Raw genomic sequence first — 72089 nt, 5'->3', positions numbered from 1 at the left:
ATCCTAATCCTGAGCTAGCTATGAACTCTTGTTTATTTGGGATTGTCTTTTGATCTGCATGGATGAGAGTAGTCCAACAACACTGTTCAATAAACCTTCCATTCTGGGGATAAGGCCGGCTAGGTAGCTAGGGATATAGTCTTGCGATATGGAATTCACTCCTACCTATTTTAGGGTTAGCAGATAGGTTGTTCTCTTAAGTGGTGAATCCTGGTCTTGAACAATCGGGATCCCGCCCTCTCATGATAGAGAGGGGCATAATTCATAAGTGGTATTATGAATTAGTTGTTCATTAAAGGGTCAGTGGGAGCTTAAGGAACAAGATGTATTTATAGGGGTAAAACGGTAATTTTGACCCAACTATAAATACAAATGACCTGTGAAGGATCGACTAACTAATTATGGTTAATATGGACAAAAATATATCTACAGTGAGGAGAGTGCAACTATCGAGCTATGGTAATGTATCATGAAGGTTAACGAAAAGTAATTAATTCAGTTTAAAGAGTTTAACCAATTGATTACAAATCGTTGAAGCTCGTGACCTGCAGGTCCAGTTGGTCTCTCTACTAGCTCATAAATTGGAATAATAAATTGAGTATTAATTGGATGAATTTTGAACTTAGGGTTATGAATTTGAAATGTTCAAATTCAATTTTAGGGTTTTCAATTGATTGTATACGATGCCATTAAAACGTTTAATTTAGTTGTAATTAAAACGAGATTGGAGAATCAATTAATATTTAAATCATGATATAAATATTGATTATATGAATTTGAATCATATTGGTGGAATAGATGTTTTATTAATTTAATATTAAGATATTAAATTAATTAAATTAGTTTTATTTAAATTAATTAATTTTCAATTAAATTTTATAAAACTAAATTTTAAATAAAATGATTTTATTTAAAAGAAAAATCAATTTCATTGAAATTGATTTGAGTTAGTGGATTTTTCCCAAAAATTAGAAAAATCCACTACCATCTCTTATGGTATTTTATCACCAAATTCCACCATGAGTTCTTCAATAAATTCCAAGTAGGAGTTGCCCTACATGCAGCCGTGTTCTAATGCATGAAATGAGTCTATATAATGAAGTTTCATGCATGGAATTTAAAGAGAACTCTGAGGTTTTTATCCAAATTGCTACAAAACTAAAAACCCTACTACTCTCTCTCAAGTTCATCCTCAATTCAGCTTAATTTGAGTGTTTTCACTATACATTCCTTCTTGAGCATAGTGGAGAAGATCTTGTCGGTGGTCTATTTGAAGAATCCAGCTCAAACTTGTGGAGATTATGTTGAAATCGTGAAGAGAATTGTAAATGTATTCTCTTGTTCAAACCCTCTTAAGAAAACCCCATGAATAGCATGTTTAAAACTCGAATTAATTGTAGTTTAAGTGCTTATTGAATCTGAATTCTTCCGTTGCATGTTATATTATTCTTTCATTACTATATCGCCTTCTAGTTTTAACATAAAAGTTTTGAAAAAATTGTTAAAGATTGGCATCATTTGTGTAAGGGCATTATGCCTATTGCTCTATGTGTTGTGTGTAATCCTAATCCTACCTTTTTTTTCTTGTTCTTCTGGATGTCTTTGCAATAGTTATTCCAATTAGAACGATATTTCTGAAGGTGTTGATCCTACAGATATTTTGCTTCTTTACCCGAAAAATTATGTCTGTTTATTCTCCGATTTTATTTCATTTTCTAAGCGTTGCAGGACTAGTATTAGGGTTGACTTCATGTTCTTTCCGTTGTGCATATGTAAGGAGACATTGGTGTTCTTTCTAGAGTCAATCATTCAAGAAAATATTGAAGTTGTAGTCTTATGAGTGTTACCGGTGTATTCACAAGTGTGTCGATCATTCTTAGAAGAAGATTGTGTTGTTGTAGATCTTGAGACTTACTTTAGATAATTCTGATTTATTAATCATCAACTCGAGAAGGAATTCTCCATCTTAGGGGAATGTAAGTTCATCAAGTAGAGTGACTTTCATTTGACATTGGAAATATAAAAGTATTGGTGAAAGGGAATCTTATACTTAGGGGGAGCCTAACGCATATCGAGAGGGAGTCTCACACTTGGGGGGAGTTTAAGTGTTCATTCACTAATAAGCACATTCTTAGGGAGACCCTAAAATTATGGAGAGGGAATCTCACGCCTAAGGGGAACCTAAAGTGATCATTCGAAAAGTTAAGCTATTTGTGTGTCACTGTATTTGTTGTATCATTACATATGAATATAAAGTTGTAATCGCTTGATCTTATGTTAGTGAATATATCTTTCCTGGGCGCGATGCCCCCAGATGCAGGTAGTCTTTCACCGAGTTAGGTTATCAAACTTTGTTCTTTGTCTTTTGCTTTAGTTTTCTACATTTATCTTTGATGTTATTTAAATTGTTATGATGTCGTGCATAACAGATCTGTTGTGTGATAGATGAACTTAATTTCAATAAAATAAATATTTGCACAAAAAATAAGTTTGTCCAATGGACAAATTAACCATTGCATGATTGTGCAAAAATTTATAAGTTTCAACAAAATTCCACCTCTAATGTTGTTTAACTTTAAAGTTTTATCAATTTTATTGGTATATATGTTATATAATTCATATAACTCAAAAGCTTTTCTTGTCAACAATATTTGGATCGGAGCTAGAACTTATTAGAGATTTAAATTGTAATATTTTTAATTTTTGTTAGGATTACAATGTTAAGTATAAATTTAAGGTACAATACGATGAAATTGAAATATAAAATTTAAAATTACGCAACTTAAACAATCTTAAGGATGAAAATTGATTGTTTATTTGGATAAAATAATTTAATGGGACAGAGAGATGGCCTAGTGTGTTAATATGGTGAGGCAATATCCTAAAGGTTGTTCTTTTCTTGTTCCTATCTTCATTTTTGGCTCTAAATCATTTTCAATTAATATAGAAAAAACAAATATAGACAGGAGTAGGAATTCCTTGCCGATAACGTCTTTTTACAGCTTTTTAATTAATTGTTTTTTAAGTTGAACTAATAATTCGTTAGTTAGAATTTAGATTCTATTAATGCAATCTATTGCTCCATGATACATTTTAAATATAAAAATTTTACTATTGTATCCATTCAAATTTTAATAACTACATTTTTTTTACATGAATTCATTTGCGTAGCTAATGTTGGAAATGACTTGTGAAAAATGTATAGAGTGATACTAACACCTTGTTGTTGTTAATTTAGTTGGGTAGGTTTGGTTGAAATAGGGATTTTATTATCATTTTATTTTATTAATCCATTTTTATTTAATCAATTTATTTGATTTGAAATGTTTTTTTCTTCTTTACAAAAAGGTTGAATGACTTCGATTTGTCAAAAATATTGGATATATATAGTAAAAAAAAGTGAAAGTTTGGTGAAGGATTGTAAGCATAAAATGAATTTAATTGTGTAATTAAATTCATTGTTTATAAACTTTCAGAGTGGATTGAAATTTCATATTAAAATGATGTTTTATGTGAAAATTTAACGTGTATGAAAGTTAAATTTGTAGTTTATTCAACTTGAATGAATTATATTTGATTTTTGTCAAGCAACAACTCGATTGGGTTAACTTTGACAAATGTTTCAATTTTATATTTATTTGATTTTATTTGTATTTTGAAGAGTTACTAAATTAATAACCTATGAATAGTAACTTGGTTTTTCATTTGTAGCATCTCATTCCAAATTGAAGAGTTCTCTCCATTCTTTCTTTTTTTCTTTTATTTTTGAGTTGAGTTGAGAGCAAGTATCCAAGAGTTATGTCAGATCCAAATAGTTTGAAGTTGCAGTTCTATTGGAGTTAGTCGTTGTATTATGTTAAGATGATTGTTGTAGTCTACTTGTCGCCCGTGCAGAGCCAATAATTATCTTCAGAACAGCGCTTACCAAAAGTGTGTCTCGACTATGTTTTGAGTCTCCAAAGGTTTTGAAGTTCTTTCAAGTCTTTGGTTATTTTCATATCTAAGCCTTGCTTGTTTGAGTTTGAATATTATACATTGAGTGTATTGTTTCTAATAATTGAGATGTAATCAGATTGCTAATTTTTATATATACAATTTTCCCCCTACAAAAGATAGATCAGTAGTTTTCCTCCCACCATAACGTTCTATGTGCATTTTTTTTCTTTTTTGGGTCCATCTCTTTCTAACATGTGTTCGTCTGTTGAGAGTGTGTTGTGTAAATCTAAGAGAGCAACCAACGTGAAATGATTAGTAGGGAAGTTGAATTACTTTAAAGGTAATGTTCATTCTATGGCACAACAACAATTTTGAGCGACATTTGATTATAACAGTTAAAAGTATTGAAATTAATTTTTTTTTCTCCGGTTTCATTTGGTAACGCTCCTTCTACATTTGCATTTTTTGCTTTAGTAGCTACTTATGTTTTTAAGAACCATGTCAAGTATTGAAAATTAGAAAAATAGTTTTTAAAAACTTGTTTTTATTTTTAAATTTGGTTTAAAATTCAAGTCTTTTACTTAAATATAAAAATCCTGATAATGTGGATATAATGTTTTTTTGCTTTCATAAAAATACAGTCAAGTGTGAGTTTAATATAACCACCGTTAAAATAGTGAGAGAAAAAACGTTTTTAGCGAAATAAAAACTCTTCTTCAAAATTTCAATGGAGATTATGGTTAAAAAGCCAAAATCAACTTTACGAATTTCTTTTTTCAAAACAAAAACCCCTAAATTAATGTTTCTTTTAGAAGTGCTTCACCTCACAAAATTACTCTTAAGATTTTACTTCATACTCACTTTAAAAACACTTCAAAATACTTTTTTTAGATGAAACATCACACGGACGTTTTTTCTTTTCATCGTTAAAACTTAAGAGTATCATTTTTTAAAGTCAATCCGATTCCCTTTGTAATAGGAGTAGATTGATACATACATCAACCAAGTCTCAACTTAACAAAGAAGGAAACAAAATGGTAAAAGGAAAGAGAGAGTGGTGTGTAAAATAAGAAGGAAAGGGAAATGTAGATTAATGGGAGAGTGAAAGAAAAGTTGGTTTAATTTGGTAGAGCAATTTCCCTAACCACCAATGACCCAACACACACAAAGAAAACAAAAACACACATTCTCCCATCTCTATCCACTTTGCATTTTGGCATTCATTTTCTTTTTTTCTTTTTTCTTTTTTTAACCTTTTTATGGTGAAAACAACAGAGCCTTGAAATGGCCAATATGATTATGGGCATTGGCCAAATTTTTTTATTTTTCTTTTTAGAGTCTCTCTACAAATACAAAAGATAGTTTTGTTTGTGATAAAAGTGTGCCAAAGAAGCAAAGTTAGGAAAATGTGGGACCAAGTTTCCACTAAAAAGACACCAAACTCCTCAAAGCAATGCCACGTCATCACTCTCTCCCTTCCTTCATTTTATTGCATTACGCAACCACCATTTTGTTATATATAATTTTAATATATACATATATTATTGTTATTTTATGGATCTCCCACAGACATATTGGGCCCACATATTGGGCCCATCGGCCCACTTCACAATATTATTCCTTTCCTATGACAAAAGCAATGCCTTCACCCAAAAGGAGATGGAGAACCCTCCACCATATCTCTCTATCTCTATCTCTATCTCTCTTATATTATATATGTTTTTGTGTTGAATTGAAGAGGGGGAAAAAAAAAAGGTAAAGAAAAGAGAAAAAGATGAAGGGAAGTATTATAAGGGTGGGGGGACAAAGTGGAAGAATGTTAATCCCATCACCTAAAGTTTTGTAAAGGAAAATATACCCCATTTGACTTTCTTCTTCCCTCATCATTTGCCCTTCATTCCCCCCCTCTCCCTTTCTCCCATTTCCATTCATTTTTAACCCTAGTTAACCCAAACTTTAAATCATGTAACGCCTCTAGTTCACGGTTCAAATTTCGAATTCGATATTTAATGACATTTTAGATAGTATCAGAGTGAAACATTTTTCAGTTAAAAGTGGTTAGGAGATGAACTAAGCGGAAGCTACTAGACATGTAACCCTCGAGTTCAAGAAACTAATATCACATCTGAATGAAAATTATAATGGAGATAGAGAAGTATGGTTAAGAAAAAGCCAAGAAGAATAAAAAGTTACTATATCTATACCAATAAGGTGTACGTTCTTTTTTAGTGGCTCAATCATGAGAACTCTAAGATTAAACGTGCTTCGCTTTGAGTAATTCTATGTTGGAATGACCTCTTAGAAAATTCATGTTGGTTTACGAGAATAGTTTCGCTCTTACAAGTAATTTAAGATATACAAGTATGACGTTGTTAGGTCTTAAGGAATGTAAAAGAATGTTGTGGTCATCGGATGCTAAATTTGAAATCCAAATCCTAAACTAGGTATTACAAATCATGTATATATATATATGTATATCACATCTGATATACCATATAAGGTCAGACACCCATCTTGTAATTTGGTTTATATATTTACATTATTAAAAAAGAAAAATAGTGGTTTGAACTTTAAGGGATAATCTTTCACAGCCACATGACAATGATATTTTATATGTATATATAAAAAAAAATGGAAAAAAGTTATGAGGACTAAAATACACACAATGATTGTAGCAAAAAGATTAATCCCAACCTGATGTGTAAAATGAATAAAATAATTAATACACTTCCCCCATGTTGCTTGTAATGCAATGCAATCTGCTTGGAATTGGATGCATGCTTTGCTTTTTTCTTAGTTTCCTATTCAAAAAATACACATTCATTCATTCATTCATTCTCTTTGCTTTTTCTTTTTCCCTTCCTATTGGGAAAAAAAAACATCAAATTTCTCTCTCTTTTTTGTCCTTAATATTTATTTTACTTCATTAATATAATTCTTAATCTTCATTCCCACTTTTAATCTAAAGTCACCTCTCTCTTTTTCCTAAACATCTCTAAAATACTCCATTTATTATTTATTAGTATATACAAATCTTACATGACATATAGTTAGCCTCATCACTTTTTTATTGTGTGATTGAGTTTCAATAAACTATTCCCAAAAAAAAAAAAAAAACAAAAATCCAATGTCAATTTTATATATTCAACCATGCTTTCACATCTACTTTTTGCGTCTCATCCTCTCCCTTTTCTTTTAATATATTATTGTAACTAATTCAATTATCATACAGTATGTTTGTAGAATTTTTTAACAAAGTTTGATAAATTTTAAAAAATATTAAAAGAATAGTTGTACCACGTTGAAAAGTTTTTGAAAGGATAGACTCTAAACATTATAAAAGAAATTTACGTGGCTTTAATTTCAAATCGTCATAGTTAGAAATACTTTAAAGCTGAGTAAATGTTGTTATTATTATTATTTTGTAAAGAGTAAGAAAAATGGTATGTGTTGTACAAAAGCTTTAAGGGAGTTTGCTCTTGCAATCGATATTGGGGATAGAATTTTGTGCTGAATTTCTTTCTAGTTAGCCGTTTTGGAGTTTTTCACGTAAATTCTTGTGTCTATTAGTTTAGTATTTTCTTTAATTCTTTTATTGTTTTCTACTTATTCTTGCATTAATAGTGACAAAAATTATGGTTTACGACTTTTGTATATTGGTGTGGTTTTAGTACATTTGAATTGCGTTAAAATCAACAAAATATTAGAGAAGTAAGAAGAAATAAGATGTGTTGTTACCAACTAAATAAGACCAATTAGAGAGAGGTAGAATTTTCAAAGATGATGAGATTTAAAGAAATATAATGTAAAAGGAAGGTAGTTAATTGAGAGAGAGAAGTGGGGAGCACGTGAGGTTACTTTTTGCGCGTGCCAAAAGGGGAGGGGGTGAAAAAATAAAATAAAATATATGGCAACCCATTAGTTTTTATTCATATTATTTCATATTAATTTATTCCCATGTAAAAAATAAAAAAAATAAAAAAAAACCATATAATAATAAATAATGAAGATTTGAGGGATTGTGGACCAATTTCGGCTTTTATTTTGGATTGAAAAAATAAAAAAAGGAAAATAATAAAATATAAGGAATGTTGGTCTGGAATTATGAAACCGCCTTCAAACTGCACATATTTTCGTCTTTATTGTCTTAAGGATTTGTCCATAATGTCCCTGAGATTCTCCATTTTGCCACTCGCCCCCTTTTCACTTGACCCCCTCCGAATATTCTTATTCTTTCTTTTTTCTTCTTTTTCTTTTTTAATTTAGAGATTTTGTAGATAAAGTTATAAGATTTAATATGAAAAATAAAATTTTCAAAGTGGACTCTAAGTCTAAGGTGGTGTTGTCACATTTTTTTTAATACATCCAATGGGGTTGTAGCTTAAACTTGGCTTTCTAGAAGCCCATCATTTTTTAAATTAACATCATAAAATACCATTTTGATTCTAAACTTCAAACTTGGTTTCTCTATTTTGTCTTTTTAAATTTAAACTGACAATATTTGTCGTAAGTTTTTTAATTTAAACTTTGTTTGTTTGTAATTATTTGATTTGTGGTTCTTTATTTTTCAAAGTATAAACACCATTTGTAATTATGACTTTTTTATGTAGTTATTTTTTTTAGCGTTTTCAAAAATCAAATCAATTTTATTTAAATTTTGTATTAAAAATTTAGCTAATTTAAATGTTTGTTTGGGAATGATGAAAACTATTATATAGTTTTGGAGTGAAAATAATACACGCAAATTAAATTATTATTAAATTATTTTATCCCAATTTTTGAACAATTATTTTTGTTTTTTTTTTTACATAGTTGTGAATTCAAATGTTCCTCAAAATAAATAGTATTGTGAACATATTTGGAAAAAAAAAAACCAACACAATTATGATTATCAAATGATTCTTAAATTTGTAAATTTTGAATTAGATTTCAATTTGGTCCCAAAGTTTGAAATTAACTTTCAAGTTAGTTCTGAATTATAAAATCAAATGTCTAACTAATTTATGTCTCGTTGGATAACTATTTTATTTTTTGTTTTTAAAAAATTAAACATATATCATCCACAAGTCTTATCATGATTTGCGTCTTTCTCAAGTATAATGGTTGAATTTTTAGTCAAATTCAAAAAACAAAAACAATTTTTTTAAAGCTACTTTTTGTAGTTCTCAAAATTTTGACTTAGTTTTTAAACTATTAGTGAAAAATAATTTTAAAAAACAAAATGATTATCGAACGGGACCTTAAAAATACAAGTTCGAAATTTGTTTCAACTTAAAAATATATATATATATATATATATATATATATATATATATATATATATATAACTTTTATAAAAATATGAGTTTGGAACTGATTTTCAACTAGTTATCGATTATTAAAAACAAATGTCATGCTCATTTTAAAATACTTATTAACAGAGTTCAGTAAACTATAAATACATGTAAACTGATAAGTTATCATTTTGTTAAAAGACAACTGTTGCTCTAATCTACTTGAGTAATTGTTTATTAGACTAATTTCAAACTTCAATGACTAATATATTAAAAAAATCAAAATTAGACTTTGAATCAAACATGTATGTATCTTTATTGTTTTTGTCTTTAATGTAATATTTAGTATTTCAAATACATTGATAACTAAAAGTTGATTGAATCTGCGTTTATTATAGATGTTTAACACTTCACAAGTGATTCAAAATCTTAGGTACGCCATGTCATATAATTAAACTAATTAAAGAGTTTTTTTTTTTTTCTATTCTTAAGTTTATGAGCCAACTTATGCGCATCTCGATAAATATCATGGGGCAATCAGTCTAATCCTACAATATCTGGATATAAAAAAATCCATTGAATATTAAATCATAAGTAGGTGGCTACCATAAATTGAATCTATGATCCTTAGCCCTTTATCAAGGACGTCCCATGATGGTTAATTAAAGTTGTATTGTAACCACATCATAACAACAACAAAAAAAAGTTATATAGTGAATTGCCATCCAAACAATGTTAGACTTAGAAGTATAACTAAAAATGAAATTATTAGTGCTTGTATCTTGTTCGCCTTGGGTTTCTTTCCCCGTGTCTGGTGGTCTTGACCTTCAAACTGCTTCCATCTGGTGTAATCTCAATATAATCTGAGACTACTTGTGTAAGAAGTTCTCACACCGGCATAGCGTTGAACCTACTGCTTTCCAATGCCTAGTACAATGATCGAACAATCCAGCTAAACACTTAAAAATGATAAGAAAAATTCTCTCATTTTGAAATCACTTACCCTCTTCGTGAGTACTTGAATGAGACCATTTATAACTATGCCCTCTAACACATTCTCACGATTGCCTGTGTCTGCAAGTGGTAGAGATGTTTATAGTGTCGAGGTTGTAAAGTGTCGTTCCGACCTCGACTCGTTTATTTTTCAATTGATATATTTTTGACTCGATTGGTCGACCCAAATTCCGATCACTAATATTTATCTTTTGGGATATACACTATCTTGACTCTTTTTCCAACCCTAAACATAAATAAATAATACCTATGATTTAAAGTTTTTTTTTTTTTAATAAAGTGACAAAAAAAAGTTTTATAGGTTTAGAATTTTGTTTGGCTGGATGTCCAAACAAATTGAACGAACTTTTTTATTACTATCATGCGTATGGGCATTATTATTCGTTGAACCGTCTTAACTAATTATATATTTGTTTTTCTAATTCGGTTAACCCATTGAAAATGGTTTATTGGAATGATAAAATTGTCAACAAAAAACAACTTTTTACTGTGTTAAATTCATATATTTAGGATTTTTTTTAAAGCAAAATTATATTTTTAATTAAGTGGTATAAGAGGGAGACTCAAATAGTGACATTTAAAATACAGTCTTTCTATTTTTTTGAGAGCCATTTATTCGACTATTCTTAAATCGATAATAAATTTATTAATCATATAGTTAAAAAGTGATGATTCATTTTAAGTATTTTTTAGAAGAAAATTACTTTTTATTTATTTAAAGGCGCTGTAAGGGATAGTTTTGGATAAAAGTCACTTACAACTAGAGATGTCCAAAAAAATATGTAGGGTCGGGATCTAGGGGACTCGCCCCGAATGGGATGGAGAATCCCCAAAGACACGGGAAATGGGGGAGAAAGTGGAGAATTTTTTTTCCACATTTACAATTTGGGGCCGGGGACAGGAAATATATTCCCCGTCCCTGGCCCCAACCCCGACCCTCCTCCGTTTCTCCGCCCCGTCCCGACTTTGTATATAAATTATAAATTTTTAATATATATATATATATATATTCACATTAATATTGTAGACTTTATTAAGATAATTATGGATATTTAAATTATTTAAGTTCAAGATTTTTATTACTTGAATTCTTTAGATATTGTAATATTTAAGATAGGATGCTCTAAATAATGAATTTTAATTTTTACAAATTATGAGAATTTAGCATTTTAATTATATTTTTTAAATTGCATGTGTATTATTATTTTAACTAGTAAAATTGATAATATTTCATTTAAATGGAAATTTCATTGAAAATGTTTAAAGAATTGTAAAAAATATATATTTAATTGAAATTAAAAAAAAATGTTAGAGAAAAATAAAAGTTGACAAATTTTCCCCGTGGGGACAAAGTTATTTGGATTTTGGTTTATGTTTTTTAAAATTAAACATGTAGACATTACTTCCACCTTCAAAATTTATTTCTTTGTTATCTACTTTTTATCAATGGTTTAAAAGATAAAAAATTTGAAAACTAAAAAAATGTAGCTTTTAAAAACTTGTTTTTGTTTTTGAAATTTGACTAAAATTTTAACCACTATACTTGATAAAAATGCAAAATCATTATAAGAAATGAAAAAAAATAAGCTTAATTTCAAAACTCAAAAACAAAAGAAGAAATGATTATCAAACGGGTCTAACTTGTATTTGATTAAGCAACTTTCACATATTTTTTTAATATAACATATATTAAAAATAAATTCCACATCTTGTCTCGATAAAGAACTATAGAGTCTTAAAATAAATTCGATGTTTAGTTAAATAAACGTCCAAATTGAGTTCATGAGAGTTGTTCGTATTAATAGTTTATTGTTTGTTAATATGTTTAAGCTTTCATTCAAACGGTTGAAATTGTATTTCTATTTCCGTAAAAATTATCATATTTTTTTTAACTTATATTTATATTATAAAAAATGAATAATTACTATTTTTTTTTAAATGTCATTTTGATTATGTACTAAGTGTTTGATGTTAGTCATTTACTTTCAATAAACTTTTTAATTTAGTTCATACTATTAGAAAAAAAAAATTCAGTGAGGTGAAAATTAAGATTGATCGAAAGTATGGGACTAATATGAAAAAGAAAATAATAAAGCTAAAATTAAAGAAAGGAAACGAGAAAGCTAAAATTTCAATTTAGACCATATATATTTTTACGTTATAATTTTATCATTGAAATTTAAATTTATTTAAGTTTATTCCCTAAATTTTAAAATGTTACCATTTTACTTTAATTTTTTTTTACTAAATACTCATTTTTAATTTTTAGTGTTAATGTCTATTAATTATTTAAAATAATTAAATAATTATAACTAATTAAGTTTCACTATTTTTTCGACGCCATTAAAATTAATTTTAAACTTCCACTTCATAATTATCTTAAATTAATTAATGACATTCACGCCAAAAAAATGAAAAGCGAGTATTTAGTTAAAAAAAAAAAAAAGGTTAAATGTGTAAATATTGGAAGTTAGAAACTAAATTAAAAACAACACTCAAACGTCAAGGATAAAGTTGTAACACTTTGAAATGTAGTGACTAAATGGAAATCAAACAAATTATAAGTTTAACATTTTAAAATCTAAATATCAGATAGAAACTATATCTAAAATCTAATGATTAGGGTTGGCAAAATTTCCCGTGGGCCAGGTCCTTGCCCCGATCAGCATGGAGAATCTCCCGTTTAACTGAGGATGGAGGTCAAACCAGGGATAAAAAATGGGTCCCCGATCGAGGACGAGGCGGGGATGGGGACGGTATCCCCGCCCCATCCCCATCCCGAATATTTTTTTTAATAAATTTAATAATAATAACAATATATATGCATGTATGTATATAACAGTAGCAAATTACCTTTTTTAAAAAACATATTCGTAATATAATTAAATTAAACTTTTTATTAAATCTAAAATGTGTTTAATTATTAATTTAAATTAAAAAAATAATAATAATACTGTGTTATATTTAATATTTAAAATTTGAACATAAATATAAAAAATTAATTGGTTTTAATTAAAAATAAAATATAAACAGAGATTTTTTTTTTCCGCGGGGACTCGATTCCCGAACGGAGATTTTTCAACCCTGACCCTGACTCCCCAAAATGGGGAATGGGGCGAGGATGAGGATTATAAATCCTCACGGGGACGAGGACGGGGAGTGCATCCCAGCCCCGCCCCTTTGTCAACCCTATTAGTGACCAATAAATTTTTTTCATATATTTTTTGTTATAAAATAACAAGAATAACACCAATTGAAACAGCGGAGGATCTATCGTGGATAATTGGTTAGGTCATCTGTGACTGGAATGACTACTTAATTATGAGAATGTAAATTTTCTCTCTTCTAGTTGATCAATGAAGACAATTAGAAGCTAAAACTATTATTGATGGCATCTCAAACCTATCAGGGGGTGGAGGGGTCAAAATCCCTCGGTGATGGTTTAATCAGATTCTTTAGAAAGCATCGATCTCTTGAATCATGGGGATTACGAATTGTCGATGGTTCTTTTTTATTTTTTTTTAAGGTATGTATGTGTATGTATGTATAAAAAAGAAGAAAAGAAAAGTAGAGAGAGAAAAGATTATTGTATAAAGTATAAAGTAGGGAGGGGGATAGTTTGGTCTTGGTTTAGGTTAGGTTAAGTTAAAATAAGGAAGAAAGGGGTAATGGTATAAACTGACAACTCCTAGTGGCCTAACACGTCATTTCATCTCCACACCAGGGACAACGACGTAAATGCGCCCAAATCACCTTCCCCCTCCCTTTCCAAAATTAATTAATTAAATTATTAATAAAATATTAATTAACTAATAAAATTAAAAAAATAATAATAAATAGAAAATAGAAAAAAGAGTAGTCCCACTGGCAAGTTTTGTCGATATGCGTGCATTTCAATTTCTCTCTCTTCTCTTTTCTTCTCTTTTCTTCTCTTTTTTATTCATTTATTCTCATTTCTCATACACATTCCTCTGCTCATCTTCTCCCCCCCTCTCCCGTTTCTTTTTCTTCTGATCATTAGGGCTCTTCCATTTTCAACTTCTTCACCACCCCTCTCATGTTTCTCACGCTCTCTCACTCTCCTCCCCCTTTTTTTCTTCTTTTCTTTCTTCCCTCTTCGTCTTCTTCTTCTTCTTCTTCTTCTTCTCCTTCTCCTTCTCCTTCTACATGTTTCTCTGCTGCTTCGCCACCGCATTCATTCTCCCCTGATTCCTCCCTTTCTTTCTAATGCTCTTTCTCTGTCCCCCATACCCATTCCAGCCATCCCCATGTTTCTCTACTTCAACTTCCCTAACTGATTACCTTTCCTTTCTGGACCAGAGTAAAGGGGGGGGTACTGTTCTGAATTTTGAGCTGAGTCTCTGTTTTACAGGTCGTCATTTTGCAACCCCATTTGCCATTTTTCTTTCGTTTCACGAGTTCTAAGGTTTAGAAACTGAGTTTTTACTGTTACCCATTTTCTATTTGGGGTTTTTATGCTCTGAAATTGAATCCCCATCAACCTCTCTTTTGGTTTCTTTGTTGGGGTTTTCGTCTTTTTTAGCTTGGGGTACTGTGGGTTTTGGACGAAATGGCCATGGCTATAGCTCATCATAGAGAGAGTAGTAGTGGAAGTATAACCAGGCATCTTGATAGTTCTGGGAAGTACGTTCGTTACACAGCAGAACAGGTGGAGGCTCTTGAGCGAGTCTATGCTGAGTGCCCCAAGCCAAGTTCTCTTCGACGTCAGCAGCTTGTGCGGGATTGCCCAATTCTTTCCAACATAGAGCCCAAGCAGATCAAAGTTTGGTTTCAGAATCGCAGGTATTTCTTCAATCCTCCTTCCTCATTCGTATCTCTTACCATTTCTTCTCTCTTCCGTTTCTTGATCTGATTTTATGCCTAAAATGATTCACTTTTCCTGCAATTGTTACGGTTTCAAATATCTAGACACCGGTGGTGGCATTTGGCTACGGTATTATGAAGCTTTTGTTTACTTAACCCGAGAACAGCTTTAATCATAGTTCTTAAGCTTGTTTTTCTCTTCGCTTTTGAAGTTTTGCTGTTCTGGGATGCGGAATGGTAATGGTGTTTGTTCATGCAGATGTAGGGAGAAGCAAAGGAAGGAGGCTTCTCGGCTGCAAACGGTGAACAGAAAATTGAATGCGATGAACAAGTTGTTGATGGAGGAGAATGATCGGCTGCAGAAGCAAGTGTCGCAATTGGTGTGTGAAAATGGGTTTATGAGGCAGCAATTGCAAACAGTAAGCATAATTATTCTATATCCATCTCTGCTAGTTTTACTTGTGTGGATTTACAGATATCCTAAAAGTTTAGTCTTGTTAAAGGGGGTCGTTTCTTTTTGTTTAGATTAAAAGTGATATATTTCCTATATTTAACATGTTGATGGTTTGACATTTAGTATATGTTGGCACATTTACGGCAGAGTTTAGTTAATACTAGGCGAGGTGGTAAAATTGTTTTGTAAATGTTAGAATCCTGGCTGCCATTTTGGTGCAGAAGAATTTTCTATATTTGCCTTATGTTTCTATAAATGGTGGTTTATGATCCTATTGTTATTATTGTTATTTCTGCTGTTGTAGGTGCCAGCAGCAGCAACTACTGATGCAAGCTGTGATTCTGTGGTCACCACTCCTCAACCTTCTCGACGAGATGCTAATAACCCAGCTGGGTAATTTTCCAAACCAATTATAGATCTGTTCTTTCTTCTTACCTCCAAATGAGCATTATGTTAGCTTGTCATCATGCCTTTTGTGTCTTCCATGTGCTTGGCACAGACTCCTCTCCATTGCAGAGGAGACCTTGGCAGAGTTCCTTTCAAAGGCTACAGGAACTGCTGTTGATTGGGTCCAGATGCCTGGGATGAAGGTTTTAATGCGTTTTTTCTATTTGCTAGATTTTTCTGTTTTTATACTCACCTACTATTATCTTATCTATAACATCATATCTGAATTATAATTTACTGCCAGCCTGGTCCGGATTCTGTTGGGATCTTTGCCATTTCACAAAGTTGTGGTGGAGTGGCAGCAAGAGCCTGTGGTCTTGTAAGTTTGGAGCCTTCGAAGGTAAAGACCGTTTTATGTCAGAAAAATGGTCGCGAATCTGCAAAATGAATTTTAATAATTAAGTTTTCTGCAGATTGCAGAGATCCTTAAAGATCGTCCATCGTGGTTTCGTGATTGTCGAAGCCTTGAGGTTTTTACCATGTTTCCAGCTGGAAATGGTGGGACAATTGAACTTGTTTACACGCAGGTAAAATGGACTGGTTCGTTTTTATTTTTTTCCTTGTTGCATCTTTTAGTAATGGTCTTATCGAGCAAAATAGTGAGGGTTGTCAGCTCTGTTGTAGGTATATGCTCCAACTACGCTTGCTCCTGCACGTGATTTTTGGACTCTAAGATATACAATAACTTTAGAAAATGGCAGCCTTGTGGTAAGCATGAGTTTTATTTTGTCACATGAAGTCGTCATTTTGTCAATTGGAAATGAAACATTTGTTCTGGACTTTAATATGCAGGATTCAACTGCCGGTATTTGTAGGCAGTTGATTGCTCTTGAAAAATAGATGTAAAGGGTAATTTCTGTTATTTTCTTGACCCTCCATATTTTCAGGTTTGCGAGAGATCTCTCTCTGGTTCTGGTGCTGGTCCTAGTGAAGCTGCTGCTGCTCAGTTTGTGAGAGCTGAAATGCTCCCAAGTGGTTATCTGATTCGACCATGTGAGGGTGGTGGGTCTATCATACATATTGTTGATCACCTAAATCTTGAGGTTTGTTTTGAATGCTCTCCCAGATCTTTTCTACTCTTGAAAACCTTGATTTCTTGGTTGTAACATTACTCTTATTATTTCTATATTGTAGGCATGGAATGTTCCCGAGGTGTTGCGACCACTTTATGAATCATCGAAAGTAGTGGCTCAGAAGATGACAATAGCAGTAAGAGAATTTTTCCTGATGAATTGAAGATCTTTTTTGAGAAATTTTAGTCTTTTAATCTAGATTATGTGTGTGTGTGTGAGAGAGAGAGAGAGAGAGAGAGTGAGTATATGATCCTGAAATGTGATTTTTCTGGTAGCAATTTGAAAATTGAGGCCTTTTTACTAAGGACTATTACTGAAGATACCATTAAGCAAAAGTTAGTATACAAATACCTATAGACCTGTTAGGTATTCTACAGTTATTCTTCTGGCTATTGCCACTATGTACGATAGTGAGTTTTTGATGGCCAGTTATGCTGTACTGCTCCTGAGAAGTGGACAGAGAAAGTATGATTTAACAATGGTGTTTGTTTTTTATTTATCAACTGAATGAACATTTGCCTTTGTGAAGGCACTGCGGTATGTTAGGCAAATAGCCCAGGAGACAAGTGGTGAAGTGGTTTATGGTCTTGGCCGGCAACCTGCTGTTTTGCGAACCTTTAGCCAAAGATTGAGCAGGTATATACATACTCTCTTATTAACGTATAAATCTAGCAGTATGTCAAACTCATATGTGCATTATCTTCTTTCAGGGGTTTCAATGATGCAGTGAATGGATTTAATGACAATGGATGGTCGTTGATCAATTGTGAAGGTGCTGAGGATGTGGTACTCACTGTGAATTCTACGAAAAATTTTGGCACAACATCAAACCCTGCTAACTCCTTGACATATCCTGGGGGAGTTCTTTGTGCAAAGGCATCCATGCTACTCCAAGTATGTTTATTTACTGTTGCAGTGTTACATTAAACAACTTGTGGTAGCTATTTTCTTCTCGTGGATTTTGTTGTTATGAACTTCATTGATAAATATGTTATGATTATTCTCTCTCATTAATGAGATGCAAATAGGTAATGATTGTTTTCATTTTTCTTCTTTTCTTTCTTGCTAGAATGTTCCTCCTGCTGTGTTAGTTCGTTTCTTGAGAGAACATCGCTCAGAGTGGGCTGATTTCAACATTGATGCATACTCTGCAGCAACCCTTAAAGCCAATTCATATGCATATCCAGGGATGAGACCCACAAGGTTTACCGGTAGCCAAATCATCATGCCACTCGGTCACACAATCGAGCACGAAGAGGTTTGTTTTAAATGGCATCTGTTTCTTGTCATCCATTGTTTGTGAGCTAGATACCATATTGTTGGCAAGGAGGAGTAACATGTTGAAATCCAATAGTTTTTCTCCAACAGTGGTTTCGAATCAGAATTATAAGCAAAACGTCATAGTATTATACTATATGAGTCATCAGAAGGCAACTCAATTCATGTTATACTATTTGGGCACTCCCCCCACCCAAAAAAGAAAAACCCCACCCGGAAAAAAAAATCTGGTTGTCAAAGTTACATCAGTGTCCGTTGCTTAAGGACATACATTTTCATTGTTTTGCTGATAAACCACATCAAACACAAGTTTTTTGTTTTTTGGGTACTGATTATAGTGTGTTACAGTTGCTTGAAGTGATTCGACTTGAAGGACATCCTATGGTACAAGAAGATGCCTTTGTTTCAAGGGACATTCATCTTCTTCAGGTTGGTTTAACTATTTGATTGTGAATAGAAGTTTTTTGGATGGTCGTGATCTTGTCTGGCTTAACAATAAGTTGCTTCTGTTCCAGATATGTAGTGGAATTGACGAGAATGCTGTAGGAGCGTGTTCAGAACTCGTTTTTGCTCCTATTGATGAAATGTTTCCGGACGATGCCCCTTTGCTGCCTTCTGGCTTTCGAATCATCCCATTGGATTCAAGAACAGTTGAGTATAATTGTTTCATACGAATTTGTAGTAGTTCTCCATACTTAATCAGTGGCAAAATTCTTGATGTGGATGCTATAATCTTGCTGTAAGCATAAGTCTCATTCTTGAATATTGAATTCTAAAGTACAGGCTACAGCCTTGTTCTCATTCTAGAATTTTTACTTTGGTTTGACCATGACATTATTTTGTGACCTAAGGAACTTATGTTTTAGGATATGGGTATTGCCATGTTTCAAACACGCCTTGTGCCGAATTTTCATTTGCTCATGTGAATGATACCTTACAACCTAATGATTTCTTGATGCAGAGTGATGCTAAAGGTAGTCAACGGACTCTGGATCTAACATCGAGTCTTGAAGTGGGTTCTGGAACAAGCAATACTGCTGGAGGAGATGCATCATCAAGTCAGAGCGCTAGATCGGTGTTAACTATTGCATTCCAGTTTCCTTTTGAAAGCAGCATGCAGGATAATGTTGCAAACATGGCACACCAGTACGTACGTAGTGTCATTTCCTCGGTGCAGAGAGTTGCTATGGCCATATCCCCATCTGGGGGCGGTCCAGCACTAGGTCCAAAGCTGTCTCCTGGTTCTCCAGAAGCTCTTACTCTAGCACATTGGATATGCAAGAGCTATAGGTATCTTTGATCACAATTTTTCTTTCAAACAGTTCATACTTTAATTTTTATGTACAGCCAGAAGTAGGAAATATTGAGAATATAACAAGGCTTGGTGAGATTTTCAGAGTTTAGCAGTGTCATTTCAAGGCCTTGTAGATAGATGTGATTTTATTAAACTTCTTTTAAACGATGTCTTATTTCAGTTTCCAATTGGGAACGGAGTTGATCAAGTCAGATTCCTTGGAATGTGATTCGCTTTTGAAAAATCTCTGGAATCATCAGGATGCAATATTGTGCTGTTCGCTGAAGGTACATTGACAAAAGTGGCATATGGAAACTTTTCTTGTCAGTAATTTGATCGATTCGATAATAGCAGTAGTAAACTGAATGGAGAATTTTTTCTGGTTTCACTCGCAGCAGTCACTGCCTGTTTTCCTGTTTGCAAACCAAGCTGGACTTGACATGTTGGAAACAACTCTAGTAGCTTTACAAGACATCACCTTGGATAAGATATTCGACGAGTCAGGTCGCAAAGCCTTGTGTGCTGATTTCCCAAAGTTGATGCAGCAGGTAGATTTAACCCACTCAATTGAATTGCATCAAGATGCTGCTAGTTTGGTATTGCTCCAAATGCATATTTGTTTAACTGTGTTTGCCTTTACAATCAGGGATTTGCATACTTGCCGGGAGGAATCTGTGCATCAACAATGGGGCGACATGTTTCATACGAACAAGCTGTTGCATGGAAAGTCCTCGAGGCAGATGAAACAACAGTCCATTGCCTTGCCTTCTCATTCATAAACTGGTCTTTTGTTTGATTGTGAAGCCTTCTTCAATGGCTCTCCTCGTCCTCATCCATTGGAACAGGATGAATGAAGATGAAGATGACTGTTTCAATGTCTAATGCAATGCCTCTGCTTCCAAAGTAATTTATTTTAAATTGTTAATTAATTGCTTTCCATCTTTTTCTCTTCCTTTCAATCCCCATTTTGATTCATGTAAATATTGGCGAGCCCATTAGATTACAAATACATGACCCATCAAGGAGGCAGTTTTGAAGCTTCAGTCTATAATTCTTTTTTTATCCTGCACAAACCTTTTTTTTTTCTTTAAAGCAAACTGCAGTAAAACAGCCGAATACCAACACAATCCCCATATCGAATAGAGGACAGAAGAAAAAATAGTGCAAGTGAGTAAGCCACGAAATTATAAAAACGAGAACAATTAACATAAGAAATAACACTTGCATGCAGACAATAAGATCATCCGCTTCCGAAAGCTCGACAACTAGACAAAGTACAAAAGTCTAGGCCATACGAAACATAGCCGTCTAAGGAAGCATGTGAATTTGACTTCATAATAACTTGAACGAATTGAATGAAAATGGATGAGAAATCGAAACCAATCCGAATGTACTTAATTGAAATCTGAATCTATTTGCTGAATCTGGACAGCTGTGGCCACCGAAAGTTACTGGCATTCGGCTACCAACTAAAGATTTGTTCATTGCTTTGGTGGGAAGGGAATGAGTAACCTTTTTCTTTTGCTGGGTTTGACTTTTCTTTTTTAAGTATTCAATCATTCTCTTTTTACCATAAATGGAAGAGCATTCATTTAAGATATGTTCTGAAACAATCAAACATTATTGTAGTATTGTAAAATTGTCATTTATTACGCTATATAGATGTTGATATTGATCTGACCTTTTACTAGTATAAGAAGAAAAAGTTTGTCTTCTTGTCAATGACTTTTTACTAGTCTAAGGAGAAAAGGCTTGGTATTTCGTATTTTCTGTGGTAGTGAAATTAGTAGGCCAAGAGCAACGATGTTTGGCCAACTAGATGAGAGTGTTTGTGTAGCAAGAAATTGGGAAATATAAATGTACAATAGGTGCAAGACTTTCTAATACTCTTACGTGTTAGTTGAGTTATGTTCGCTTTCTCAATTACAAATATACTTTAGCTTTTAAAATTTTAAATTAGTGCTTCTTATGTTTACTTCCTTTATAATAATGTCATTTTGAGTCAATGAAATAAAGTAATAGATTTAAGGTTCAAATATCATTTTGATACTTCAAGATCTATACTATTTTAGTCTATATTTTTTCAAATATCAAGATTTAATTCCACATGTCCATATTTAGTCCATAAATTATAAAATCAGTCTAATTTATAGTTAACTTTTCTATTAAAAAAATTAATATTAAAGGTTAGCCTCTACAAACCTTCATGTCGTATATTTTGAAAATATATCTACAAAAATTATTATTATTATTTTATCAATTTTGATTAAAGAAAATTATCTTCAAATTAACAAGTTGATGACTAGTTTTAAGATGTATAAAAAATACATGGATTAAATTAGGACATTCAAAAGTACCACGATTAAAATTGAATGAGTCTCAAAGTAAAAGGATGAAATAGTATTTTAACCTAGACTATATTTAAATATACACTTAATTTAATCATTCCAAAATAAAGAATTTGAAATGAATCAGATGTCCAGAAAATAATCGACTTCTATAGGCCAAGCTTAATTCTGATGTCCCCATGAAGAATTATATCTCAAGTTTTTAGCATGTGCATCAAGGCTTTCTAGAACCCGGTGTTTAACCTACATGGTGAAACCTTGAAAACCTATGTAATTTTACCATTCAACCTGTTCAGTTAGTACCATATACATTTATGAGAAATTGGAGAGAAAAAAGACTATAGTAAACATGAGTATAACTCGATAATTGGCATATACTACGTCCATTGGGATTAAAAGATCAAATACTCATACTTCATGTTAAGGTGAGGATACGCAAGAGTAATTGACATGTACTACTTCCTTTAAGATCGGAGATTCGAATTCCACTACACCCATTTGTTGTGCTAAAAAATGAAAGAGTATAAAATGGGCAAACAAAAAGATACGTTCTGAGATAAGTAAACTCAGCCGAAATCCCACCCATGAACCCAAAACCACACCCAAGACTAAGAAACATGAATGTTTTTGAAATGAAAGTCACAATAGAGAAATGATTCTTTCCCACTAATACACACACGAGATAATGACAATATGTTCCCATTTTCAATTAATGGACAGGACATACAGAGGGAAAGAAAAAAAAAATTCTATTTTTTTAAGACAACAGCATTGGATTCTACATGCCTCAGAGAATAATATCATAAACAATGAAAGAACACCAAACTAATATGTTGTATTGTGAACATAGATAGTATCGCAAAATGTAAAGATTTCTATAACAAGTGTATATTATAATCTTGGGATCGACTCGGTTATTATGCCATCCATATCAGCCAAGTACTAACAGTAGAAAGGAAAAAATAAAAAATGAATGTAAGGGGAAGGGGTATTTACGGCTGGGGATTGTCACCGTTTGCTTGAGTTACCTTTCTATCGCGATGCAAGTGACCAGTAATTGAAGAAAAAGGAAGGCAACGTGGAGAACCAGCAGAGAAATGCCATTGCAGTTGCAGATTGAAACTGTACACACTTGTTTACCGAACAAAGGTCAAGGTCGTTGTCTATTAGGACTGTGATGCCCGCACAAGCACATGCTGCTGCAAATGTGAGCGTGGTGGTGATCTGCAGGAGAAGACAAGACAGGCAACTATTACACTGTTTGTAGCCGACATAGCAACGACCCCTTTGTACTCTAAATTTGATGATGATAATAATGATAAAGTTTATCAACATGGGTCAGAAGATTCAGCTTAAAACATTGCTCATTGGTGCTTTTTTTTTCACCATCTTACTCATTATTACTGAGGAACAGACATTGGCACAAAATATGTTTGATACACCGGAAGTTAATATTGGAATATCTTGAATATATTATTTGGCCCTTCAAATAACCGATGAAGAATCTAAGTTGTATTCGTATTTGTCATATTTACGTTATTGGACTTTCGAATTTAGAGAAGTGTGCTATATACACTCTCTAACCTAAAGATGCATCTGATCTATTCTCTTTGACACATTATTAGTGAACCATGTAAATCTCTGTGTTAATTCTTTATTGCTTTACAATTTCGGTTTGTTTTGATTGTTGAATTCTTAATGGTTAAAATGGACAAACAGAAGTAGATTATAAGAGCATTTCAAGGAGCCAATTGGTTTCAGATGGAGCTAAGTCTTAAATGAACTTACCCCATCGCCTACAGCAAAAAAGCTAACAATTGGACGATTATGCAATGTCCGCTTCACTAAAAGAGCGTAAATGTCAATAACTGCTAGGGCAAAACTCCATAAACCCTGCAAACTGGCAGCTGCGACAAGGTAGCTGGTGCAAAGAAAAACGTGGGGTGTATCAGTATCAGGCATGTTCTCCAGTAGAAAATGCAAAGCACTCGATATTCAGATGTGACAATTGAAGAAATTCACAACGCCAATCGCACGTAGAAATTAACTATGAAATTACTGGAAATTTAGAAGCGTATTAGATTTAAGGGATCCTCTGGAGGCGAGTGGCGAAAACTGAAATTCATATGGAAAATCCTTTATTCATCGGCGTTTATGAATATGTTATCAAACAAGTCAGAATAAGACTTCGATGGAATTAAATGAAACGAAGAAATTGATCGAGTCAATGAAAAATCACCTAAATGCAGAGACGGAAGGAAAGTCGCTGGAGGCGGCCATGATAGCAAAAGCAGCAACTGCGAACCCTAGCTGAATGCCGCGAAGAGCGAGACCACCGCGAGTGCCAGGCATGCCCTCTATGTCCTTCATTCTCACCATCGGTGCGACGTCTCCGACATCGGTCGTCGGAGTTTCCTCCACCGGATGAACTGACCCATGGCTCCCGTTCATCTCTCTCCCAATAATGCAATCAATTAATCAATCAATTCATTTCTCCTTCGACCATATCGCCTCAATTTGTCGACCACAGCGCTGGTTCCCACCAAAATCCGCCCCTAATCCTGATCCTTTTCGCCCTAGAGAGAAAAACAGTAGGAATCAAACGAATCTAACTGTTCATGATTCAAAATTCTTCTCCGGTTCACTTGATTATGGAATTATCAAATCGGAAAGATGAAAGGTCGTCGGTTGTTCGATCGAAACGGAAAAGGGCCGGCGACGAATGGCTTATAGCACAAATACAATAGTCATTGATCGGTCAACTTTGACTTTTCGAAGAGCTTTGTCTACTGCTCGCTGTGATATTATTGGTCCCTAGATATTGGTGGGACCAGTTTAGCGAAATCATTCATACGTGGCCTTAGTTAAATAAATGTTGTCCATCAATTTAGGCAACTTGATTTTTTTTTTCTTTTTTATTTGACACATACCCTACTTGAGTTTGATCTCTTATCAATAATATACATTTTTCAAATTTCTTTAGAAAAATAAACTCGTTCACAAATATAACAAAGCATCATTATCTATTTAAAATAGATTCTGATAGACTTCTACCATCGTTTAATAACAAAAGTTTATTGCAATCTATCACTCATCACAATGATATTTTACTATATTTAAAAATATTTTCAACAATTTTATCATTTAAAATAATTAATTTTAAAAAATTTGATATTTAAACTACACCTTAAAATTGATAGTAGAAGCCATATGGACTTTTATAATGTATTTACTGTGCTTTGTTAGTAATTTCATCCAATTTTTTCATTTATTTATTATTAATGAGTACTTTTAATTCTAACAAATTTTGAGATGTCCCCCAAAATTGAATAGATTTGGACGTGACGTAACAAACAAATTGTAGTCATGTCAACATTGGCCACCCATTTAATGTAAGTTGAAATATTGTAATAAAAAAAAGGGTCATAGAAAACATTATCGCATGAATATATTTGAAGAATAATCATATTCAATGGTCAAAAAACCATTCTCATTTTAATATATTGAAATTTGTTTATTTTTAATCAACGTGCTTTTAATTATTGTATCGTTAATAAAATCTCAAATTTAATTTTCAATACTTTTTTATTGTTGATTTTTTAAAAAGAAAAATATTATCTGTAACATTTTTATTATAAATTTTGAAAACATGTTCACATATTTTATTTTATTATATGAAAATTATTATCATTTTTAATCAATTTTGATATTAATTAATTTTGAGATACTAAATTTAATATTTATTAAAATTGTGAAAAATAAAATTAGATAATTAAAAAAATAGAGACTTAAATTTAATAATTAAAATAAAAAGTTATTTTTAACCGATTTAAATTAGCATGGTTTGGTTATTATTATTGTTGTTATTATTATTAAATTGAGTATTTTGGAAACGGTAGCCTTCAAATATATTGAATTCCAGAGAGTTTCACACGCAGCCTTCACGCGTGTCGTGTTTTAACAAGAAATTGCTGTCTTTTCCTCAAATTCGTCGAACTAATTTAACTTATTTTCAAATTGAAATTTTATAGTGTCTTAAAATAGAAACGGTAAAACGGTTGGTAATGGTTCTTTGATTAGGCATGCTACCAAAATTAATGGATTGATAATGACAGCATCAATTTTAAGCTTGAAAATTAATTACATTGATAATGAAGGCTTATGTTAAAGTTGATATTTACTTGTTTAGCATTTTTTTTTTTTTTTTTTTTTTTTTTTTTTTTTTTTTTTTTTTTTAACAAAATAGGAGATTTAATCTGTGACCTCTAAATATACTATATTTATTTTAGCAATCGCACCTTAAAATACTTTTTAATTGTCTATTCGAGTGCAATTCAATTAATCAAATATATGTATCTTTAATTATCTTTGGGAACTAATAAATTAGACTTTGAATCTTGGTCTTACGTATATTTTCTAAACTCAATATATGTGTGTGAGATGTTGTTTTGAGTCATCTAAATTTGTTGTATATATTCCTCAATTTAAATATAACCCACTACTTTTCAAACAAAAAATAATAATTAAATGTAACTCGTTTGACAAGACAAAAATTTCATCTCAAATATCAATGTTTTGATCTTTTTAATCCAGAATTGTTGAACTATATAAGAACAAATATGGTGATTAATTTTTAGGAAAAATTACATAAACCACCTTTAAACTATGGAGCGGGTTACATTAGACCCTTGAACTTTTAAATTGATCAATTATACCCTTAGAATTTCTTGATAGTTGTGATAAGCCCAATTTTTTAAATTAATCTTTATTTGTATATTACAAATGGATGAAGAGGGGCAAACTTGTAATATATATATATATATATATATATATATATATATATATAAACCAATCATCTGCAATCTTCCTCACTATTCTCCAACATTAACGATTATCCAAAAAAGCTTCATAAAAATGAGCGTCGAAGTACACTTCAATGCTACTGCCAATGGTGGTTCTTCATTGGGCATATTACATCAACCTTTATAATCGGAGAAATTATAATGACAAGATCGTCAAATCGTTAGTTTCGAGAGAGAGCGTTGAGTTCTAATGACGGATGGAGTTATTAAAATTGTAGAAGATGAAATCTTGGAGAAAAAAGAATTACTCGATCATAGTGGAATTACTTGATCATAGTAGAATTACTCGATCATGCTTTTATTCCTCGATGATGATATATTTATACATCATATAATAATGTGAAAAAACCATAAAGGGCATAACAGAAACTTTATTAACAAAATGAATAACTAATATCTAACTAGCCAGTTTTACATCTAATATCCCCCCATCAAGTTGGACAGTACAAATTGATGATGCCCAACTTGGATAGAATGGAGAAATAAGTTGGAGCAGACAGTGCTTTTGTAAAAACATCAGCTAATTGGCTTTTGGATCTGATAGGTAAAAGCTTGAGAGATCCATCAACAACTTTTTCTCTAACAAGATGGCAACTAAGTTCTATATGTTTGGTTATCTCATGAAAAAACGAATTAGTAACAAGATAGACAGCTGTTTGATTGTCACAAAAAATAATGGAAGGCTGAATAACAGGAACACACAAGTCTTTGAGTAGCGATGTCAACCAGATGAGTTCACAAGTTGTTGAAGCAAAAGCTTTGTATTCTGCTTCAGTTGAGGAACGAGAAACAACACTTTACTTTTTAGATTTTCACGATACAAGAGTGTCCCCTAAAAATATGCAGAAACCAGATGTGGATTTTATGGTATCAACACAAGATCCCAGTCAGAATCTGAAAAAGTTTTCAATTGGAAAATCTTTGTTGGTGATATGGTAATACCCTACCCCTGGTGAAGATTTCAAGTATCTCAACAAATGATGGGTTGCTACAAGATGTGATTTGCACAGGTGAGCAACAAATTGACTAAGCTTGTTGACAACAAAGACTATATCTGGTCTTGTGATGGTTAAGTAAAGTAGGTTGCCAGTTAATCTTCTATAAGGAGATGGGTCTTTCAACAAATCAACATTCGAATTTCTCAACTTAATATTGGATCCATAGGAACAAAAACTGGTTTAGCGCTCAAAATGTCAGCTTCTTCTAATATTTGAAGTGTGTAATGTCTCTAAGAGATGGATGTGCCTTTATGTGATCATGCAAATTCAAAACCTAAAAAATATTTTAGAGATCCAAGTTCTTTTAGTTTGAAATGATCATGTAATATGGTCTTGAGTCGAGTGATTTGTTGTGTATTTGCTTTTGTGAAAATTATATCCTCAACATAGACAATAAGAGCAATGAAGGTTTCACCTTTTCCATAAACAAACAAAGAATAATCTGCCTTTGACTGAGTGAAGCCTAGTTCAACCAAAACATCTGAGAACTTTGCAAACCATTAACGTGAGGCTTGTTTCAACCCATAGATCGACTTTTTCAGTTAGCATACAAGTTTTCCATTGTGGGAAGAATACCCCTGAGGTTTGTAACCAAGAGATAGATCCATGTAAACTTCTTCAAATAGAGCTTCATGAAGAAATGCATTATTGACATCTAATAAGATAAGATTCCAATTGTGTGAGACAGCCAATGTGAGTGCCACTCGAACAATGACTAACTTTGCAACAAGCGAAAAGGTTTCAATGAAGTTTAATTCTTCTTGGTGAGTATAGCCCTTTGCAACAAGTCTTGCCTTGTATCTCTCGATTGTTCCATCTGCTTTATGTTCGATCCTATAGATCCATTTGCAGCCAATTGTGTGTTTGGTTGGAGGCAAAGGTATAACATCCCAAGTCTCCATGGTTTGAATTTCAACTCGCATAATTTCCTTCCTATAGTTTTAATATCGAATTATATGCAACATATAAACCATGATTCTTTTCCTATTTTATGGCATTTAATATAAATCATATTTATATTAATTCCTCTAATCTAATAGTATATCAAATACATCATATCAATTATATCATACATAATTGAATTGATTTAATTATATCATATATAATCAAATTCCCTCTTGTTAATTTGAACATTTCAAACTAACCCAAAACTGGTTCTCGACTTGAATCCATTGAGCTACCAAGGGAACCTTATGGACTTGTAGCTTGAAGCTCCAACGGTACATGAATAACTGACTAAACTCTTTAATCACGATATCCACCATCAGTTAACTGCCGGGCATTCCACTAAAGACCGACAATTGCACTATTCGCACTCCAGATATATTTCTGTGTCCATAGGATATAACCAATCAACAACATGATGACCCTTCACAAATTGCTCGTAAGTACAGCTGGGCCAATTTACCGTTTTGCCTCTGTAGTTACATTTAACTCCTTAAGCCCACTAATTCATCTAATGAATAATAAGTCATAGTCCCACTATGACTAAGTCCTCTCTTGGAAAGAGAGGGTGTGGCCACTATGTTCAAGATCCGGAATCAGTCTTAAGGGAGCAATTTATCTACTTACCCCTACATTGGGGAAGGAGTAAATTCCGTCTTGTGAAACTGAGTTCCCAGCTCTCTAATTAGAAGAATCCTCAAAATGGTAGGCTTGTTGAGTTAGCAATTTGGCCACTCTCATCCATACAAATCAAAGGACCACCTTCATGAGCAGAAGTTCACAACTCACTCAAGATTCAGGTCATGTCACCTATGGTCATCCTAGTGAAATGTAAGTTGAAGGAACTCTTATTCAAAAGAACTAATGAGCGGAAGCAAGATCTTTCCAAGCCCATTGTGAAAGAATTAAACGCATTCACAAACATACGGAACAGTTATGCATCTTAAACAAAATTACAACATGCTTTCTTAAAAAATAACAAAAGGAACGAGAGACATACCTTTGAAGAACTCTTCTTCTATAGATCTCTCGCTCTCGTGAAGATTTGGACAACAACCTCTCGTTAAGATCACCTAGCCAATTGTCTAGTAGTCACGAAAAATATTCTCCATGAACAAGTAACCTCTTAGACACCACCACTTGACAACCTTGGTATTCTCAGAGTGAGAATCCAGGAGGTGTAGGCTCTGTTGGATTTGATAGAGGGATAGAGGAAGGCAACGATCGAACTATACGATCAAGCAAGTGGGAGAATATACTGTCTATCGCATAGACTGAGATGTTTGATCGTTTGTAAAACAATCTTGATCGTTTACACAATCATTTAGTAAAAGGCGCATAACACATGATTGTTTAGTAAATCACTTTGCGCAATCGTCTAGTAAATCGCTAGTATATGATCATTTAGAAACTCACTTGAAGGCTATCGTGTAGTCTCTCGTGAGCTAAACGATTAGTAATGCACATAATGAAGTGATCTCCTACAAAATGAAAACACTTTTCGTTTTATCCTTCAGTTACTCAAAGCTGAAAATAACCTCCCACTTTCACGGCTAATGGAGAAAATAACCAACCACAATTATCTCATAATTGTTTTAATTATAAATAAATATAATAACTAACTTATCATATTATATTTATAACCTATAGTTTTAATATCACATCATATGTAATATTTAAACCATATTTCTTTTCTCCTTTATTCAATATAAATCATATTTATATCAAATTTCTCCAATTAATGTATCTCATACATCATATCAATTATATCACATATAATTAAACCAGTTTAATTTTATCATATATAATCAAACTCCCTTTTGTTAATTTGAACACTTCAAACTAACCAAAAAACTTATTCTCAACTTGAATCCATTGAGCTACCAAGGGGACCTTATGGACATGTAGCTTGAAGCTCCAATGGTACGTGAATAGTTGACTAAACTCTTTAATCGCAAGATCCACAATCCATTAACTGTCGGGCACTTCACTAAAGATCGACAGCTGCACTCTTTTTACTACATATATATTTCTGTGTCCATTGGATATAACTAATCAACAGTACGATAACTCTTCACAGATCGCTCGTAAGTACAGTTGGGCTAATTTATCGCGTTGGCCCTGTAGTTACATCTAACTTCTTAAGTACCACTGATTCCTCTAATGAACAATACATCATAGTCCTACTTTGAGTGAACACCTCTCGAGCCATGAGAAAGCGTATGGCGCTACATCGTTCAAGCTCCGGAATCAGCCCTTAAGGGAGTAATCTATCTACTTACCCCTGCTTCAGGGAAGGAATGAACTCCATCTTGTGTAGCTGAGTTCCCAGCTCCTTAACCAGACGAATCCCCAAAGTGGTAGGTTTGAGTTGAAAAGCTGGCCAATCGCACTCATGCAAATCAAAGGACCGCCCTCATAGGCAGGAGTTCCCAACTCACTCAGGATTAAGGTCATGTTACCTATGGTCATCCTAGTGAAATGAAAGTTTTTGTCATGAACGACGTGATATAACGAGACTAAACACTTCTGGTTCGGTCTTATACAAACTCCTTTGTATAGGACACCCCTGCTCGCATGTGTCCACATGAATGATCAAGATCAGACCATCCGTAGCACTTTACAACACTTGTAACATCTACAAAGCTGGTTGTACCCGTAGCATCACCAAGATAAGGTTTCCCTCCTATATCCATACACTACAGACCATTTAGGTTATCGCTTAAGGCATGATCCACTTGTATGTTTTCACATACATGCTTAAGCTACAACGATAACCAAGGATCTTAGTTTATTGGTTTGTGGTAAATGCAACTAAAATATCTCATATTTTATAGACAACAGTGAAGAAAATATCTCATATTATTACATTACAAGTGTTTGTTCATACAAGTGTTTACAAACTATAGGACCCTACGAGATTTAAGGCATTGATCCCAACATAAGTCTCTATTATCAACGACGTTATATAAAGAGACTAATCATTTCGTGGTCCGGTCTTATACAAACTCTTTGTATAGGATATCCCCACTCGCATGTCTCTACATGAATGATCAAGATCAGATTATTTGTAGCACTTTACAACACCTGTAACACCTATAAAGCGGGTCGTATCCGTAGTTTCACTAGGATAAGATACCCAACTTTATCCATCTACTACAGACCATTTAGGTTATTAATTTAAACAAGATCCACTTGTATGCCTCTACATACTTGTTTAAATTTACATAAAATAACCTCGGTTCTTGGTTTATTGGATTGAGTAAATGCTTATAAAATAACAATTATTTTATTAATAACAATATGTTCATACAAAGTTTACAAACTACGAGATTACACGGAGATTTAGGACACCGTTCTCAACAATACAAGGTTAGACAACTGAATTGCGACTAAAAGCATCCCAGGTATCTTAGGAAAATGAGGGACTACAAGCTGGTGTATGGAGTTAAAGATTTGATCCATACAGGATACACCGACTCTGATTTTCAAACTGACAAGGATTATAGAAAATCTACGTCATGATCAATGTTCACCCTAAATGGGGAAGCTGTAGTATGGCGTAGCATCAGGCAATGATGCATTGCAGACTCTGTTGGGATCGATATCCTAAATCTTTCTTGTATAAACAATATGTCATTATTAAAATAATTGTTATTTTATAAGCATACACCGATCCAATAAACAAAGATCCTAGGTTTTTTTTTTAATGTAATTTAAACATGTATGTAGAGACATACAGGTAGATCATGTTTAAATGATAACCTAAATAGTCTGTAGTAATTGTTTAAGGTTGGTTACGACTTTGTAAATGTTACAAGTGTTGTAAAGTGCTACAAATGATCTAATCCTAATCATTCGTGTGGAGACATGTAAGCGGGGGTATCCTATACAAAGAGTTTGTATAAGACCAGACCACGAAATGACTAGTTTCATTATATAACACCGTTAATAGTAGAGACTTACATTTCACCAGCATGGCCATAGGTGACATGACCTAAATCCTGAGTGAGTTGTGAACTTCTGCCTGTGAAGGCGGTTCTTTGATTTGCATGGGTGAGAGTGGTCAGATCGTCGACTCATTATACCTACTATTTTGGGGATTCGTTTGATTGAGGAGCTGGGAACGCAGTTACACAAGATGGAATTCACTAATTCCCTGATGTCGGGGTAAGTAGATAAATTGCTCCCTTAAGAACTAATTTTGGGGCTTGAACAATATAGCCACACCCTTTCTTGGCCTAAGAGAGATTTGGTCGTAGTTGGATTATGACTTATTGTTCATTAGAGAGATTAATGGTACTTAAGGAGTTAGATGTAACTACAGGGGCAAAATAGTAACTTTGACCCAAATGTACTTACGAGCAATTTGTGAAGGGTCGTCACACAGTCGGTTGGTTATATCCAATGGATACGAAAATATATCTGTAGTGCAGAGAGTGCAGATGTCGGTCTTTAGTGGAGTGACCGACAGTTAATGGATGTTGAATAATTAATTAAACTAATAATTTAATTAAAGGAGTTTAATTAATTATTCAAATACTATTGAAGCTTCAATCTACAGGTCTATAAGGTCTCATTTATAGCTCAACAGAGATCATAGATAATTAATTTTTGATTAATTTGAATTGTTCAAATTAATTGAGGGAATTAATTATATGTGATATAATTAATATAGTGTATTTGATACATTATATTATAAAGTTTATTTTGAAAGGAATTAAATATTTGAATGTAATTCAAATATTAATTGTATGAATGAGATTCATATAATTAAATTTAGTATAAATGTGATTTATATTAAATACCATGATTGATTGAGAAAAAATCAAACTATAGATTATATGTTGTATTTGATACAATATAAAAACTCTAGGTTATATGTTATGTTTGATATAACATATAATTATATATATTTATAGTAAGTTAGTTATTATATATATATATATATTAACTTTAATTTAGTTACTTGATGGGCTATGTGAATGCTGATTATATTGTTGATTGTGATAAGAGAAGGTCTTTGTCTGGTTTTTTCTTCTCTTACTATGGTAATTTAGTTATCTGGAAAACCTCTTTACAATCTATGGTTGCATTGTCCATGGCTGAATCTAAATATATTTCATTTGCAGCAACTGATGCTTTTAAGGAAGCAATATGGTTGAAAAAAATAATTAATGAGTTGGCTCCTGATGATAGTCCTGTGAGAGTTTTTTGTGATAGTCAAAGTGTTGCATACTTGTCTAAAAATCAAACTTTTCATAATATAACTAAACATATAGATGTACATCATCACTACCTAAAAGATGTTAAGTGAAGGGAATTTTACATTGGAGAAAATTAATTATATTGAGAATGCAATTGAATGTTTTACAAAGATCCTTTGGGTAAGTTTGAGAGTTGTTTACAAACTCTCGAAATTTTCCATGTCTAAGAAGAGACTATTATTGTGTCGTTATTGTTGGGTGAAGCTCTGTACACAGTCTCGTAAAGCTATCAAGCCGAAGATTTGCTACTTTTGATAGCTTTATTATTTTCCCTTCCAAAAACAAATGATGTCAACTTACTATTTGGTGACCTTCATGTTGGTTGTTGATCATGTGCCTTCATCTGACAAATTTATGTGGAGGATGTTCAGTTTGAAGTGTGCAATCGGCTGTATAAGCATGAGGCGTCTTTCCTCTTAGCTAATATATCTTAAGCAGTGCTCTAAGATGGAACCAAAAGAGATAGAGGCTTTGTTGAGAGAATTCCGTTTCATTCGAGGTTTTTGGCATGTTTGTTCATCTTCTCCAAATTGTTTTTCATATATAAAAGTGTTGTGCAGTTGTGTAATAGAATAGCTGAAGCTCTTTCTATCAACAAATGAGAAGCTAGCACTCAAGATATTTGAAGTGTTGTTACTTATATTCTTGGTCTATCTGTTTTGATATTTATGAGTTGACTGCTATTCAATGATATTGAGTATAGTGGATGCAAAGAAAATTTTCGTCGATATATTAATATATCCGTAAATTGAATGGTTCAATACCACTATTAGATATTCATAGATATCTCCAACATCTTTTATACATGCTTGTAAATATAAAAATGTCTTTTATTTTATCGCATATGAATATGACTACTAATAACAATATCCCTAACTTAATTTTGGAATAGAAACAATTTAATTATTAATCTAAATAAATTTTATAAATTTCGTGGCTTATAGATATATCTGTAAAATTGAAATCTCGATATTGACATCAACTTCGATATTTTAATCCTTGAGTGGATGTAGATCGATTTTGGTCGATTTGCTATAAATTTGATGTTCTTCTTTAATCGTTTCCTTATTTTGCATCTTCGTTGTTTATGCACTATCTTTTTCGAGTTTCTGGACTTGCAAAAGTACTGTTTATTTATACATCTTTGCTTTAAAATATCTTTCTCTCTACATATGTGTGTGTGTATATACACATATATTTGAAGAAACTCAAAAGACAATATATAAACGTGTCATATAGGCATACACGAACTGGCAGTACTATTTTAGTTCTTATACCTTTTCTAATACAAAATATTTTACAACGATTTTATGATTTCACGACAATAATGAATGTGTAAAATTGTTTGGAAATAAAATATGCTATAAGTTCCCAACTATTTTTCCAATATTTACTAAAACATACCATCTAAGAGCATGTTTGACAGAGAATTTGAAAACAAGAGATTTAATGTATTCATGTTTTTCGATATGTATTTTGTAACAGATCTAGAAATTGGATTCTAACTTAAACAATTGTTTAAATGTATTCAATACTATATTTATAAATCATAAAATTAGTTGTAGTTATCCACTAAAAATTAGGTTGACCATAAATTATAGTTGTTTTTAAATGTAGCAAAATGAGTCAATTTGTTTACAAATATAGCAAAATGTTAGTATCTATTGTGATTAGTTAATTAAATAATAAATATCATTTAATATATTGATAAAAATGAATTAATTAAGAATAAATAATATTTTACTTATAAATATTTGAAAACTTAGTAATTTATCATTAAAATTAATCAATTAGTATATATAATAAATGTCATATTATTATAATCTAATGCTGGACCATTTTTAATTAGTTGAGTTCAACACTAATAATTTTAATTATAATTAAATAATAAAAAATATATTTTAATTAACGATATATTAAAATATGAAAAATTAGATAAAAATATGGTAGGGTAATATAAAGAATAATGATTATTTTTAGAAATATGATATGTTAATATTGAATGAAGTAAGAAAAATTAATCACAATAAATATGTAACGATCCGATTTCCTAGGACTTAAGTTAGCCGTTACTAAATACATGCATGCATGGAACTCAAAACGATACTCTGTTATGGCGAAATAAATGCTAATTAAATAAGGAAGTTCAAAGACTTTCATTAATTTTCAAATATTAAAACAATAGTAGGGTACCCATAAATCATAAAGGATAATAAATAAGTCTGAAAAACGATTCTTAAAATTAAGTTTTAAATATCAAAACTAAAAGTTAAAAGAAACATGAAAAGAACTCTAAATCTCATGAGCGGAAGCGTAAAAACTAGTCCCAGTGGCTCGATCACGAATTCCGCTTGTCTATCGCCGGTTCATCTCTATCCTTACTTGAAACAACAACACGAGAAAAAATGAGTATATAATATTCAGTAAGTAACCCCACTACTGGGGTCAGGCTAGGCATCTATGTCCTCTAGATACCCACATCTGGTGAAACATATAAACTACTCTAGTCCTCATGGGACACATATACACATAAAACAAAAAGGAGACTGAGTCCTATCCTACTATAGTTAAGTATGCCCACTACCTCTGGTGAATCCCGAAGGAGACACAAACTGGTGAATCCCGAAGGAACACAAACTGGTGAATCCTGAAGAAAACACAAAATCTAATAGGCATCTAACTAATCAGTAAGGACATTTGCACAGTCTCAACATCATAATCATCACTGTACGAATCTATGACATACATATAAACCTCAACATCATGGCTCTACAACATACACATATACCTAAACATTATGGTTCTACAACATACATGTATACCTCAACATCATCAGATCAAATACAACCATGGAAGCACATACCATCTCATACTAGCATTCAAGTGTCTATGTGCATAAATAAATAATTCGGATCTCGTAACAGAACATACTTTAATCATATTATACTATCAATATTTCATGCTATCATTCTGCCATAACCTTTATTTAACATGCAAGCATACACCTAATGCCTGATTCGTGGGCAATTCCAGTAGTAAGATTACATACCTTGATATTAGGTCGAACCAAAAAGCAATTGAATCTTTGTGAAATTATTAAATCCTTAATCAAGCCTAAACATAAACCAAGCTTTAAAATTAATAGTTAAGGCCAAAATCCAAACACCCAAATATTACAAAATATTTCCAGATAACCTTAGCTAAGGTGTGGTCCAATTCGAATTCACCTCCCAAACCTCCAATTTCAAGCCCAAATAATTAGCAAACCAAACTCTTCTTCATCTTGAAGGAAATTCTTGAATCAACCCCCTAATCATAATTTAAAATTAGGCTTACATGATTAAAGATTGAATCAAATACATACTTCACTACCAATGTCTCAAATAACTTATCCATATGTAGCTTTGTAAAAAAAAATCACTTTCAAATGACTTTACCAAAATTAATCCACAAGAGGGTCATCAAAGCATAAAACTTACCAAAACTTGCTAAAACAAACCCCAACTTTACTGAACAATACCTCAATACCTTCACAAACTTGAATCTAAAGTTGAAACACAATAGGTATCAACCAATTGATGCCAAAAGTAAATGAGTATTCAAAAATCAATCGAAAACAACCCAAACGGTAGAAATCTTATCCAAATCAACTTATGAAGAAGAAACTGACACGATGGCTTTGGGCGGCGACTAGGGTCTCGGCTGGAGGAAGAAAAAATTAAAGGGGGAGGGTGTCGGCGGGTGCATGAGGAATGAAAGGGGGGGTGGGGTTTGACTTTTTATTAAAAAAAACAATAATAATAATAAAACAAAAAAGAAAATAAATATAATTACATTTAATTCCTTTCCGTTTTATAGTATTAAATTCCTTTCCGTTTCAAAAGAAAATTAATTCCTACCATTAATTTCCAATTTGAATAATTTCACGCCAACAATTAAATTCCCGCACTTACACTTGAAGTCCAAAATTCCAAAAATGCCCTCCAACCAATAACAATTATTGAAATTCCAAATAATAAAGTTACTGATATTACTAAAAAAATGTGCGGGGTGTTACATTCTTCCCTCCTCAAAAAACTTTCGTCCTTGAAAATTCATTCTTGAAAAATAAAATAAAAATAAAAAATAAATAAAAAAATAAAAAATAAATAAAAAAATAAATAACTTAGGGGGTGTTACATTTCGTCCTCGAAAATTCATTCTTGAAAAAGCTCCGGGTACTAGGCCTTCATCTCATCCTCTCGCTCCCAGGTAGTCTCCTTTAACTGGCAATTCTGTCACAGACTTTCACAAAAGCAATTTTCCAGCGGCACAATGTTTTTACCTCTCTGGCGAGGATCTCTATAGGCTTCTCATCGTAGCTCAAGTTGTCATTCAACTGTAAGGGTTCGTAGTCAACTACATGGGACGGGTTTGTCACATACTTCCTTAGCATCGAAACATGGAAGACATTATGAATTGAAGACAGTGCTGGGGGTAATGTCAAACGGTAAGCTACGAGGCCAACTCGCTCCAAGACCTCGAAAGGTCCAATGAATCTTGGACTCAACTTCCCATTCCTACCAAACCTTAGAATACCTTTCATGAGTGCCACTTTTAAGAACACTTTCACACCAGTCTCAAATTCCAGGTCCTTACGTCTTACATCGGCATAGCTCTTCTGTCTGCTCTAAGCTGTTTGCATACGAGCCCTGACCTTTTGTATTGCCTCATTCGTGGTATGCACCAATTCAGGTCCTAACAATTTCCTCTCCTACCTCATCCCAACACACAGGAACCTGCAACTCTTCCCATGTAGGGCCTCAAATGGCAAGGTGCCAGTGGCAGTCTGATAGCTATTATTATATGTGAATTCCATTAAATGCAGGTGAGAGTCCCAACTACCTGAAAACTCTAGTGCACAAGCGCACAACATATCTTCCAATATCTGGTTCAGACGTTCTATTTGACCATCGATCTATGGATGAAAATTGTACCAAAATCCAATCGAGTACCCAATGCTAACTAGAGACTCTTAAAAAAAAATGTAAAACGAGGGTCATCGTTTGACATAGCTGAAACTAGTACCAAAAGAGGTGTAACAACCCCTTCCATAAATAATTATGAAACTTAAGACATTGAAAATCAGCAACACTTCTACACGTCCGAGCTGAAAACTGTGAAAATGGTCATGAAGTTAAGAAAGTCTTATATACTAAAAACATATATTTAAGCCTACCATGTCACAGGGAATACTTCATATGTGCAGTAAAGAAACTGGTCATACTATATAATGCGTCATCTGAAGATACGTACCAGAACAAATCTTGTCAACTGAAAACTGCTTCTACTCTAGAAGCACCAACTGTGATTTCTTACCTAGGGTCTACATGTCTGTGAATAACTCTGTCTAATTAAGTCTCACATTCATGAGAAACTCATCATGGGGCCCTATACTGTCATGGGCTATAAAACTTGCTTGAGCCAATTCTCATATTATTCTTTAGCCTTAAAACAATCACATATCATTAGTTAGACCCTGTTGCAGATGAGTCTAAAATTCCCTCCAAAAATAAAGTTTTAAAGTCCTTAGATGCTAAAGGTCAGTCAATTGATAACACATTTTCATAACTTCGTAATGACCATAATTGATCCTTGAAATCATTTTTTTTTTAACAATAAGACCTTCTTGATTCATAAGTCCTAGCTTGGATTACCCGTACTCCCTAAACTAGTTAACTCATTGCCCATGCAAGAGAATACATACTATCTAGTAATGCTCCAAACCCACTTTTAGTAACTTCTTACTATCAACTCAACTTTATTGCCAAGTCTATCCTTATACCAATGGTCATATTAGAAGATCCAGCTTACTTACTTTTGTGCATATACCATTATTGTCTACCTCGAGTTTGATTATTTTCTTTTCTCAATCAACTTGATGGTCTTTCTAGTTCTTGTTTCCAATTAGCACACAAACTCAAAATCCCTTAAATCTTACTAATGCCCTCAATGATTTACCTCTTAACTAATGAAGCCTCAACATACCATATCAATAGTTCTCGATCATCTACTGTTACTAGTAACTCTATTTTAGCTTATCCCTTCTCGACCTTCTATTTCAGCAACAGATTCTTGTGTTAAAACAAAGTTCCGTACCAAATCATCTATGTAAGCTATCTTTCCATCTAATACATATTGTCCCAAAGTCCCACATGATCATTAGATATTTTTCTTTTACACCAAAACAAATACCTTGTAACCCCTCATCTCCTGCCTCCAAATCATACTTAACTAGGAGTATTGAACACATTAAATTCCTTTCTCTTTCCAAAAAGTAAACTTCCTTGGATACTTCTCTCTCCTTTACATTTATCTTTGATAAAACCACTAAATTCAAGATACCTTTTTTCTATTCGATTGGAGGAAAAGCGCACCTTGACTCATGTACTCATGAACTCATATGCACTCCTAAACAGTCGTCGGGAACAAGCAAGAAAAGAGCGTTATTGCTTCAAGAGAAGCCCCTATTGAAGTTCACTATGAATCTTTGGGTACCCATCATGAGATTTATGGGTACTATCTAATAGTCGAATGTATAAAAAAAGAAATTCTTTGTATGTACATTCGAACTGGTCATATTTCTCTTTATCGAGAAATCGAAGAGGCTATACAAGGATTTTGCTGGGCCTGCTTATATGATGGTACCTACCTAATCCTCTGGTATCTCACTCAGCTAAGTAATTATATAACATCGGTATGAATTTTGTTCTCTCCGATTCAACTAGGACCATAGGTTCTTCCACTGTCCAATTGGAACATAATTTCTTTACTAAGTTATATTTTACTTAACTCCTCTATAAGTCTTATCTTTCTCACTAAGAATTTCCATCTCATAGAATTCTCCCTTGCTAATTTGCATACTTTTAAACTCCAAAAGGCTTTTGTTTCTTCAAATTTGCGTAACTTGGATATCCTCATCGCAATAAGGTGCAGGGTTTAGTCTAGGTATACTAAAATAATCCTTCAACCTAAACAAATAACACCTTGCTTTAACCCCTTTAAGCCCAAGGTTATGTCCAACTATTTTAGCTTCCTTTAATGACATCTACTTCGCCAAATATTCCAAAAGAATCCTTCATATCATCACACATACTTTATCTAGTCCATCAAGTCGTAGTATTACCCAAATGATTATGACTTATGAATCCTTTCTAAAATTCTTCTCGAAATGTTGGGTTCTTAATACCTCAAAACCTTCAATAAATTTATAGACTCCTTTTCTTTTCCTCCTTATTCATAAAACAACTTTTAACCTTATACTTGAGTACTGGCCTGTGTATTTATACTACCACCGATTGCACTATCCAACACAAAAACATAACACTAGTCCTTGATCAATTCTTATCTCGACAATTTTATTCATTGGCTTAAATATTTAAATACCTTCATTCCTAAATTATCATAACCCTACATAGTTTCATCAATCTTTAGCATCTCTAGACTGAGGCATATATTTGTTCGTTCCTAACATAATTTCCATGAGATAAACTAGTACCAAGTGACTTCATAATTTACTTTATTTTACTTTTCTCCTTTTGTAGTGTCATACCTGATAATCCTCTTATAATAACTTCTAATGAGTCACTGACCTAGCATTAGAACATAACTGGTGCACTTAAGCTAAACAAATATTTTAATGTACAATTATCATAAAACTTGTAATTGATAAGACGTACTTGGCGACAACGAGGAATCCGTTCATGGGTCATAGGGACAATCTAGACTTACATAGTAAGTCAGTCTACAGAACCTAAAACATGAGTTCTAATACCAACTATAATGACCCGACCCCTTAGGACTTAAGTTAGATCGTTACTAAATATATGCATGCATGGAACTCAAAACGATACTCTGTTATGGCGAAATAAATGCTAATTAAATAAGGTAAGTTCAAGGACTTTCATTAATTTTCAAATATTAAAACAATAGTAGGGTACCCATAAATCATAGAGGATAATAAATAAGTCTGAAAAACAATTCTTAAAAATAAGTTTTAAACATTAAAACTAAAAGTTAAGAGAAACATGAAAAAAAATCTCATGAGCGGAAGCGTAAAAATTAGTCCCAGTGGCTCGATCACGAATTCTGCTTGTCCATCACCGATGCATCTCTACCCTTACCTGAAACAACAACATGAGAAATAATGAGTATACAATACTCAGTAAGTAACCCCATTACTAGGGTCAGGCTAGGCATCTATGTCTTATAGATACCCATATATGGTGAAACATATAAACTGCTCTAGTCCTCATGGGACACATATACATATGAAACAAAAAAGAGACTGAGTCCTATCCTACTGTAGTTAAGTATACCCACTATCTCTGGTGAATCCCGTAGGAGACACAAACTGGTGAATCCCGAAAAAAACACAAACTGGTAAATCCCGAAAGAAACACAAACTGGTTGATCCCAAAGGAAACACAAACTGGTGAATCCCGAAGGAAACACAAAATCTAATGGGCATCTAACTAATCAGTAAGGATATTTGCACAGTCTCAACATCATAATCATCACTGTACGATTCTATGACATACATATAAACCTCGATATCATGGCTCTACAACATACATGTATACCTCAACATCATGGTTCTACAACATACATGTATACCTCAACATCATCAGATCAAATACAACCATGGAAGCACAAATCATCTCATACTAGCATTCAAGTGTCTACGTGCATAAATAAATAATTCGAATCTCATAACAGAACATACTTTAATCATATTATACTATCAATCTTTTATGTTGTCATTCTAACCTTCATTTAACATGCAAGCATACATCTAATGCTTGGTCCGTGGGCAATTTCAGTAGTAAGATTACTTACCTTGATATTAGGTCGAACCAAAAAGCAATTGAATCTTTGTGAAATTCTTGAATCCTTAATCAAGTCTAAACATAAACCAAGCTAAACACCCAAATATTACAAAATATTTTCAGATAACCTTACCTAAGGTGTAGTCCAATTCGAATTCACCTTCCAAACCTCCAATTTTAAGCCCAAATAATTAGTAAACTAAACTCTTCTTCATCTTGAATGAAATTCTTGAATCAATCCCCTAACCATAATTTGAAATTAGGCTTACATGATTAAAGATTGAATCAAATACATACTTCACTATCAATGTCTCAAATAAATTATCCATATGTAGCTTCGTAAAAAAAATCACTTTCAAATGACTTTACCAAAATTTCTCAACAACCAAAATTAATCCACAAGAGGGTCATCAAAGCATAAAACTTACCAAAACTCGCTAAAAAAAACTCCAACTTCATTGAACAACACCCAATACCTTCACAAACTTGAATCCAAAGTTGAAACATAATGAGTATCAACCAATTGATGCCAAAAGTAAATGAGTATTTAAGAATCAACCGAAAACAACCCAAACGGCAGAAATCTTACCCAAATCGATTAATGAAGAAGAAATTAACGTGGCGGCTTTGGGCGGCGGCTAGGGTCTCGGCTGGAGGAAGAAGAAATTGAAAGGTGGGTGGTGCCGGCGAGTGCGTGAGGAAGGAAAAGGGGGTGGGGTTTGACTTTTTATTAAAAAATAATAATAATAATAATAAAAAAAGAAGTAAATATAATTACATTTAATTCATTTCCGTTTTATGCTATTAAATTCCTTTCCGTTTCAAACGAAAATTAATTCCTACCATTAATTTCCAATTTGAATAATTTCACGCAACAATTAAATTCCCGCACTTACATTTGAAGTCCAAAATTTCAAAAATGCCCTCCAACTAATAACAATTACTTAAATTTCAAATAATAAAGTTACTGAAATTACATTATTACTAAAAAAATATGTGGGGTGTTACAAAATACTTAACCAATTATAGATTATCAATATGATCATATATTCATAATGAATTATTAAATTAAAATTAATCTCGATTATTATTATTAAAAAATGAATGTCTGTACTAACATAGATAGCAAAATGTTACTATTTAGAAATATGATATGTTAATTAGGATTGTTTTTAAATAAAGAAAAATGAGTCAACTTATTTACATAGATAGCAAAATGTCACTATCTATCAGTGAAAGATCTTGATAGGCATCTATCGGCGTCAGTGATAGATATCTATTGAGGTCTATCACTGATAAACAATAATATTTTGTTATATTTGAAAATATTTTTTAGCAATCTTACTATTTAAAACAATTACTCCAACAATTAATCAATTAATTAATTATATTCAAAATAACATATATATAAAATGGAAAAGGGGGAAGGAAAGCCACACATTTGGAATGGAAAAGAAAAGTCTTGTATGTACAAAAAAGAGAACATTTGAAAACTGTTTATTCTTAAATAAAATATTGAAAACTATAAAACAAATATGAATTTTAGACATTAGTGTCAGTTAGTCATTAGAAGAAAAAAAATCTCAAAACCAAACCAACCCTTAAAGAAATCATAAAATCCTTCGGGTGAACCCTTTTAATGTATTGTTTGAAAATTAAAAGAAGAAAAAAAAACTTTAAATTAGTCACCATTGAACATTGAATGTTACATGTTACGCATTTGCTGTAAGCATCATATTGATATCATTCACATCAAACAAATTCCAAAAACACCCTTCTACCACGTCATCGGGCCCAGTACGACGTGTCGTTTCGTTTCCAAATTTCAATCAAACGGCAATGGAAATACAAATACCTGATTTCGAAATCAACCAGCAAGTCCACTGGGCTTCACTATTTTATGCCATCTTTATTGCACATTATAAAAATATTGCATTTTACATTAAATTATGCATTTCTTTGGGTAGTGCGATCATGTCAGTATCATAGTTTGAAATTTAAATTTAAACTTCGCTTTCAAATTAAAAAACTAAAATAATGCCAAACATTTCTTCTAAAATTATTATATTTACTCTTATCTCTTATATTCAGCACTTCAAATATAATTGCTCATATATTGCTCGATGATTTGCTTTGTTTCAGTTTTATAAAAATACTCTTGAGAGTGAAGCTTTGGTCAAATTCAAAAGGCAACAACTATTGCATCTTTGTGTGTGTGTGTGTGTATATATATATATATATATTATGTGAAACTGTTTTTAAATATGACTTTAAACTATTAATAGAAAGAAGATAGTTATGCTTTGTTTTTTAAAAGACAGAAGGCATGAAAATGGTTTTACCAAAGTGGGGCTGAGGTTTTGGTATCAAATATAAAGATTGGAAATCAATGAAATGAGTAGTTATTGTATGTATGTATGATTTTTATAGCAGAGGTAGAATGTTTAAGAGCTTGATGTCATTTTTCGTTTAAAGACTTTCAATCAAAACTGTTTAATATAAAAAACACTCGTGTGTTTGATAATTTATTCTCAAAAGTATTTTTATTTCAAGTTTGTTTGGTTTATTGTGTATACCAAATATATTTTTGTTTATATTAAATAACTATAAATGACGACTATAAAATACTATCAACGAATAATTTAAAATAATGGTTATCGAAGTTAGTTGTAGCAGAAATTGGTGGAGGTAGTTGCTGGCAGCGATAGTGGCAGCCGAAGTTCATCGAAATTGGTTGGTGGCAATGGTTGAAGGTGGTTGCAGGAGTTAGTCGATGTAAGGCAATAATAGCCATGACAATGTAGTGGAAATGAGAAAGATGATTTTTTTATTTTTTTATTTTTTGGTAATTTTAATAATGTATATAAATTAATGATATTATTTTTTTCAAAAAAATTGATTTAGAGTGTTTATTCTAAATCGACTTATTTTATAATCTTTTTAAAATATATTTGAGTATTTGTCAAACATTTAAATTATTTCTAAAATAATTATTTTTTTAAATTAAATACTTCGAAAAAAAAATCCAAACATACATAGTATTGACGTAAAAATATATCCTCGTAGCATCTATAAAGTTTATAAATATCATTTGTTTAAATATTGCAATCTATACTCTTTGTTCAACAACAAAAAAAGTAATATAAAAAATATCCGTAAAATCATTAATTTCAACCATTTCAAGTTTTGTACGACTCATTAACCATCAAAATACATTTGTCAAAATTAAATTTTTTTACATTTTGATGTCATTATAATTTATCGAACAGTGAAAATTGCAACACCTTCTCAATGTTTTTACTTCCCCCTTTTTTTTTTTTTTTAAAGAACACCTTCTCAAATTTTAGATTAAATTTCAACTCTTTTAACTTCATTCAATCACACCTCAAATTTAGAGTTTGTTTGTCTATATTTAATGCGACACAAATTATGATAGATAGGTTAATCTATACGTCATACTTACCATTATGTTTATTCACTTTACACGTCTTATAATTAGTTTGTCTTGCTAGATCCCTACACACCTGCAAGTGCGAGTCTATGGATCTTTTGTTTTAATTCGTTTCCTTATATTGCCCAGGTGACTTTGGAGACTAGGGGCGATATTGGTTTGATTTTGTTTGTTTTGAGACCAATTTGATTTTGTAAAATACGGAACCAAACCAATGGTTCATTTTTTCTTGTTAGTTTGAAGGCTATATTCATTTTGGACCCGTCAATTTTCAATCTTATTTCGACATTTGTTTTGGATTGGACATTTTTCTTTTTCTCATAATAAAATCGGGGATTTTTTGTTTATTTCCTTTCGAAGTGTTTTTTTCTTCTAGATAACAAATTTACATGCACCATATTAATTAGAATATTGAAATAAAAGTAATACATTGTCCATCCAAATTGAACAGTATATATATATACCATCTTGTTGTTACATATTATATTTATTATACTTATATTAAGGATGGTTTGAAATATCATCTGAAAATAAATATTATACACATTGGAGTATTTGTGGGTTGGGGTTGATTTGGTCGAAGGACTTTTTAGACCAAACCCAATTGTTCGATTTGTTAATTTTTTCAATCCAAATAACTCTTATTAAAAAAAAAAAAAATGAACCAAACCCAATCCAATCATGAAATATTCGGATTGGGTTGGTTCGGGTTAATTGGGTTATTTATTAAGTTTATGTTCTAAAAAGAAGTAAGATGTTAATTCAAAAAAAATTGATTTAATTATTTTCATATATTGAATCAAGGTTTAAACATAATTACAATTTCCTTCCAATGTGCTAAAAGAACTCTTTTTAGGAGTTATTGAAAAATAAATTATACAAAAAAAACTTAAAATAAATATATGTATATATAATTGTATCATAAGTTAAGTATATATATATAAAGTAAACAATAAGCTTGGGTTGATTTGGGTTATTTTATGTGAACCCATGAACCAACCTCACCCACAAAATTTTCATTTATTTTAACCCAACCCAAACTGCACGGATTAGATTAAGTTGATCGTTTTTTTTGTCATCCGGTTTTTTGAACACCCCTAATACATACATTTAAGCCTATGGTTTGGAAAACATTAAAATTTAGTTCATGTAGTTTTAAAGGTTAGAATTTAGTCATTGTAGCTAGATACAAGTTGGGCCATGATCCTTCACACACGTGGAGGAGCATTCTATCAGACACGAAGCCTTTTTCTCTTGGATACAGATGAAGGGTGGAAAAGGAGCATTTCTATTGCCAAATACCCTTAGATTCCAAACGAGGAAAATTCAAAATCCAATAGGGACCAGGAAAGGAATATAGATTGGAAGGTGGATAGCCTTATCACGACTGACGATTATTAGAATGAGCATTTGGTTTGAGAGTTGTTTCTTCCTCATAATGTGGAAGATATCTATAAAATACCTCTTGGACGACACTCGTTAAAGGATGAGGTGTTCTGGCGCTATGATAAGAGGGGTCAATTTTCAATCGAAAGCACTTATCATTTAGGAGTCTATCTGATAAATGTGGCAAATCCTTCATTTTCACGTGTGATGGAGGTTTCCAAGTGTTGGAGGGCCCTTTGGCGTGGAAGTGTCCAACCACAAATTAAAATAACCTATTTGTCGTATTTTTCATGATTTGATTCCCACCTCCCAAAATCTTGATACTAAAGGAATTTTTACTAATTCACTGTGTTATTTGAAGGTCACAGGTTGAGATTACAAACCATGTACTTTGGAAACATATAATTTTTAGGGAAAGTTGGAGTAGGTTCCTTCCCCCCTATGTTTTTCTATATGTCTTTGGTAATGATCGGGGGACCCTTTGGATTATTGAGAGTGTTACGATCTTTGTGCTCGCCCCTGAAAGGAATATCGCGTTGCAAGTTATCTAAAGCATTTGGAACATTCGAAATAAAACTTGGTGCAATAAAGGTCTCTCTGATTTGGACTCTTTTACTTTGAGAGTCGAGACTTCCATTTCAGATCTAGGCGAGGAGGTCACTTCTTCCTTTGGATTACTGAGAGTGCTTGCAGTCTTCGTGCTCGCCTAATGAAAGGAATATCGTGTTGCAAGTTATCTGGAGCATTTGGAACATTCATAATGAAATTTGGTGCGATAAAGGTATCTCTAATTTGGACTATTTTACTTTGAGAGTCGAGTCTTCCATTTCAGATATAGGTGAGGAGGTCACTTCTTTGAGGCATTACCGACATATGACCCTTCTATTGGTTCTTCTTTACCTCAGTGGTCCTCGCCTACTATTGGAAATTGGAAGTTTGAACGTGGATGTGACTTAGTCTCCAAGGAGCGACAAAGGGGGCTTGGATGGATTATACGATATCACACTAATCGTGCTATCATGGGTGGTTACAAATTTAAAGCCTATTTGTGGGAATGTGAGTTTGCTTGAAGATGAAGTTGTGCTCGAAGGTGTTAGTGCTTTAGATTTGGAGTGGGCCGGTAGCAATTCTCCGATTGAGGTTGATTCAAATGCGTTGGAGGTCGTTGAGCTTTTAACGAAAGAGGAGCTCTCTTATTATGAGATTAACACTTCCATTGAGGATATTTTGAATTAAAAGATTGTGTGGTTTTGTCACATTCCGCAAGAAGAGAATAGAGTCACCCATGCTCTTGCTGCTTTAACATCCTCTTAAGGTTGCTCTTTGGTATGGAAAGATGTCTTTCCAGCTTGTCTCCTCCCTCTTCTTCAAGATGAATTGGTGGGTGTTTAGGGTTTTGGTCTATGCTTGGTTTGCTTTTTTTTTTTTTTTTTTTAAATCACAAATAATTCATGAGTTTTGATAAATTTCCAATAAATTCAATCACAAAGACTCAATTTTAATTGTTTCTTTCAAATCATAGAGACTAAATTTATAATTTAACCAAAACATTTAAATATTAGCAATGCAATGCATATATTTTGCAAAAAAGTAGCAAGAAAACTTTTTTTTTTAACCTTTTTATTTAAAGGAAAAAAAAAAAGAGGATAAATTTTTACGGAAAATTATGGTGAGGTGCAGGTGGAGCTCATGTAATGTTGTGCACTTTTGCGCCACCAAAACCAAACTTGGACTTAGAGATATTTTTTCTTTTAATTTTCATAAATTTTCTTTACTTTAATAGTATATATTATAAATATAAATTTATTTTTTAATCGTTCCCTTCTTTCTCAGAATTTTGAAAATAAAATTTTCATTCGTGGCTCTGTCTCTCTATTCCTCTCGATCTTTACGGACTTGCCTCCTGCCGATCTCCATCTCCCTTAAAATTAGGGTTTCCAGATTTACAGCTCTTCTCTCTCAGCTGCTGCTCTTTTCTTTCTGGATTCTGCATCTTCTCTTATCCTCTTTTCTTCAACTAAACCCCCTTCCGTGCGAATAGGGTTCGCAGATCTACCCCTCCTTCAATTTCCTCAATATGTTTTGGAGGCTAACTTCCCTTTCTACTTCCTCTCCTGTAAGTGATTCTATCCCATCTAATTACACCGACTATACCTGCCCAATTCACTCCTTGGGCTTTTAAATGGTTGGGAAGAGGGACGGAGTTGTTTCTCCATCATTTCAGATTCGCCGATGGATTTGTGTTTTTGTTTTTGTTGATGCATATTGTTTTCTACCGCGAGCAATTACTTTGTTTTCAATTTAATTCATTGGCCATTTTCTTTTGTTCTAGCTCCCTAATTAAATCTGGGTTTTATCAATCCAGTTATACCTTTTTAGAAATTTGTTTGCAGTCTGGACTGATTGAGTTGGACTGCCAGCAGGTTTTAGTGCTTGTCATCTTTGTTGTTTTTAATTCTTGTTACATGCACATATCATGTGTTGCGAAATGAAAAACGATGCTGCTCCATGTAGGTGTCTCTTTTTTGTTTTGTCCCTCTAAACTGTTCCAGAATTTGAAACATGTCAGCATTCGTCGTTAGTTCCGTTTTTTCCCTTTGAAGTTTTCTTGATTGAGTCAAGTGCTGAAGAGTTGACTTGTTATGTTCATATGCGTTTGGTTCCCAAAGTAATTCTAGAGTTGCACTGCATAATTGCATAGATACTTCTTGATTTATATAGCATGTTCGTTAACTTTTTGATTTAGTTTAAGTCTAACCGATGAAGAGTTGACTTGTTATGTTCATCTGCACTCTGTTCCCAAAGAAATTCCGAAGTTAGGGTGTATGATTGTATCAACCAGTTCTTTGGTTTCTTAGCTGATATCATGTTAGAAATGGACGCAAGAATATCAATCGAATGCAACCAGTTCTTTGGTTTGGAAGGATGAATGAATAAAATATAACCTGCTTGGTTCCTCAGCATATAATGTTACCTTAGTACCTTCGCATTATGAACAACCTTTTAAAAGACTAAAGGTAGCCTTGAAGCTTTTCCTCTCAAAGAGGTGAAGTGTATAAGGATTAAGCCTCAAAATTATAAACATTTTACAAATTCGAAATTGGCATGACTAAGTATTCCCAAACTCAACAGCCACTTAAAGTATAAAAGAATCACCCCCGAGCCACTTCAATAAAAATTGTAACTTGTAAGAGGATACCTATAACCTCACCACTATTAATAAGATTGACTTATGCTATAAATTTTGTCTTCAATGCTTTTAAAGTCTCGATAACTAATGTAGTAATAGTTCAAATTGTTAACTCAAACTTTTATATTTTTGAAGGAGGCATATTCATATTATTCTTCTACATTACATGCGTGTGGAGACTTTATGTCTTAGTGCGTTTTTGTAGAGGCGTAAGCCTCTCAAACCTTTCATGAGAGGTGTGAGCCTCTTATAGTCAAAGGAGGCGTAAATCTAGAGCCTTGTCTTGAGACAAGCCTCAGGGAATAAGTAACTATAGTCTTTTAAAAGATTGATATTGAATAGGTTTCCAATGTTCCTTGGGAAAGTGTTGCATTGTAGGCTTATAAATTCTTTCTATTGTATGGTGTTTCTTAAAATTCAAGAGAGGTATGTAAATTGAAGTAAATGTCAGAGCCTTAAAAAAGGACTGATGTTCTTACAAATTTATACTTGCAATGCCTAATTATCTTAATTTGTTTCACTTTCAGGTGGAATCAATTTTAGACAAAGAGAATTTCTCATTGGAAGAGCTTCTGGATGAAGAAGAAATAATCCAAGAATGCAAAGCCCTCAACAGTCGTTTAGTTAACTTGTAGGACACTTTCTCCATTATATCATTTGCTTGTTCTATTACTACTGATCTGATTCTTTTTGCTATCATATATGATCTATTTCAATATTGTTCAATGTCCTTGTCTTATGAGCTTGGGTGTTAGAATTGTATAATGTATGATTAATATGAGCAGGAATGGTCTTTATGATTCACCCAGATATTTTAATGGACAATTCTTTTTGCCTTCAGTCTACGGGACAGAGCCCAGGTGGAACAACTGTTGCGCTACATTGTTGAAGAACCTCCAGAGGATGCTGAAAGCAAACGGGCATTCAAGTAATATTTTTTTCTAATTATTTACCCCAACACCGCATGCACCACTCAGATTTTTCTTTCTACACTCTGCATTCAAACTGTTTTATTGATTACTAATTGTGAATTAGGTTCCCATTTATTGCCTGTGAGATCTTTACTTGTGAAATTGATGTTATCCTGAAGACTCTGGTAGAGGAGGAAGAGGTACAGGCTCATAGTTCTTTTTTGTTTTTTGGTTTTGTTGTGTTGATTATCTGATTGATGATATGGTTGATGTGTTTAACATAAACAATAACATCATAATCTTACTTTTGACGACAGCTAATGGACATGCTTTTCTCCTTCTTGGAACCAGACCGACCTCATAGTGCTTTATTAGCTGGTTATTTCAGCAAGGTACCTTTAAATTTTATTGTAGAAATGAATTAATCTCATTCTCTTAAATTTTGTTTTAAGATCTAGGTTATCACATGGATTTTTTTTTTTGGTTTGGATTGGGTTGGGGAACTTTACATTCTCCTGAAGGGAGTAGTTTTGTATCTTGTAACTTCTCACTGTTTTAATAAAAAGTTGTTTGTTTTCAAATAAATTAGGTAATCATATGCCTCATGATACGGAAGACAGTTCCACTTATGCACTATGTCCAGGTATGTCAATCTATAAAAGATTCAGATAACGCTTACAGCTTACTGAGGTTGATGTTTGTAGGATGCTATAATCTTATCAACATACAGCTGCGTTTTAGTCAAATTTTTTCTTTGGGACTTCTTTGTTCTACAGTTTAGCAATTAAACTGCCATCTCATGCATTTCCCCCTTTTGCAGGCTCATCGAGATGTACTGCGCCAATTAGTTGATTTAATTGGAATTACATCTATTATGGAGGTAATGTGGGCCTTTGAAGGCTTCCCCATAAAAAATACTTTAAATGCTGCTTAGTTTGCACTCTGATAAGAAATGGAGTTTTCTCTGCAGGTTTTGGTGCGACTTGTTGGTGCTGATGATCACGTCTATCCAAATTTTATGGATGTGATGCAATGGTTGTCTGAGAGTGATATGCTGGAAATGATTGTTGATAAGCTGAGTCCATCTGTGCGTGACAAATTGAAGTTTCATTAACATTTGGCCTTTTATATGATTATATAAATGTGATTATGGTTATAATATTAATTTTTCTCCTTGGATCAGAGTCTGCCTGAGGTTCATGCAAATGTGGCAGAAACATTATGTGCTATAGCCCGTAATGCCCCATCTGCTCTTGCTGCCAAACTTTCTAGCCCCAGGTTGACCAAGAACCGCTTCTTTATTTTTCAGTTTTTATGGTAGTATGTAGATAAGTCATCGTTGTTTTGACTTATCAATCACTTCTTATGCAGTTTTGTTGCAAGGATATTTGATCATGCTTTGGAAGATTCACATTCAAAGTCTGGCCTTGTGCATTCACTTTCTGTATGCATTTCTTTGTTGGATCCAAAGAGATCATCAGCGTATTCTCCTTTGTTTCACTCTTTCCGAAATCAACATATGTATGAATGTCCAGTTCCTGTTGATCCAGAGACTGTTGGTGCAATGCTCCCTAAACTTGGTTAGTGTATGATGCTAGTTTCATTTATTTGATGGTGCCTTAGTTCACACTTGTGCTCTCTATTTTCTCTAAATCAATGGGCTAGATGTATAAAAGAAACCATAAAAGGCATACAACTATCAATATCAGGTCAATAATCATCAAAGTTTCAGAGAAATATTTAATTGTTATTGATCTGATATTGATAGGTGTGTGCGCTTGTGGTTTCTCTTATACATCTAGCCCATTGATTTGGCATGCATGTACACAGCAGGAAAACAGCATTGTGAGTAGCACTATGAATACAGCAGCATGGTCTCCATAATTGCAAATATTTGATTTACTTGTGGGAAGTAAAATTCTTCTATTAGTTTCTAATAGCACTTGTCTCACAGGTGATTTGTTAAAACTCTTAAACTTGTCATCTGATGATAAAGTATTACCCACAACATATGGAGAATTACGGCCTCCTCTTGGAAAACATCGTTTGAAGGTAGGTGCTTAATTTGTGTTGTATAAATTTATTTGTTCAAGGTATGGCTCTCTGCTAGAAGTTAGGTTTAAGAGAATTTTGTTTTAGAACTTGATATTGTTCTTGTGTGTTGTGATGTGTGTTTTCCTATTGTTATTGTTGTTGTTGTTGTTTTTAAATTCATTTTTTATTTATTTTTAAACCTGAATGAATTCTGTGTCCTGTTGTAGACCGTGGAGTTCATTTCAGTGCTGCTGAAAACAGGCAATGTAACTGCAGAGAAAGAATTAATTAACTCGGGCACCATTAAACGTGTCATTGATCTTTTCTTTGAGTAAGCAATTCTTATGTCATAATATTGAAGTCTTGAAAGACGTTAAATAATTTTTTTATTGGACCTTCCTATGTAAAATATTTTTGCAGGATCTTTTATATTTGACTTCTGCTTAATTTAATTGGAGGATCTTTCGTATTTCTATTTATGCTTTTCTATGTTATTTGATGCAGGTACCCTTGTAATAATTTTTTGCACCATCATGTAGAAAACATTATATTATCTTGTTTGGAGAGTAAGAAGGATGACATTGTTGATCATCTTCTTCGAGAGTGCAATTTGATAGGCAAAATTCTTCAAACAGAGAAAAATCCAATTATTTTGGCTGATTCTAATCAGGTAGAGAATTTTCTTGGTTTGTTCGCTGATATATATCATTGTGTTTGATACAAGTTATGTTAATGGAATGACATTTAATTACATTGATATCAATATAAGAAAAGTATAAATCTTTAAATTAGCATGCACGCAATGTCTCTTCTATATATTAAAAACCAATTTGCATTGATTGTGTTTCCTTGATGTTAGTGGTTTAAATGAAACAGTAACATTCTTGGCCATGGTACTTTATTACTTGAAAACCAAATAAATTTATGAAAGCTTAAAGATATTGTAACATTTTCTTGTTATTGTAGCCAACATTTCCTGCTGTCGGAAAACGGGCACCACGAGTATGCAACTTAGGACATACTACACGGATCTCTAATAAGATTCTTCAGATGGCAAACAGTCAAAGTTGTATTCGGGCATGTCTTCTGGTATGGATGGCTTGCTTTAGTTTCTCCACTGTTCTGGAATTTTTACAGTGTTACTCAATACAATGTGCAATATATATATATATATATATATATACACTTTTTTTCATCCAACAGCGTTATGTATAATTACATCTAACTACTATTTTGTGGATATTTATATTTTAAACTATGTATAATTACTTCGAACAGAGAAAAATCCAATTATTTTGGCTGATTCTAATCAGGTAGAGAATTTTAAGTGCTTTTTCTGTGATCAATCTAAATTTAGAATGATTCTTGGATAAATTATGCCAGACTCATCTTGGTTTTATCCATTTGTTTGGACCAGTTACATTCTCTACCATATGGCATCTTTGGTTTGGTTTACTTGACTGTAAATTCTTTGCAGGAAAATACTGAATGGAACGAGTGGCAAGCTACAACTTTGCATGACCGCAACGTGGTTGAAAATGTCTATCGGTGGGCTTGTGGGTATGTTTTAGCATATGCTTTTACCATGTTTATATTCATGTGAATGGAATCATTTCTTCAGATTGGGATTTTTGTTTATCTGAAACAGATTTGTCCCCGATACTTTCCCAAAACCTCCAAAACATGCATCTGCAATCTTATTATGGCCAGTTATATGGAAGTTATTTAGTGCAGAATGTACTTATTTAATATTCAAACTTTTAAGTATATATCAATAGAAGATGGAAATGCTTTTTCAACAAAGCTTACGCTGATAATTTGGAATTATGTTTCTTCCTTTTCTCCCACCCTATTTTACTTTCTATTGGATTATTGTCTTTTCTTCTTTTTTCTTTTTCCCTTCTTTTTCTTCTTCTTTTTTTCTCGCCTCCCTTTGGTTCGTTTTGTGTTGTTTGATTCTCTTATATATTAGGGCTGAGAGCAAGCGTTTGATTCTTTGAATTCATTCGATGTAAAACTTATTTCCCAGAAGGCTGTCTTTTAATGCTATGTAGCGCTCTTCTCGGTGATGAGATTTTAACCTCTTGCACTATTCTTGGATTTCTCAACAATTCTTCATTGAATTTTCAGTCGCCCAACTGCGTTGCAAGACAGGACAAGGGATAGTGATGAGGATGACCTTCATGATAGAGATTATGATGTGGCAGCTTTAGCAAATAATTTAAACCAGGCTTTTAGATATAAATCATATGGGAATATCGATACTGTGGAGGTATACAACATGCACAAACATTCATTGGGCTTCTATTGTTTATATTCTTATTGTTGAAAAATCATATATGTATTTTTCTGTGGAGAATGATCAAATATTTGATTTATTTATATATTCTTTCTATGGTTTCGTTGCAGGACCCTAGATCTCTTTCTCAAGATGATGAGGTAATAATGTTGTTTTTTTTTATTTGGTAGGGCTTTGAGTTTATGGTTAGCGTGTGAAGTTGGTTTTAGGTTAGAACACTGACGTAATTTTGGTGATGATCTTTGAGAAGATGATGTATAAGCTAGGTGGTTGATGCAGGACATCTTCTCATTTTCTTGTTTATTTTTCCTCAATTCTTACCGTGCTGCCGTGTCTTGTGAGTACAGGATGTCTATTTTGATGATGAATCTGCTGAGGTTGTTATATCATCCCTTAGGCTCGGTGATGATCAAGGAAGGTGAGTTTCAAATTATCTTGCGTTGATTGAAGAAACATTATATGAATATAACCAGAAAATGAAGAGCTTACTTGAACAGAGTCTGTTCTATGGGTTGTACAACTGTGTCCTTGAGTTCTAAAGAATAAAACCAGAAAAATGCATAGTTCTTTCTGTATGATTATACTTTCACATTTAGGTTTGTAGCTATGTGGCCAATAAACCTTCTAAGTTGTGAGAAAAGTTCATAGATGCCCTTTTATTCGTTTGATCCCATCCTTGGAGTAAAATGCGTGCTGATTGGATGTGACTTCAACTATTAACCATGTTTGGATTTAAATATGAAAATAATTGACTGGACCACTATTGCCTGGAAAATATGTCGCATGGTGACTATTTCAGTAAAGCCTGGTCTTTCTTGTGTAGATGATCTCTGATCTGATCTAATTTTGAACGATTATGTTCTTATACCAACATTCTTCTTGTTGAATGTCCAGGCTTGTTTCCTATGGTTCATTGCCCTTTTGTAGGCATATTTACTGATATGCTTGAACACTTAGGATGGGATGTTGGGCGTGAAGAGGGAACTTTTCTTCATTATAATTCATCATATATTGATTCATATCTTTATAATGGCTATGAGAAAGTTCATCTAGGAAGTGTATGTGAACTTCTAATTGTCTGCTTTTTATGGGCTAACTTATCGAGTGGAATATATAATCTGCTGTGTTTCATTCTTGCAGCAGTCTATTCACCAACTCCAATTGGTTCGCGTTCCAAGACGACAGAGTTAGTAGTGAAGCTGCAGGCACAGCACCCCCTGAGAGGATGGATGAGATTAATCTGAATGGAACTTCTAATGGTGGTAACAGCAGTAGTGATGATGAGGTGGTGATTGGCGAGGAGGAGATGACTGTTAGCAAGGATTCTGTGGTTGACACCTCTTGTTCCAAGTCGGGGCTTCCTAGTAGATTTTCTGGGGCTGAACTTGCTGGTGATGGCATCTCGAACTCTGAATCGAGTGCATCTAATGATTTGGGATTCTTCCGGTTTGAGACACCAGATGCAGACGACTCTTATGGAGATAGGCCTCTGCCTGACTGGGTAGGATGGGGAGAAGCATCGGATTTGCAAGTTGGGGGTTCAAGTATGAACCCCTTTGAGGACAATGATAAATCTGGTATCAATGATTCCTCTCAAGTTGAATTAGCAACACCCAATGTCAACTCTCCAACAAGAGGAGAAGCCTTTCTTCCAAATGGCTCTCCAACTACAACAGGCTCAAGCGACGGATCAGACGGCAGTGATCAAAGTCAGAAAACTACAGCCGTGCCCTCATTGTTCGAAGAAGATGTTGAGTTCGTTGGTGTGGAATTGGAAGGCACTGAAAAGGCTATGGAGCAGGCCCTCAAGGAGGGGATTGTTGGGGAAGCAGGTCCACTGAAGAGGAGCGTTGTCCCTAAGGTGCCAGAAAAGGAGAATTCCGATGAGAATGGGGCTGGGATCAAGGAGTTCAATGATGCAAATTATTGGAGAGTGGATCATGAGGTCGCTGTTTTGGAATGATCGTGAGTTAATCACGTTACATAATCTTAAGCCCAAAAAGGTTGTTTCCGACGGTCATGGACACCATTGCGGTTGGCATGAGCACAGGTGCATGGGGCGGACATATGTACAGTATATTTTTGTTTCTATGTGGAGATTGGATGGTAGAATTCGTTTTGGCTGTCACTATTTACCTGTTACTGACTGTTATGCTGATTATTCAAGGTTTTTTTTTTTCTTTTGTTTCTGATTCATGGGATTTCCCTGATCCATCATACTTCATATTTAATTTATAAGAACAGCATTCTTGATTCTTATGTCAAAAGTTTCAACATATTCAAGTAGCTGGACGTATCTGCTGCTACCTTTTGTAGTTCTCTGGGTAAAACTGTAGCAATAGCTGTGGTGTTGTCTTGTCGAAAGAGTTTGGCGAACAGTCTTCAGAGCTTTAGGGCCTGCTTTCTGATTAATAGTCGTTCCCATTAGTGCCCCAAGTTCATGTTGTAGACTGCTTTTTAATGAATTAGAGAGGCATCTTTCTTATAAACTAAACAATCTATGCTATGTTTCCTGGTCGGAAACTTATTTGGCCGCTATCTAAGCACAACCTTCAGTAGCTTTGATTATGCATTATCAGCCGTCCCCTGCCAGGTTTGTCATTATCATCTCTTTTTTTATTATAATTTTTCATTTCAAATTTAGAAATGACGTCAGACACCTTGTTCTGATTTACTTGTTAAATGCCATTTGTAAATTATAGTTCATATAATTGAGTTGATGCTTACATTATTGTATTCTTTTCGCAGGGTTCTCGTGCTGCTAAGCTGTGGTCACATTCATGTTATTTAATTGTGCTCCCATTGCATACGTAACATTAGGTTGCTGCATTTTAAATCCAATTAAATTAAAATTTCTCTCTTCTGGGTGAATGTGCATTCGTAATTTGCTTCTGCCATTTGTTGAAAGCCTCCACAGATGAAAGGAAATTGAAATTGATGATATAATGGATTATATTAATATGGGAAAAGATCATGTGGAGGGTTATTAAGAAATATAAGTATTGGACTCGTGAAAGGAGAAACCTTATAAAAAGGAAATGATTATAGACATTTGATGTAGATATATTTAAATATTAAAAATTTCGTAATATAAAGTACAATCGTGGGATGCATTAATATGTGATTGTATTAGAGGAGTTTGGGAATATTGATCCATCACATCGGAAGCGACAGAAGTGATGGGCAATACCAAAGTTGTGTCTCCACCATAACATAAATCCCATGATGAGATTTTAGGCAAAAACATTATATGGTTACTATAATATTGATTGCCGAATGCCGACCTATGAAAAGCAATCACTGAAGAACACCGTCTCTTCATGACGGTAATGACACATTGTTCATTCTGGATTCCCATTTCCATTTGGCAGTGTATTAATACTTCAACGGCTGCATCATTGTCTGTTTCAAATGTGTTTTTCAATCTCTATTCAGCTGGTAGTTGTATTATATATACATATATTGTTGTGTCTTTTCTCGGCCCATGCAAGTGGGGTTTGACTATATGGTGCTAGTTGAAATGAAAATTATTTCAACTACCACTATAATTATACAGAAGAATGGTGTTAAAAAAAAAAAGCTTTTGAAAAAAAATATCAATTTATACTCTAAATTTTAAGGTTTGATTCAATTTAAACCATGAATTAATAATTGTATTAATTTAAACTTTGAACTTTTGTAGATGTATTAATTTATACCCTCAATTATGTTTTGCTTGAAAAAATTTCATGTTACTTATAATTGTATCAATTAAACCTCTAAACTTTAAAACATGAATCAATTAAAGCTCCTAGACAAATTTTCCTTTGAGAATATTTTGAAAATCGTTTGTCTTTATTCTAATCGTCTGTTTTGTCAAAGTGATATTTGAACAAGTCTACAACGTTTGAGAATTAATGCATGGATGATTCTCAAAGATAATCGTAATGAAATTGATCGACTTATGAAAATTGAGGAGTTTATTTGGCTCAAATTATAAGTTTCATGAATATTGGTTGAATGAAATTTGAAAGAGGAGTAAATTGATACATTTACAAAAGTTCAAAGTTTGAATTGATACAATTTTTTATTAAGGATTTAAATTGATACAACTCTTAAAGTTTAGAGGTATAAGTTGATATTGTCTTAAAAGTTCTTCATTTTGCATAGAGATATAATATGTAGGGTCAACAAAAATCTTTTGCAAGTATCTGTCTCAACGATTGGGTGAAGAATCTTCATTTTAACTGGGATGGAGGTTAAACGGGAGACACGAAAGAGGCTCCAAACGGAAATGGGAGGAGAGATGAGATGAGGATTGGTTTTCCCGCAGGGATGGGAATAGGGAGCTCCCCAAGACCTGCTTTGTCTCATTGCCAACCCTAGTAAAATGTAGTTTACTAGATTGAATAGTTTGAACTACCAGGCTAGAAGCCAGAAGGGCTAAAGTAGGCATGATCTAGAGCTGCCACTGTGACCAAAACCCAAGTGGACAGTGTCTTATTTTTTCACCAAACCAGAAGAGTTTTCCCTTTTTCTGTTTGTATGAAATTGATTGGACATGGCAGGCAAGTTGCAGTGTGGTGTTTCCTGTTTGTAGGGTTCCCCCATTCCTTTCCATTCCTTCCCATTTCATGTCAATATTATTATTCATATATGTATGTTGTGTTGTGTGTTGGGGCCATTCATGTACGGTTGCCGCCTGCAATGCCTTTACTTCTTCCATCTCCTTTTGTAAGCTTTTAGTGAACATTTATTCGGTATATGCTACAGAGTTTTCTTTTTCCTATCAATGCTCAGCCTTTCTTTTTTCACTTTAGCCCACTATTCCTATTCCCCACTAAAAAGCCTCTGTTTGTCTTAACTCCTTACAGTACTATCCCTCTCTTTTACTGTTTAAACATGACCTCATTTACAAGTAATGTTCAAATTATAATTTTTTACTCTCTACTTTTATGGTTAAATTACTTCAACTTCACTTTATTAAATTGTTTGAGTTGTTGATTTTACATATTATTCTGTTTTTGTATGTTGAGGAATGTTTAACTATCTATATTGGTTAGATTTTTAAGACAATGTTTTGGTTGGAAAGTTGACAGCAAATTAATTTTATTTTGTAGTGTAACCAATAATGTTTGTTGGGGGGTTTTTTGTGATTGTTTTTAAGCTAAATTATATTAAAATTTTCAAGTTTGTGTTTGGAAGGTCTTTCAATAATAAATTATTAAAATTTCGTTTGATAATCATTTTGTTTTTTAAAATTAAGTCTATGAACACTACTCTCGCCACTAAATTTCTTCATTTGTTATTTATTTTTCACCAATAATTTAAAAAACCAGTCAAATTTTGAGAACTAAAAAAAGTAACTTTAAAGAAAATTAATTTTGTTTTTGAAATTTGACTAAGACTTCAACCATTGTACTTCAAAAAGATGCAAATGATAGTATGAAATGTAAATGATATAATCTTAATTTTCAGAAAAAAAAAAAACAAAAAACAAAATGGTTACCAAACGATACATAAAGTACAAATATTTGATATAAATTGAATTTGATATCTGATAGGACTATAGATACTTTTTAAAATCAAAACAAACTAAATATAAACTTGAAAGTTCACAGGTTTGCTATACTTTTTAAAGTACAAAGGTAGAGCGGACACAAGCTCTAAACTTGAAAGTTCATCGGCTAAACTTATAAAATAAGTCCAAATAATTTGTCACATTAGATTTAATTTTTGTTATTTCTAACTAATCAGGGAGGATGTTGGGTAATTAAGCTTTATTTAAAGGATAAAGGTGATCATGGAATTTAAAAGTCATAGTAACTAAATTTAAAGTTGAAAAAATAATTTTTTGTAGTTCAGAAGTTATGAAAGAACATACATACACCCAACAAAGAAGAGGAATAAGTTATTGAATAGTGTAAAAACCCACAAGCATATACCACTAGGCCTTGAAAACAAATGCTAATTAACAAAATCAAGGTCTTTTTTTTCCCAATATAGAAAAATCTCTTTAAACATAATTGAATGAGTCAATTTCAAGCATTGACTTAAACAATTAGTGAGATTAATACTCTTGCAAAACTAAAATTTAAAAATTGTTTTTGAGTACAAACTCCCACAATGTTCAATATTTAAAACACTTGAAAACAAGTGACATAGGTGTCCCAACAAAACTATGGGGCATTCAAGACTAAACTTAAAATCAAAGTTGGTAGAAAATATCAAAACTAGAATGAAAGAAAGAATCTAGAACAATTGGTAAGCTCATCTAACCCACAAGAAATTTACAACAAGCCATAATTATTGGAAAGAAAAAAAAAAACTCCACTTAACCTTACGTAAAACTACACAATAATGTTCAAATTATCATGAGAGATATCATATCAATATTGAATAGAGAAGTGAGATATTTTTCTAAAGTAAGAAATACAAGTTTTGAATATTAAAGCTACACAATGTTTAATTTCAACTAGATTATGACATATATTTTTCTGAATCTTAAATAATGAAGTAGGAGACTTTTCCCTAGTCTATACTCAAGTAGAGTATTATAAGAAATTAAAATTATGGTCCCATTTAACAAATCATTAATTCCATTTTCTATCTTTAAAAAGCATACGTTTTTTAATAACTAGTAGATGCATGAATTGAGAAAGAAAAAAACCATCATAAATATCTTAAAATCTTCTCAACATTTTCATTACTTCTTGGTGCTTCATTAATAAAATCTTCAAAAACCTCTTAATTTCACTTTTACTCTCACTCCTTGAGATGAATTTTTAGAACATAATCAAGAGAAGTATTAATGAATTATTGAATAACATTCATAGAAGTAAAGTCAATATTATGTCTCTAAAAGTTACTTTTAAAGAAAAAAGAAAAGACATAAAGTTGAAGAGAGTGAGTGGATATATAAATGCTCCCCAACATCATAATGATAATGGTAGACGTAGCTTTTAGTTGTAGACATCCTTTGTTCAACATTCAATCCAACAAATTAACTCATTATCATCACTCACCATATGCACTTTTGGCTTTCCATAATTTTTCTTCAAAAAATAAACCTCATTTCTTCATAAATTTATAATATATACTCATGAAATAAATCTTTGTGAATTAAATCGTGTCTTAATCAATGATAGATTCTCTTTTTATCACAAAACCTTACCTTGTATAATTTAGACTTGTAGCATGAAGCACAAGTTAGAATTGTATTCGAAGTGATGTTGAGGCTAGAGTGCATAAAATGCATATATTTGTGAAGGGTTTCACTCTGCCTTGAGTACGTGTCAAATACTCTTATGTTGTACCTACTAGCTCAAGTCTAGAAATTGCTATGTTTCTCATCAATGCTTTCCTTTGGCTAGATAGGTCGACTTTCTAGGGGTCTACTTCATGTCAAAGTGACCTTAGTATTTTGTTCCTTTCACCTCGACGTGTTGGGATAAAGGTTTGAAACAAACATCTTTTAGTGATCAAGTCACATGCAAATCATTTATATACCCATAACAGTATGGGTGTTTAAAAGTTGCAAGGTTAAACTTGTTAGTCAGCTTCAGTATAACTCAACCAATAGTATATGTACCTTCAACTAATAAATCAAATATGTTAACTAGTTCTTTATTTTCTTAGTAAAAAAAGTAACAATTTGTTGAAACATTTAATTTTATCTTATATATAAAAAGTTCTCAATAATACTTAAAACTATGTTGATACAAAGTTGATCTATCTTTAGTTTTTATTTCGTAACATATATCTTGTTCTTGTGAAATAATATTTCATTAACATATTTGAATACACCAACATGCCACATGAAAGTTATTTGACACAAAATTAACGAAATTCATTTTTTATCCACCAAATTTTAAATTAATTTTATTTCAACGATAATTAATATATATTCTTTTCTTCCAAATCAAGATTCTTATATATGCAATTGTTATACTAAAAGGGAAAGAAAAAAAAAAAGTCTAAATCATTTATTACCACTAAAAATTGAAAATAACCATCTTTTCTCTTTCCCTCTAAAAATGACAAAGCTTTCAATTTTCTGCAATACCAAAAAATATATATATAAAACAAAGAAGCAAATTATCGAAGAATCAATAGATAGATGCTTCTCGCGAGAAGTAAAAATATCGCGGGGTCCACATTGATTTAACCGACCCGCCCAAGGTTAAAATTAATAAATAAATAATAGGACTATCAATTACGATTGGAGGATCTGGTCCGTACACGTAAGCGTTGATCTTGCGTACACGTCATGCGTCGAGTGTGTTTTGAAAAAATTTAATTCGTTAGGAGTGTGATGGAGGAGACGCATGCAAATAATAATTTTTTAAAAAAAAAACCACCGCACGGGTGAGTATAGATGCCACGTCACCAAATCTCTGTCGCTTCCTGCCGAATTACCACTTTGCCCCATTACACGACAACACATATTTACCCACTTCACTCCTCTTCCTATTTCCCGTGACCTTATACTGTTTTCCCCATCTAATTTTTTCATTTTCTTCTTGTTGGAATATATTATTTTCTTTAATTACTCTTTTTTAATTCAATAATCGTCAGAATGAAAAATCAAATCTTTTAACTTTTAGAGAGGATGTCATGCTAAACTCACTTTGACATTTAATTAATTACTTCTTTTAATCCTTTAGAAAAAAGAAATAAAATTATCTTTAATATATAAATAAATAACAATAAAAGAACATATTAAAGACAAGAATATTTAAACTTCCAAATTTCTTGAGTGATAATATTTATTTTTATCAATTGAGTTAGGTTTAAGTTGATAATCTTAAAGGCTATTTGGACGCCAACTTAAAGTTGGTAGTTGGGCTATTATAGTTTGAGATTTCAAATATAATAGTAGTATTTACAATTATTTATAAAATCTATAATTAACTATAGGAACACTATTAAAAAATTTTCTTTGTTATGATGTTTATTATTTTCTATTCATTCTCTCCCGCTTTCTTTGATAGAATGTTTACTATTTTCTAGTCTAACCTCTACCCTAAATATAAACTATTATAGCGTAAAATACCCTCTTAATATGCTAAAGAAAAGAAAGTTGATATTTATTTCGTGATTCTTTCTAATGTAATAACAATTATACAAGTAGCAATTAAATATACAATTTTTTATTTTTTTTTGTATGGAAAGAGAAAAATGATGTGAGACTCAAATATTTGGTTTATGTTTTTTTGGGATAAAGGTTCTGTCACGTGTGGTTCTTGGATCACGTGTAAAACACACAAGTTGGTTGATGTCAAAGTGAAATAAACTCTTATATATAGAAAATAGAGCGGATGGGAAGGGATAGCATGATGAAATTAATTAATAGAATAATTAAGGAAACATTTCACATTGGGAAATAATACATGAAAATGACAGCCATGTAACACTCATTAACACATGCAAGACAGCCTAAAATACCCCTTTTGTCTCTCATCATTTCTTTATATTTTTTAATATTTCTCTCTCTTTTTCATGATTCATCGTTCGATTTTCTTACTTAAAAAAAAAAAGAAAAAGAAAAAGAAAAAAAGTGAGTACAGCATGTACCCATCTTTTGTGCAGTCTAAGTAACACTTAATATTATAATCATTTTTTAATTTTATTTGTAGTGTGTAAGAAAAAGAGGAACATACAACTAGGTGCAACTTAATATATCATCACATCATTGTAAAAAGAAAAAAAGAAGTCAATTGTCCATTCTTTAATTATTATATTTTTACACTGATAATTTTCAACAAAATTTCTTAACTAAAGAAGGGAAAAAAAAAACTAGTTAAAATGACAAGATGATGATGGATAGTGGATTGAAATAAAAAAATGATTGGGTTGGCCCTAAGTTCAAAATCATTGACGAATTGTCTACTTAAAGTTGGCCACAGATGGACATGTTAACATTGGGATCTTCACAAGGTTTGGTTTGGTAATCTCGGCAATTAAAGAATTGATTGTGTATTACATTAATTAATATAAGTAAAGCAAAAATAAAAATGAAAGAAGTTAATTAATTAATAGTGTTTGAATGAAAAAGAGGAAGAGGGGGATTGAGTCAAATCTCCAACTCCTAAACCACGAGACAAGCACAAGCACCAAAACGGCGACACAAAATGGTGGACGGCACGTGAGTGTTGCCCCAATCCCACGTGTGCTTTACATTGAACGTGCAAGTTTTTTTTTTTTCTTTTGGACCCATTCATTCACTCGCTCACTAATTATTATTCTTTCATTGCTAATGTGTTTTTTTGGGATTTGCAAAAAAACCCTTTTTTTGCCATCAAATTTCAAAACCAACCCACGAGAGGGGGAGGGGCCATATGCCAAAATTTAGAATGAGTTAGCCGTAGAAAATGTCACCAGGTGCAATAGGGCTTAGGTTGGACCATGCTTTGGTTCCACCATTAACATTATGCATTAAATTCCTTTGCCCAATCCATGTGCAAAGGTTCCACATTTATGATTCAAAATTGCAACTTTGGTTATAATAACCCTCTCTAAGACACGACATCATAATAGAAAGTTTAGATCTAAACAGTTTTTCCATTTAAAATGAAATGTTTGTATTCTAATTCAAACATCTATTTACCCTATTCTTAAAATCGAGTCTAAACAAATTATTCAATTTGTGGTTGTCTCTTAGTAACTATTAGATATAGATTCAAAAATTTGCATGTCTACTCATTATCACTAAATCTAAGTTTGAAATCTAACGTGTGATTCTCTTACATCACCTACAACCTAGCTATACTATCCACTTGTTTTAAATTGCTTTTAAGAGTGAAAACTATCTCCACAAACATTTCGTTTTCTCAACAAAATGAAATGTTTGCCTTCAAATCGAGAGAGATCCAATCCCTATTTTTAAAATTTTGTGTGGTTGCCTCTTAATAGCCATTAAATATAGTTTCAAAAGTTTATTTGCCCATTAATAATCACTAAATATAAGTTTGAAATACTTCTACGGTAACACCCTAAGCTCAAAATTCAGATTGGGATTCAGAATCCGAATCCGTCACCTAGTAGCCTCGACATTCTCCTACATCCTCATATATTATCTACTTGTCAAACTGCTTCCAAGAGTGAAGATTATCCCCACAAACCAACACGAGTCTTTTCAGCATAATTTATCCTTACCTACTTCCTAAAAGGTCACCCAACATAAGTTTGCTGAAAAATAAGTGCGTTAAATTTTAAAGTTCCTGTGGTTGAGGTACACCTTCTTTGTAAAGGTAACAACTTTTAATTTTTTTAAGCATTTCTTTCTTAACAATACTTTCGTATTCTCTAGATCACTCTCATTTGGATGATCTTAGTTCATTTATGTACCCATCCTGAACTCGAGTATTACATCCATAGATAAAAATTATCGGCCACATTGTGGCAACCTCCAAAAGTAATTTCTGCTTAAGTTGGGGTCATGTAAGGGAAAATTCAATATAATTGACATTGATCTTTGAGGCGAGTCATTATCAAGATAAAAAGGAAAATATGAATAACATTAGGCATCAAACAAGATCCAGTTAGATATATTATAGACAGTTGCATTTGATGATGATGCATAGTAAGACAAAAACATGATTAATAAAATGATTGAAGATCTCAAGAGTCTATTTTCCCAGTAAACAAGCAGAATTCTGGAGCAGATACATTTGTTGGATTCATTCCCCCTATAATCAGGAAAGGTAGGCGCTAGGCAAATATGCTCAAAGGGCCAGTCCTGTTTGAAGCATCCAATCCATTTTCACCACTTCTCATTCCATCCATCAATGTCCTACAAAATCATTTCCCAACTTTCATTCATTATTTTCTTCAACACAAATGGCAGCAAGAAATGTAAAAGTTCATCCATACCTTCCCAGCTTGTCAGAACCCGAGTCCGTTAGTATCGTCAGTCTTCTAGCTGTTTTGATGAAATCACTGATGTCACAAGGAAGAAGACTTGATATATAAGTTGATTGAGGATGACATTGTATCTGTGTGTAAGAATAAACTACCAGAATTGTTGATACCTGAATGGTTTATCACCAGCTTGTTTCACAGCACCTGTTGCATCTTGGTACAGTACATGGCTAATTAGAATGTCTGGTTTTTCCATACCGAACATATTCGCAAGCCTCCTGTATAGTTCTTCATATGAGCCAATGACTGAAAGGTTGAGTGTCCGGCCCACATCTTCTGACTCCATAAATACCTTGCAGTGACCGGTGTCTAGGCCGAGTTCAGTGGCTTGATAACCCTGGTACCATGGAAATCCTACTCCTGATGACTTGTTTGGAGAAATTTGCTGCTTGGTAGTGGATCCTGAGTTATTAGAAAGAAACTTCACTCTCTCCAAATTCATATCCAAGGAGCTTTTCTCTGTCCGAGGTGAACGAATGTCGCCGGAAGAGCTGCAAGTGATTTGCTGTTCAGTGAGTATAGGTTGACCAAAGAGTAAAAACTGATGCTTCTTCACCGAATCGGATCTTTCCAACTTTGGACCAGTCTTTTCCCCGTTTAGCAACGCTGATGAGTTCTGACTGCTGCTATCTCTGTGGTCTGTTACTGATCTATTGGAAATCCTAGAGTGAAAATCAAGCTGCTGAAAACTGGATGGAACCAGCCCTAATTGCAGTTTGTTGTTGAGATGGAAATCTGATAAAGATATTCCAAATTGAGTATGCCTGGCTCCCTGTATGCCTACAGAAGTGTTATCAGATAAACAACACATGGGACTGCTTGGCCTAAGGGTATTGCTCGAAAACGAAGACAGTGGGAATTGGCCGTCGAGGGGAAAGTCTGGGTGTTGTGGTAGTCGAAATTTCTTTCTCGGTGGAGAAAATGGTGATAGTTGAATGACGGGCATGTTTGATACCAGTTCAACTAACCATGGGCTAACACGCTTCACATTCTGTAGCAAATCTGGTTCATCCCATGTCACCTGCAGTAGAAGGTTTTACCATATAGATTGAATCCTTTCAAGATAGGTTGCAATTTACTTAAAAGCCCTATAAACCACGCTTTAACAATGCAAGTGATACAAAATATAAGGCCAAGCAATTGATTGTCTCCGGCATTCAAACAAACAAAGTTCATCAGGAAGCATAAACAAAGGACCGACGAGATAGCAGAAGGCAAATGATTTCTGGATAAAGCGCAACGAAATCAAACCTGAACCAGTCTATCAGCCACATACATATGATAAAATCCTATCTATCCCACACAGTGATAAATTCTCAGTAACATATTTAGCAAGAAACCAATTGAACAAAGAAGCAAAAGACGGGTAACCTAATGAACCCAGAAAGAGTATCTTCTCAGGTGAAACCAGACAAAATCAAATATTTGGTACTAGAAAGCAGCTTTTCAGGTGAATTAATGCACTTCAATGACAGTGTCCGGAGCAGAAGAAACTGCAGAGGAAAGTGAATGAGACAGAGAGGAAGAGGAAGAGGAGAATACCTGAAGAAGCCGCCATGGAGAATTAGGCCAACGGATAGGATCAGCAACTTGAACAGAAGAAATGGTGCCCATAAACCAACTAATCCGAGAAGAATCCTCTGTCTCAAATGGCATCTTGAACCTCATACCAGAACACCATTGGATCCTCATGGCGGCTCGCACCGATGAGGCCTTAACACAGAACTCCGGCGTGCTGGCACGTGGGTAATAAACCACCTCAAACGGCTGCCCGCTCGCCGCAAGCGCCGCCGCTTCCATCACTGATTCCGGCCTCACTTTACCTTTTCCCCTCAAATTCCCACCACCACCACTGGAACTCAAAGACCCTTTTCTACTCAACTTATTGTCATCATCTCTCAAAAACATCGTCAATCCACCGTAAGGTGGGATGCAATTTCCACCGCCGGGATTCCATCCGTACGGGTGATCGGCGGCACACCCAATTGCCCGTTTGGCTCGCCGGATTCCAACACAAAGGTCGCCATTTTTGGATCTTAGAAAAACAATCGAATCGCCAGCGACGAGCTTCTTCTGATTCACAAAAGTACTCCACCCAGTAGTCAACAAATGCCGGCGAGGCGTCCCTCTGTAAATATGGCGGAACTTCCAAACCTCGCCGTGAACATCCTTGGCAATTACCGTCTGAACCGGCGGATCCGCCGTGTAATCCAGCCGCGGAAAAATAGTCTCCGCACAGTACCTCGGAACGGAAAACCCACCGCCGTTATTGGCATCAGATTGAGTCAACGTCTTGGCAAAGGAAGCCGGTTTCTCCATATTATTCTCAGACCCATTACTCCCAAACCCACCCTCGTCTTCGAAATTGATGTCGTTGTTCGGCAGGGGAACCATTCTTATATTCGCAAAAACCTCATCCGTTTCATGGTCAGCCAAGAACTTAACGGCGAGCACTCGACAAGGAATAAGAGGCGGGATTCTGAGTGAAGAGGTGAAATCGACGGTGGCCTGAGCATGCTCGGCGTGACCCTGAGGGAAGTAGAAAACCTTGGAGTTAATCGCCGGCATCTGGACCATACCTCCGGCACAGGCATGCCATAGTTGAGGATCTAAATTTTTCTCTGCTTCTTTCATTCGAATGACTGCGTTTTCCCCCAAATGTAAACCCTGAGGAAAAGGAATCAGAAAAGGAAAAAAACCAATGAGAAAAAAAAAGAAAAAAAAAACAGTGACCCTTTTCAAACTAGAACGACATTCTACATCCTCGGTGTTTAATTTCTGACCAAGAAAAAGAGACGCAACGAATAAAATTAAATGATGAGAACAGAGAACCCAGTTTGATTAGCATGAAATAATTGAATCAGAATTAATTGTTACCTTAAGATCAGTCTCAGAGTCTCACCTCTGAACCCAGTTTTTGTTCGTAACCAATAATACAGCTTCCTTGATTGAAAAGAAGAAAGCAACTGAACTGAACCGAACAGGGGAAGAAGGTCAGAGTAGGAATGCGATAACCAAACGAAAAACCCTCAGATTCAGCATCTTGGGGTTTACTTACTTGAAAGTCAAAAGAGAAGCCAGAAAATGAAATTTGAAAGAAAACTTCCAAGTGAGGCAATCTGAGTCGGAGTGAAAAGAGCAAATCCTTCCCAGCTTGTTGTTCTTCTGAAGCATTCAAGAGAAAGGGGGGAAAGGGGGCAAAAAGGAGAATGGGGGTAATGTGTTTAGATCCCAAATGGCGAGGGGTGTTGGTTGAAGCCAAGGAAGGAAGCAAACAAAACAACCAAACAAACAATCTGAAAATGGACAAAGGAAAACGAGAAAACAAGGAAAGGGGAAAGAAAGAGAGGAGCTTTTTTATGTTTAATTTTTTGGTTGGATTGGATTCGTATCGTATCGCGGGATGAAGAGGGAACCCTGGATGATGAATATTAATCCTAAAACAAGGCTACAGTGAACGAACAAGTTGGAGACCATTCCTCTTTTTTACTCCTCTCTTTTTAAACCTACTTTTCCAACGAAAAGATAAAACACACATTAAATTTTTTTTACACCACACCACTTTATATTGCTTAAAAAAAATTCATCTTTCAACTCTCATCAAACAAAACATTTACTAGGTAACAATTTAGTTTTTGTACTTATAATTTTGGAACAATTTAGTCAGTAGTCCTCATATTTTGAAATTTTTAACAATTTAGTCTCTAACATGAAAAAATTTATCAAAGTCTGATGTCCATTTTTATAATTTTGTGACATTAACTTTATATTTTATAAAAAATTTGAGTCTCTAATTAGTTTATCGATTTATTTATGCAAAAAATCTCATCAAATCCTAACAATAATTTTTACAATAAATTGTTACAAATTTGAACGTATAAATACTAAATTGTTATAAGATTGAAAGTTCAAGAACTAAACCGTTACAAACCGAAGTTCATCGACTAAATTGTTACTTTTATTAAAGTTTAGGGACTAAAGGTAAGATTTTTAACCATTTTATATTTCATAGTTTTGTTTAATTTTTTTAGTACAAC

The 72089-nt window shown here is 33.1% G+C and overlaps 4 protein-coding genes across 11 annotated transcripts; 2 read left to right on the top strand and 2 right to left on the bottom strand.

Moving 5' to 3' along the window:
* Positions 1–14099: 14099 nt before the first annotated feature.
* Positions 14100–20636, top strand: LOC120088374 (homeobox-leucine zipper protein REVOLUTA-like). 2 transcript variants are annotated; one of them, XM_039045612.2, is made up of 18 exons: positions 14100–15026; positions 15307–15466; positions 15806–15894; positions 16001–16091; positions 16193–16288; positions 16362–16475; positions 16573–16656; positions 16836–16991; positions 17083–17157; positions 17551–17657; positions 17732–17915; positions 18091–18279; positions 18648–18728; positions 18815–18949; positions 19261–19589; positions 19775–19880; positions 19992–20141; positions 20240–20636. In XM_039045612.2, the coding sequence occupies exons 1-18, from the start codon at positions 14794–14796 to the stop codon at positions 20387–20389; spliced, it is 2529 nt and encodes an 842-aa protein (XP_038901540.1). In that variant the 5' UTR covers positions 14100–14793; the 3' UTR covers positions 20390–20636. The 2 variants fall into 2 exon arrangements, with proteins under 2 accessions (XP_038901540.1, XP_038901539.1); XM_039045611.2 differs by having other exon boundaries at positions 19989–20141.
* Positions 20637–22756: 2120 nt separating this feature from the next.
* LOC120087848 (CASP-like protein 5A2) lies at positions 22757–24729 on the bottom strand. Its single transcript, XM_039044791.2, has 3 exons — positions 24181–24729; positions 23730–23862; positions 22757–23165 (listed from the first exon to the last, which is right to left on the bottom strand). The coding sequence occupies exons 1-3, from the start codon at positions 24390–24392 to the stop codon at positions 22974–22976; spliced, it is 537 nt and encodes a 178-aa protein (XP_038900719.1). The 5' UTR covers positions 24393–24729; the 3' UTR covers positions 22757–22973.
* Positions 24730–49446: 24717 nt separating this feature from the next.
* Positions 49447–58410, top strand: LOC120088125 (uncharacterized). 2 transcript variants are annotated; one of them, XM_090305779.1, is made up of 19 exons: positions 49447–49833; positions 51435–51538; positions 51749–51835; positions 51943–52018; positions 52136–52210; positions 52408–52461; positions 52639–52698; positions 52789–52905; positions 53002–53096; positions 53190–53398; positions 53773–53870; positions 54080–54183; positions 54357–54522; positions 54819–54941; positions 55330–55412; positions 55983–56124; positions 56262–56291; positions 56499–56569; positions 57295–58410. In XM_090305779.1, the coding sequence occupies exons 1-19, from the start codon at positions 49795–49797 to the stop codon at positions 58112–58114; spliced, it is 2553 nt and encodes an 850-aa protein (XP_090161905.1). In that variant the 5' UTR covers positions 49447–49794; the 3' UTR covers positions 58115–58410. The 2 variants fall into 2 exon arrangements, with proteins under 2 accessions (XP_090161905.1, XP_090161904.1); XM_090305778.1 differs by having other exon boundaries at positions 57292–58410.
* Positions 58411–67619: 9209 nt separating this feature from the next.
* Positions 67620–71588, bottom strand: ARF10 (auxin response factor 10). 6 transcript variants are annotated; one of them, XM_039046265.2, is made up of 6 exons: positions 71111–71588; positions 70955–71023; positions 69595–70719; positions 68163–69073; positions 68005–68070; positions 67620–67924 (listed from the first exon to the last, which is right to left on the bottom strand). In XM_039046265.2, the coding sequence occupies exons 3-6, from the start codon at positions 70684–70686 to the stop codon at positions 67843–67845; spliced, it is 2151 nt and encodes a 716-aa protein (XP_038902193.1). In that variant the 5' UTR covers positions 70687–70719; positions 70955–71023; positions 71111–71588; the 3' UTR covers positions 67620–67842. The 6 variants fall into 6 exon arrangements, with proteins under 6 accessions (XP_038902193.1, XP_038902191.1, XP_038902189.1 ...); XM_039046263.2 differs by having other exon boundaries at positions 70930–71023; positions 71111–71586; XM_039046261.2 differs by having other exon boundaries at positions 70955–71018; positions 71111–71452.
* Positions 71589–72089: the final 501 nt, after the last annotated feature.

Source organism: Benincasa hispida, chromosome 10, assembly GCF_027475165.1.
Source record: "Benincasa hispida cultivar pf3 chromosome 10, pf3_genome.v1.1, whole genome shotgun sequence".
NCBI lineage: Eukaryota > Viridiplantae > Streptophyta > Magnoliopsida > Cucurbitales > Cucurbitaceae > Benincasa > Benincasa hispida.
This window is presented reverse-complemented; position numbering and strand designations above follow the sequence as displayed.

What these genes read in the sequence shown, in the direction of transcription:
- LOC120088374 (XM_039045611.2), top strand. Translation starts at nt 14,794, where the DNA reads ATGGCCATGGCTATAGCTCATCATAGAGAGAGTAGTAGTGGAAGTATA. An exon ending in TGAGGCAGCAATTGCAAACA is followed by an intron (nt 15,467 to 15,805) that starts GTAAGCATAATT and finishes CTGCTGTTGTAG; the next exon opens with GTGCCAGCAGCAGCAACTAC. An exon ending in TGGATATGCAAGAGCTATAG is followed by an intron (nt 19,590 to 19,774) that starts GTATCTTTGATC and finishes GTCTTATTTCAG; the next exon opens with TTTCCAATTGGGAACGGAGT.
- LOC120087848 (XM_039044791.2), bottom strand. Translation starts at nt 24,392, where the DNA reads ATGAACGGGAGCCATGGGTCAGTTCATCCGGTGGAGGAAACTCCGACG. An exon ending in CCTTCCGTCTCTGCATTTAG is followed by an intron (nt 23,863 to 24,180) that starts GTGATTTTTCAT and finishes TCTTTGCACCAG; the next exon opens with CTACCTTGTCGCAGCTGCCA. An exon ending in TTTTTGCTGTAGGCGATGGG is followed by an intron (nt 23,166 to 23,729) that starts GTAAGTTCATTT and finishes CTTCTCCTGCAG; the next exon opens with ATCACCACCACGCTCACATT.
- LOC120088125 (XM_090305778.1), top strand. Translation starts at nt 49,795, where the DNA reads ATGTTTTGGAGGCTAACTTCCCTTTCTACTTCCTCTCCT. An exon ending in CTCTGGTAGAGGAGGAAGAG is followed by an intron (nt 52,019 to 52,135) that starts GTACAGGCTCAT and finishes TTTTGACGACAG; the next exon opens with CTAATGGACATGCTTTTCTC. An exon ending in GGAATATCGATACTGTGGAG is followed by an intron (nt 56,125 to 56,261) that starts GTATACAACATG and finishes GTTTCGTTGCAG; the next exon opens with GACCCTAGATCTCTTTCTCA.
- ARF10 (XM_039046261.2), bottom strand. Translation starts at nt 71,226, where the DNA reads ATGCTTCAGAAGAACAACAAGCTGGGAAGGATTTGCTCTTTTCACTCC. An exon ending in CTCCATGGCGGCTTCTTCAG is followed by an intron (nt 69,074 to 69,594) that starts GTATTCTCCTCT and finishes CTTCTACTGCAG; the next exon opens with GTGACATGGGATGAACCAGA. An exon ending in GCTGGTGATAAACCATTCAG is followed by an intron (nt 68,071 to 68,162) that starts GTATCAACAATT and finishes TTGTGACATCAG; the next exon opens with TGATTTCATCAAAACAGCTA.